The following is a 72,089-nucleotide window of genomic DNA, read 5'->3' on the forward strand; positions in this document are numbered from 1 at the left end:
CGCAGATTTAAGAGATTTAAAGTGGCAAATATGTGTGAAAAAAGTCGCAGATTTACGAGAAAAAAGTGGGGATAAAGCAACTTTTTTCTCCCAGATTCACCACTTTAACCCTCATTGAAATACTTGCCAATTCCAAATTTCAACCCTAGAGAATATTGGAGGATATTACATACTGCCAGAATGTGTAAAAAACATACGAAATAATATTTTGAGAAAAAAGTTTACGAGGTTAAAGTGGCAAATCTACGAGAAAAAAATGCACAGATTTATGAGATTTAAAGTGGTGAATCTGGAAGAAAAAAGTTTTTTTCCCCCACACTTTTTTCTCGTAAATCTGCGACTTTTTTCGCGCAGATTTGCCACTTTAATCTAGTAAATTTTCAACTTTTTTCTCAAAATATTACCTGAAGTTACCAAATATAGTTTTTTGGCTGATAAAGGGTTAAATAAGAATTTACTGCTTTGTGTTTCTTCATTTTGAAAGAAAAACACCTGTAATCTACCCCAGACAAAAATATTTATTAGTTATTTTAACATAAAACCTGAGATTAGACATAATATAGCTGGTTAACCAACTGATTTAGTTGTTCAAATGTCAATTGATATCTGAGAAATTTGAGGACTTCTTGTATTTCAAAGTTTATTTATGTATTATATATATAGTGATCCCCCCTCTTAGTCGATTAGTTGACTAATTGATCACTTTTTATGCTAATTGGTCACTTTTTATGCTGAATGACTATTTCTAAGAAACCTATGAGTGCATCTAATTTTTAGTGGTGCAGAAAACGTATTTTTACAGATCCGTTAATTGATCAACAAAATCAAAAGGAGCCCTAATTTTTTACCTTGTCAACACCAGTCAAACAAGGAAAACTCACTTTGCTAATGAAGATCATGTGACATGATTAAAAGCTCCAGAAAAGCTAATAAACAGACCTTGACGCAAGGTTGATTTGGCAACAGCTGTTTCCAAGGTGAACAATTAACTTAAACTAATTACCCTTGAAACTCAAAATACATGCTGAGACAAATCGCCAAGTTATTTGGAATAAAAAGTGTCTTGTTTTGGACATAAAACCCAACTGCTTGCAGACAGGCAGGCCTGATTATGGATCCCTCTGTGTTGTTGTAACATGTAATGCTCATAATCCATGCATGTGTGCAGACATAGGTCACCTGGGCTGCCTTAAAGGCCAGGTGATTATCCAGCCGCAGTAAACAGAAAGAGAGAGTAGGTGGGGGCAGAGCAGAGGGATCAGTCAACAGAAATAGACAGGCCAATGGAAGAGCAAGGCTGATGCAGGACAGTTGGAGAAAAGAAGAAGAAGACATAAACTGAGAGCCAGAGAGGGGAGAGGACACCTGATGCTCACAGAAGAAGGACTCTCAGACTGAACCCACAGAGATGCAAGCATGGGCCTCTTACTTTGAACAGAAAACCACCAGAGTCTTTCATTTAACAGGATTACTCTTGTTTGAGATCACTTTCTGTTTACCTGGCTGAGGTGCCCCAGCTTAAAGTTGCGCTGGACCTGCTGCGGAAAACACAAGGCCGGGGGAGGGGCACCAGGAAGAGACGGGCGGCTGCCAAGTCCAGCAGGAAGCTCGAGCACCGGCTCCGGGGAGTCATGAAGACGGCCAGGCGCGCCAGCAACGTGGAGGTGCCCTCCTTTCTCCGCCAGTTGGTCAAAGAGACAGAAAAGATGGTCACCTTCTTCTTCAAAGGGGGGCCCAGGGAGACCGGGTTCGAAGGGGAGGACGATTCGGAGGAGGACGACTCGATGCCGAGCCCGTACCTGGACCGGCCCATCCTGGAGAAGCATGTTTCAGAGGGGGGTTCTGACTTGGGGATGAACTACGCGGTGGCGAGCATGCAGGGCTGGAGGGCTCAGATGGAGGACGCCCACACCTGCAGACCCCAGCTGGGAGGAGAGCTGACAGAGTGGGGCTACTTTGCTGTTTTTGATGGACATGCGGGCACCACAGTGGCTCAGTACTGCTCCAGAAACCTGATGGACCACATCCTGGCAACAGGTAGAGCACAATTAGTGACTAATAGGATTTGGTTAACAAAGTTGCTAACTTTGGCTAACAAAGTCACCATTTAAACTAAAACTGACAGCATTTCCCGATCAGTTGATTAGCTTTTTGGTGTATGAAAATGGTGGTAAATGTCAATCCGTGTTTCCCAAAGCCCGAGATAACGTCCACAAATGTCTTGTTTTTTCCACAACTCAAAGATATTCAGTTTACTGACATAAAGGAGTTAAGAAACTAGAAAATATTTCCATTTAAACTGCTGAAATCAAATAATTTTTGCATGTTTTTCTTTTAATATTACTCAAACTGATGAATCAATATATAATAGTTGACAACAAATCTATTTTTTGATTATTCTCTGCAGCTCTTTAAGCCTAAAAAATACCTGTTTTAGGAGCATAAAGTCAATGAGAGTAGCAAATTCAGAGCAGAGTAATAAAAGCTAAAACAATTCAGGCTAAGATTACCTTGGAAATCAAACAAGACTTATAGATATTGTGCTATTTTTTTTTTTTTTACAGCGTTGAGCAAAGTAAGGTTCAGAGATGAACCTGTGTGAACTGATTTTTCAGCCATATGAAAGAAAATTAAGAATCATAATTACATGACGGATTATAATCCTTAGTTTGAAACTCTTGGTTGACATGTTTTGGCTTTCTAGGTCTCAGCTAAAAATATGGCCATGTTATTAAAATACAATAACACAGATGATGTCTTCAGGCAGTGGCTCTGCACTGCAAAAAAGCCAACTTGTATTTTTTGGCCTAAAACAGTGATTTCAGTTGGTAAAACTTGGAAATATAAATTATTGACATTTAGGGCAATAATGTAAGTTAGCACAACGAAGGAAGCCAGTTGTCTGCTCAAAAACAAGTTGGTGAGTTGTTGTTACTTATATCTTTAAGTTGGGGTTCACAACAAGGGACAATAGTTCTGATAACTCTTATTTCTTTGTTGTCAAAAGAGTTGAAATTCGGTCATTAGTGAAAGCTAGCGGCTAACTGATGCTAGCGGCTAACTGATGCTAGCGGCTAACTGATGCTAGCGCCGCTGCTTGTTACAGCAACAAGAGTAGCCATTAGCGTATCAATGCTAACTCTAAATTGTGGTCGTAACATTGGCTGACATTTCATAGCGGCGTTACAATCGTGCCAATTCAGCACATTGCAGAAGTTAGCAGAAGTAAGGATTAAAAGTTATTACAATGTAAAATTATAAGTTAGTACAACTTACAGTTGAGTTGACAAAAATCTGAATTCAGAGTTGAGCAAACTCAAAAACAAAACTTAAAATATTTAGTTTAATTGTCCAACTTAAAATTTTATCGAAGTTTGTTGCCTTGAAATTTTGAGTTCACCCAACTTTTCTTTTTTTGCAGTGTAGAGTTTGTTGACCTCTAAACAAACATGGCAGTGTCAGTGTGAATCTAACTATCTATCTTTCCTGTTCGTTTCCCACAGGTGGGGTCAAAGCCAACGAGGACCCCGAGCAGGTGAAGGAAGCGGTCCGTGAAGGCTTCCTGGACATCGATCGCCACATGCACAAGTTGACTCGTGAGGACAACTGGGACCGCAGTGGATCCACCGCAGCAGCGGTCATGATTTCACCTCGCTACATTTACTTCATCAACTGCGGGGACTCCCGTACGCTGCTCTGCCACAACGGCCAGGTGGTCTTCTACACGGAGGACCACAAGCCGTTCAACCCCAGAGAGAAGGAGCGCATCCAGAACGCCGGAGGCTCCGTGACCCTGCAGAGGGTCAACGGCTCGCTGGCCGTCTCCAGAGCGCTGGGGGACTTTGACTTCAAGGAGGTGGACTGGAGGCCGCAGACGGAGCAGCTCGTGTCCCCGGAGCCAGAGGTGTCCGAGCTGGAGAGGACGCCAGAAGACGAGTTCCTGATTCTGGCGTGTGACGGCGTGTGGGACGCCATCGGGAACGAGGAACTGTGTGCCTTTGTGCGCAGCCGTCTGCTGGTGTGTGATGACCTCAGGGAGATCTGCACCCAAGTCATCGACCTCTGTCTCTATAAGGTGAGACGTCCTCACAACAACAGCACACTGCAGACAAGGTGCATGAAACAACAGGAAAAGGAAATATAGGAATGTGATGAAAGACTCACTATATATAATACATAAATAAACTTTGAAATAAAAGAAGTCCTCAAATTTCTCAGATATCAGTTGACATTTGAACAACTAAATCAGTTGGTTAACCAGCTATATCATGTCTAATCTCAGGTTTTATATTAAAATAACTAATAAATATTTTTGTCTGGGGTAGATTACAGGTGTTTTTCTTTCAAAATGAAGAAACACAAAGCAGTAAATTCTTATTTAACCCTTTAACACAACAACAGCACACTGCAGACAAGGTGCATGAAACAATAGGAAAAGAAAATATAGGAATGTGATGAAAGATTCTGGAAGTGACAGATACATTTTGTCTGTTTAACCCTTTATCAGGCGAAGAACTATATTTGGTAACTTCAGGTAATATTTCGAGAAAAAAATTGCAAATTAACTAGATTAAAGTGGCAAATCTACAAGAAAAAAAGTCGCAGATTTAAGAGATTTAAAGTGGCAAATCTGCATGAAAAAAGTCGCAGATTTACGAGAAAAAAAGTGGGAAAAAAGCATTTTTTTTTCCTACCAGATTCACCACTTTAAATCTCATAAATCTGCGCATTTTTTTCTCGTAAATTTGCCACTTTAATCTCATAAACGTGATTTTAAGTGGCAAATCTGGGAGAAAAAAGTCGCAGATTTACGAGATTTAAAGTGGCAAATCTGCATGAAAAAAGTCGCAGATTTACGAGAAAAAAAGTGGGAAAAAAGCAATTTTTTTTCTCCCAGATTCACCACTTTAAATCTCATAAATCTGCGCCTTTTTTTTGTCGTAAATTTGCCACTTTAATCTCATAAACGTGATTTTAAGTGGCAAATCTGTGCGAAAAAAAGTCGCAGATTTACGAGATTTAGAGTGGTGAATGTGCGAGAAAAGTTGCTCCTTTCTCATAAATCTGTGACTTTTTTTCCACGCAGATTTGCTACTATAAATCTCTTAAATCTGCGACTTTTTTTCTTGTAGATATGCCACTTTAATATAGTAAATTTGCAACTTTTTTCTCAAAATATTTTTATTTTGGATATCTGCTAAAGTTACCAAATACGGTTCTTCGCCTGATAAAGGGTTAATGACTGAATGAGAAAGCAAATGCAAAATTAGCTTTTATATTCACTCATTGCACCAGGAAGGAAGGATCACTGGAATTAAAACCAGATTGGAATATATTTGCTAAAGTTTTATAGAAAAAAGTGAGGAAGAAGATAGTACCATAGACATCAAAATCAGCTTTGTCCATGACCACGACTGTTGATTTAATACCTTAACCTCAATGCCAATAGCACAATTATACATTTCTATACGGAGGTATAAATGTAACAAAGTATAAACATTGAGACTGAAAGTTTATTCCTCACCTCGGAAACAATATTTGAGGAAACCCATCAACACCCTGATATGATGAAAAGCTCCAGAGCTGCTAAAAAATGGACTTTATACTGGGATTGTTGAGATATGTTTCTTGAAAAAATCCAAAATTTTACAGAAGAAGAAGAGTTCTCAAATTTTGCCAACATTTTAAATTATTTAAAATTGAATTCAAACCAGGGACTATCTAGGGGTGGGACAAAACTGATTTCTCCACAATTTTGTATCGATACACAGACACCAATTTAAAAAAAATTAATATGTTAAATATAAATTAAACTTTTTGTTACTAGAATAATAAAACTGATTGCTTGCTCAGGTCACTTGAGTTTTTTTCTGACAGTGGTGGTCAGTCTGATTTTGCTACGATTTAAGTAATTGAAGTAAGATTTACAGACTAAAAACTATGTCTTATATATAAAAAAAACAGAAAGGGACAATTTCTTTTGTGTGTGTGGGGGAGTTTTCTGACAAAAAAAGGTTATAAATCAGAAAATAATGCAATATATATTGTCAAAAAATACTCAGTATATCGTAAAATATTTAAAATTGCACTGAGATGATGTGGTTTAAATATATTGTGATTCCCATCCTGAGAACTAATCAAATTAACTTATTATTAATCACTTATTAATCAAAATAAATACCTGAAGGTCAGTATCATAAAAGCACTGAGGTTCAGCCCCGTCCATGACAGAGGGTGAATAATAATAATAATAAAACCCTTCTACATTTTTTCTGAAACTTCGATATGAATTATTATGAGCTCTGTATAAATCTGCCCTTAACCCTTTATCGGGCGAAGAACCGTATTTGGTAACTTCAGGTAATATTTCGAGAAAAAAGTTGCAAATTTACTCGATTAAAGTGGCAAATCTACAAGAAAAAAAGTCACAGATTTACGAGAAAAAAGTGGGGGAAAAAAGCAATTTTTTTCTTGCAGATTCACCACTTTAAATCTCATAAATCTGCCTTTTTTCTCATAGATTTGCCTCTATCTTGTACATTTTTTGCTCTAAATATTACCCCCATCCCCCGGGTCCGTATGTTTTTTTTTACACATTATGGCAGTATGTAATATCCTCCAATATTCTCTAGGGTTGAAATTTGGAATTTGCAAGTATTTCAATGAGTGCCCTATTAAAGGTTAATATCCTGAACTGATAAAGATGGAAAATGCCCTGTGGTTATTATATAATTTATGTTTCCACAAAGCAGCTGGAACAGCGTCTTGGTTAAAATCTTGATTTTTTAAGTACATGTACAAGTACATATTTACTCAAAGCACAGATCAGATTGCAAAATTTAATTTAAGCATTCAACTAATCTACTTCATTACTAAACACTAGTGTACATGCACAGCATCAGCATCACTCTGTAGTCTCAGCTCAACAGAACTCAGCTGATTGGCTGTTTCTGTCGTGTTGCAGCAGGTAGATTCATGAGTGGAAAGCTTTCCATTAAGGAGCCAGCAGGTGTACGCTGAGGGCAGCGTCCCTGTGACGAGACTGTGACGTGATGCGGTTATGCAAGTCCTGCAGGTCCTCTTAATGCTTGTTAGTAACTGAATGTCTGTCGAGCCCTTAGCCCGCCCTATAAATAGCTGTGTTACCGCATCCGTGGGCAGAGGAGGTTAGAAATGGTACACATGGCTCGGATTAGCACTGAATGTGAGAGTTAACGCTCCTCACACACACACACACACACACACACACACAAACAAACACGGCTCAGAGGCTTTAACATGGCCTGCTATTTATTTCAACTAAAAAGGCTTACAGCACCATAACTGTTGAAAGACTGCATGTTCCAGTACACACTGAGCCTCTGATGTCATCACCAACAGGTTATAAACCTGCAGTGAGTTTGTAGTTTGGGATAACTATACTTCATGTTGCTACTGATCAGTATGTATAGTAGTTATCTATGTAATAATACAAAAACTTTCTTCATAAAGTATGAGGGGCAAAATTTAAATAATGATCTGTTATCAAAAAACAAGATATATTCAATCATACAATAAGTTGATATCAAAAGATAGAACACAGAAACACACAGCAAGCATTAAATAACATGAAGGAAATTAATGTGGGTCATTTTTGACCCATGTTATGCATCAAAGGGGTAAAGTCTATTTATCAGTAAAATTGACTTCAGATTTGGCAGAATGCTAGATTATAATATATAATAGAAATGGGTTTTAAAAGCAGCATTAACCTAGTTGAGGTGGAGAGAATCAAAATGTTGCATATATTTGCACAGTTAAACATACTGCACAATAATGCCCAATTTATAGGCTCATTATATTTAAAAAAAATCTTACAAGCTGATATTTCTGTCTCCCTCTGCAGGGCAGCCTGGATAACATGAGCATCATCATCATCTGCTTCCCCGGCGCCCCCCAGGTGTCACAGGAGGCTCTGCAGAAGGAGGCCGAGCTGGAGCAGCACATCGACACGAAAGTGGAAGGTGATTCGTTGTTTAAGAGTCACTTTAAGCCCCCACAATAAACACTTCACACTCTAAGGCAGCTACTCTCAACCTTGGGGTCGGGACCCCAATTGGGGTTGCGAGATGATTTCTGGGGGTCGCCAAATCATTTTGGAAGTCAGCTCTGTCTCCACTGTGTTAAAGTGTTCATGTGTTAATGTGTTTTTGTCTTTTTGGTCATTTAATGTCTTTTTTTGGTCTTTTTGTGGGGTTTTTTTGGGTCATTTTGTCTTTTTTTTTTTGTCATTTTGTGTCTTTTTTTGGTCATTTTGTGTCTTTTCTGGTCATTTGGTGTCTTTTTCTGGTCATTTTGTTTCTTTTTTGGGTCATTTTCTGTCTTTTTTTGGTCATTTTGTGTCTTTTCTGGTCATTTTGTTTCTTTTTTGGGTCATTTTGTGTCTTTTTTTGGTCACTTGTGTCTTTTCTGGTCATTTTGTGTCTTTTTTTGGTCATATTGTTTCTTTTTTGGGTCATTTTGTTTCTTTTTTGGGGTCATTTTGTTTCTTTTTGGGTCATTTTGTGTCTTTTTTTGGTCATTTTGTGTCTTTTTTGGTCATTTTGTGGTCAATTTGTGTCTTTTTCTGTAATTTTGTTTCCTTTTTTTAGTCATTTTGTGTCTTTTTTTTGTCATTTTGTGTCTTTTTTTTTGTCATTTTGTTTCTTTTTTGGGTGATCTGAACTGTGTGTGTGAGATTCTGTTCAGTGAGCGGGGGTCACAGACAACATGCTTAATAAATTGATGGTCGCGACTCAAAAAGGTTGAGAACTATTGCTCTAAGGTACCGTTTGCTGACTCTGACTATGTCCCTTCACAGAATGTATCCAGATTATGAGGTCCAAAGAGGAGGACCCTGACCTTTTGCACGTGATCAAATTCCTGGCTGCAGAAGAGATGCCAGGGCTCCCACCAGGAGGAGGCATCACCAGCAAGTAAATCTGAGCTAAAACAAACAAACTAAACACATGGGGAAATCAGAAATCATTTTGAACACAACGTTTCTCTTTGCAGGCGAGAGTGCATCATCTCTTCATATCAGAAACACATCATGACAATCAGATCTCAGGAGCCCATGGTAAGACATGAGTCACATCATGTTAGAACAGTGGCGGTTCTAGACCAGTTTTACTGTGGGGGCCAAGGAGGGGCCAGTGTTTAATCAGAGGGGCACATTAGCACATTAACAAATGGCAAAGATGATATTTAAGTATTCAAAATCTTTATTTTAGCTTATTTTAACATCTCATTTAAGGACATTTTTGGAAGATGCAAATACATTGATTTAAATAATGAGACTCACCAAGAATAACAGTTTTTTTTTTTTTGTAAGACAATGACATTTCTCATTTTTGTGCACAATCACTTTTTTTTATTTTGAAAGTGCAGTAGAAACAAAGCAGACCAAAAAAAGATACAAAATGACAAAAAAAGACACAAAATAACAAAAAAAGATACAAAATAACTAAAAAAAGACACAACAACAGACACAAAATGACCAAAAAAGACATAAAAAGACACAAATGACCGAAAAAGACACGTAAAGACATGAAAAGGATTCAAAAATGGACAAAATAGCCCAAGTAATAAACTATTATAACAATGTTCACATTCTGGGTTCCTTTTGTGTACAATGAGATATTGTTTGAACAAAAAAAAGGCAAGAATTGTTCCATTGTTCATCGTTATAATTTGATCATTTTATTATTAATTTGACACAGGGGCCACAGCAGGGGCCAAAGGCTTCTTCACAGGGGCAGTGGCCCCTGGAGGCCCCTGTGTAGAACCACCACTGTGTTAGATCATGATGCTGTTAGAGAAAAAGGCAATTAAAAGACACTCAGCTCTTATCTCACACTAATGTCCCTAATTTACACAGTTTTCTAAGGCTGTGATTATTTTTATTTTTTATTTTTTGGTGAAAATTATATTTATTGGGTTTTTCAGAAATAACATAAATACATAACATGCCTCCATACATTTTAACCAATAAGAACCCATGGTGACACCCGTGTAACAAACACTTTAAATCTTCTTTAATCTCCCATATTCAGCTTTATGCTTCACATTAACTCATTAAATCCCTAAGTGACGTATACTGTGTGACTGGAAACAGAAATGTGTAAAAGTAGTTAATTTTAAAAAGCGTATTTTTTGTTTTAAGTTTAAACCTATTTAACAATTCTAATCCATTAATAGTTGTGTCCTATGTTGCATTTAACTAGTTCTGACCATATTTCTTGAACAAATAAAAGTCACAATTTTGATAAATGTTATGGAGATGCAAAATGAAAAGGCAAATTTGTGTCTCTGTAAGCAGAAAATGTATCTATTTTAAAATAAGAAATATAATAAACATAAATACCATAAACGCCCATTGTAACGTTTATGTGACATCACAGATCTTTGACATTTAGGGGTAGTATTTTTTTTTTTTTAAACATCAGAATTGTGTTCTATGTGGTCCACTTATAGAACACATCCTTTAAGGATAAAAGTCTTCAGTAAAATGTCCTTGAACCCAATGTGACTTAAAGGAATACTTCACCCCCAAAATTGACTTTTGTATATTAATTACTCAAGCGAACTGAGATTCATCAAGTTTTTGGATTCTCTGTTTGCTGTGGAGGTACGCGTGAGAAGTTTTCTTCATAAATTCATGCTAACACGGCGTGAGTTATAGATATAGAAATGATCATTTTGGGGGTGAAATATAACTTTAATATCTTGTTTTATACAACAGTTTAATATTAATTAGGAATAATGACAAAATTGGTAAAAACTACACTAAATATTTAAAAAAAAGTCGCAGATTTACGAGAAAAAAAGTGAAAAAAAAACCCAACTTTTTTCTTGCAGATTCACCACTTTAAATCTCAAATCTCTTTTAATCTCGTAAATTTTTTTACCATTAATTTGAGATTTTTTTTCTCTTAAATTTGTAACTTTTTTACCATTAATTTGAGATTTTTTTACTCTTAAATTTGTAACTTTTTTACCATTAATTTGAGATTTTTTTTTAATCATAAATATGTAACTTTTTTCTCAAAATATTACCCCCCTCCCCCGGGCCCGTATTTTTTTTTTTAACCCTTTATCAGGCAAAGAACTATTTTTGGTAACTTCAGGTAATATTTCGAGAAAAATGTTGCAAATTTACTAGATTAAAGTGGCAAATCTACAGGCAAAAAGGTCGCAGATTTAAGAGAAAAAAGTGGGAAAAAAAGCATTTTTTTTCTCCCAGATTCACCACTTTAAGTCTCATAAATCTGCACATTTTTTTCTCGTAGATTTGCCACTTTAATCTCGTAAACTTTTTTTCTCAAAATATTATTTTGTATGTAATATCCTCCAATATTCTCTAGGGTTGAAATTTGGGATTTGCAAGTATTTCAATGAGAATTTGAGTTTTTGAGGCATGACTTTCAGTTTTAAAACTTTTAAAACTCAGTTTACTTACTTTCTGTAAGTATCCTGGAAAACAAAGTCTGTCTGCAATGTCACAGTGTTGATAACATAATTTGTTGTGACGTTTCAGGACATCGAGGGATCGGAGGAGGACTCGAACTAAAGCTGTTACCGTGTAATCATCATCATCCTCAGCTTCACCATGGCAACGAGAGACATTTTTAGATGAGAATTAAAAACTAACGACGGGTTTTCATGTAATTTATTCTTTTTGAGTATTACAGCTGATTAAAAACAAAAGTAAATAAAATACCACTGTGTTGTTTGTTTTTGTAATATTGGCATTATAATTTCTAGAATTGTTTATTTACATGAAGAATTTAATATTTATCCACACAGTATGAGGGAAGACACTTGCATTATCTGCACATGTATATGATTGTGTTACCCAGAAATTAGAAATCAATACAACCGCAGTGCTTTTATTTTGAAGGCGATTTACGTACAAGTTACCCGAGTTACCGAGGTACCTTGTCAAAAACACCTATTAAACACCTAGTAACCTAGTTAACCTAGTTAAGAGTTAACAAATATAGCCACAAATATATATGACAGAATAAAATAAACTTTAACAAACCTTGTGTCCTGTCAGCCAGCCACTATAGAAGCCTTTTCATACCTTATATCAACTTTATATGAATTACTACGCACTCGCTATTATTTACCGTTCGTTTTTTCATTTAACCGTTCCACCTGTTACTTCCTGTCACTACCTTTCAAAATTAAAGCACCCGTTTCACACTGGACAGCACCTTTTCAAAATAAAAGCATCACAACATTGTAAAACGCCTAGAATATGTACATATATATATATTTGATTTACTCCACATTAACAGTCTTATCATAACATGTATTGTTATCAATAGCAGCTCAAAACCAGATAATTTACTGTATTTATTAATACTGAGCAGAATTTAGTTCTGGTCCGGCCCCCGTAACCTTTGTGGTATTGGTCATGTGGCCCCTTGGGAAAATTAATTACCCACCCCTGTTCTAAAGTAAATCACACACAAAAAAACTAAGAAAGAATTGCACTCTTTAACCCTCCTGTTATGTTCGCTTCTCAGGAACAGCAATAATGTTTGTAGGTTAATTTGACCCGGGGCATGTTTAATTATACAAAAGTGTCAGAAATTAAAAAAAATCCCAATAAACAAAAAACAAAAAAATCATGTTAAAACTTTTTTTAATGAACATTGAAAAGGCCTACATAATAAATACAATGGTTTTACCTAACATTGATTTAAAAAAAAAAAATGTATTTTACATAAATAAAATACTTTAAAAACTTTGAAATGGATCAATTTGACCTGCAACATAATAGGAGGGTTAATAAAAAAAACTTGTATTAACCTCTAGAGGCCCAAGCTGTTTTTTCACATGCATTTTTTATTTCTCTTTGCTATTTGGGCTTATTGGAACCTAATTAGAATAAAAACTAAGCATCATCTTTTGATATGATGTACCTTTAGAGAAAAGTCATGTCCATATGTGGATTCTTGTTCCGAATTTCCATGAAACACAATTAAGTCACCTTTGTGTAATAGAATGAAAAAGTCTTTATTTCCACCTTGAACACAGCAGTTTTTTCCCTGACTGCTTTTGCATGTATTAATAACACATACACACATTTTTTTTTAACATGTTTTGGATATCAGAGTAAAAACAACATGAAAACATTGCATTTTCGCCCCTTTTGGACAGTTAAAACTACTGCATGGATCATTTGAAAAGCTGCAAACAGTTGCAGGATGACATTGTGTGCATGTATGCCTCTAACAAAATATAAAACATTCAAATCATTTTTTTAAATTGTCATGGTTCCATCAGGCTACTAATGTGTTTTGAATGTCATAGTTTAAAAAAAAAATGAAAACGCATCATAGTGAAAAAACAAAACAAAAATGTTGCCCCTTTTTTTTAAGTTTTATTTTTATGAAGTCATTCATTTTACAGTATACTTAGAAAGAAATAAAGAAAAAGAACAAGGAAAAAAAGGCACAGATGGAAAAATATACATACGTATATATATATATATATACACTACCGGTCAAAAGTTTTAGAACACCACAATTTTTCCAGAATTTAATTGAAAATGATGCAGTTTAATGTCTCAGTGTACTCTGAAATTAATGCACATTTGCAACATTTAAAATTCTTTATTGAGCATCATAGTGTTTTGAAAGTAAAAAAAAGATTCAAAATCACATTTTATGTTGGACTAAAGGACTAAAAAAAGACACAAAATGACCAAAAAAAGACACAAAATGACAAAAAAAAAAAACCAAAAGCCATAAAATTACAAAAAAAGACACCAAAAGACACAAAATGACTAAAAAAAGACACAAAATGACTTACAAAGACATGAAAAGAATTTTAAAAAATGACAAAATAGCCCAAGACTCCATAGAGTTAAGTTGTTAACCCATTTCTTGTTCCCTGAAAAAGGCCTACTTGTATAATTCTGAAATGTACATTATTTTCCAGTTTTGGTTAAGCTTACCTTTTTTTATTTACCTCTGGCAGTTCACAACTTACCTTTGTACCCTTTCAAGCTGTTCATTTGACTTGAACTGCTTGAATTTCAATAAAAAATGGAAAAATTGGGGTGTTCTAAAACTTTTGACCGGTAGTGTATATATATATATATATATATATATATATATATATGTATTATTACACGGGGAGAGAGGAATCATTGTAACAACATAATAACAAAGTGTATATTTCAAGAGGTAGGTCCAGGGTCATCCTTCATATCAAAACAGGACAAAAACATTCTCACACTAGTGCCCAACAACACTGTGAGAGCACATCGAATAGGACAGTAGGGGGCGCTGTACTCAAGCAACAACAAAAAAAACAAAAAAATGAAACAGAGCACATTATTAGTTGTTATTAACTGTCTCCTGTTCAAGATGAGCTGTCCATTTCCTCCAGAACGTATAAATATAAGTATATAAGTATATAATTATATTATATATAAGTATATTAATTTGTCCATGCACAAGTTCAAGGAAAAAGTTGATTTTTCCATGTCATAAATTTCTTTCACAATTGCAATCCACTCCTCTTTAGTAGCTTTTTTACTGGCTACCAACATTATTTTATATTACATGTATTACATATATTTTTCAAATATGTTGCCCCTTTTTGACAGACAAGTTTGGCTCATGTGAAATTTTGTATTCGTAATGTAAAAAAAGAGGTGAAATGTTTTTTTTTCTCCACACGTGGACTCCATGTGTATCAGAGAGTCTCGTGAGGCAGCGCAGGATCTCTCAGTAAATAATTAGTTTGCACAACGCTGTCAGGGAGTGAGGGAGACATGATTAGCAATGACGTGTTATAGCAACAACATAAACGTGTGCCATAAGAGAAGAAAGCCAAAAGGAGAGACACAAAGGAGAAAGAACGCAGGAGAGAGAGATGGAGGGAGGGAGGAGGGTAAAGAGGATAAGATGTTCCCAGGAATTAGCACACATACGTCATTAAACGTGGATCCCCCTTCTTCTTTAGAGAGGCTGTGTGATGTGACATTGTGATCTAAAAGTTCTTCTCGAGCAGGAAACAGAAATCCTGGATAGTATAGTGTGTTCCATTAGCATACATTTATGCTGTACAATTATTTATTTATTACTGCTGTGGGTGTGTTTTTTAATACTTTATTGCAAGGCTTCTTACTTTCACAAACATAATCAGTCATTTCGTTTTCTTAACAATATCGTACCTTGCATTTTTTTTCCCTCTTTTTTTTCAATGTATACACTACCGGTCAAAAGTTTTAGAACACCCCACATTTTTCCATTTTTTTTATTGAAATTCAAGCAGTTCAAGTCAAATGAACAGCTTGAAAGGGTACAAAGGTAAGTGGTGAACTGCCAGAGGTAAATAAAAAAAGGTAAGCTTAACCAAAACTGGAAAATTTGAATTATACAAGTAGGCCTTTTTCAAGGAACAAGAAATGGGTTAACAACTTAACTCTATGGAGTCTTGGGCTATTTTGTCCATTTTTTTTATTCTTTTCGTGTCTTTGTGAGTCATTTTGTGTCTTTTTTTAGTCATTTTGTGTCTTTTGGTGTCTTTTTTTGGTCATTTTGTGTCTTTTTTTGGTCATTTTGTGTCTTTGTAAGTCATTTTGTGTCTTTTCTTGGTCATTTTGTGTCCTGTTTTTAGTCATTTTGTGTCTTTTGGTGTCTTTTTTAGTCATTTTGTGTCTTTTTTTAGTCATTTTGTGTCTTTTTTTGTCATTTTGTGTCTTTTTTTAGTCATTTTGTGTCTTTTTTTGTCATTTTGTGTCTTTTATTGGTCATTTTGTGTCTTTTTTTGGTCATTTTCTGTCTTTTTTTTAGTCCTTTAGTCCAACATAAAATGTGATTTTGAATCTTTTTTACTTTCAAAACACTATCATGCTCAATAAAGAATTTTAAATGTTGCAAATGTGCATTAATTTCAGAGTACACTGAGACATTAAACTGCATCATTTTCAATCAAATTCTGGAAAAGTTGGTGTGTTCTAAAACTTTTGACCAGTAGTGTATATTCACAAAGTAAATAACAAAACATAGGGTAAACAGACAAACATATATACAAGACAAACTGGTATTCCCCAAATGAGGATCTCCAAGAAAAGGAATAAACAACAAACAAACAACACAAAAAATAAATAAATAAATAAAAATACTAAGATATACTAAAATGGACTAATGAGAAAATAAGGGTTGGTGCATGTATTCATGTGTTCATCTCCTTAATTTGATTAAATATTTCCACTGTTTTTACCAGCCTTTCTTTACAGTATAACTTATTCCAAATATGTATTTGTTCCCTATTTCTAAAAGTTAGTCTTTCCATCTCTAAACTTTGTTCTGCTGTTAATAAACATGCTCTTAATTTTGGTGTATTTGATTGTTTCCAAGCTTTATTCCACCCTGATCACGCCCGATCTCGTCTGATCTCGGGTGTGTTTTTAATGCATTAAATATCTCAAATGTATTGTTTGTCAGTCCAAAATTCAAAGATATTCAGTTTCATATTATATAAAGTAATGGTAAGGTAATGAAAAGGCAAAGTCCATATTTCTGAGGCTGAAAACACGTTTTGTTTTTGCCATTTTTGCAAAAAAAAAGTCTTCAAAAACGTATTTATTGTCAAAATAGTTGCCAATTATTTTTCTGCTGATCGATTAGTCAACTAATTGTTTTAGCTTGACAAGAAAATACTGAAAAAAAATGGCCAAAAGTCATTGTGGCGCTTCAATACAACCATCTTTAGTGATTCGAGTATATAAAGGTCATTCATTCCAGCTGCCATAAGACTGTACAACACCAGCACAATCTGAACATTTTTGCATATAATCTGCACATTCTTCACTTAATTTGCACTAAATTGTATATAGTATATCATTTATATTATTGTATATTTTGTATATTGTTAAATGTCTTTTCTTAGATTGTTTTTTTATCTTATCTTAAAAATTGCGTGAAATTTTGCAGCTGTAACAAAGAAATTTGCTGTGTTACCGGAAGAAGTGGAAATGTTATGGAATGTAATTTTGTGTCTTTTTTTGGTAATTTTGTGTCTTTTTTAAAAATAATTTTGCGTCTTTTTTTGGTAATTTTGTGTCTTTTTTTAAAAATAATTTTGTGTCTTTTTTGGTATTTTTGTGTCTTTTTTAAAATAATTTTGTGTCTTTTTTTGGTAATTTTGTGTCTTTTTTTAAAATAATTTTGTATCTTTTTTTGGTAATTTTGTGTCTTTTTTTAAAATAATTTTGTATCTTTTTTGGTAATTTTGTGTCTTTTTTTGGTAATTTTGTGCCTTTTTTAAATAATTTTGTGTCTTTTTTGGTAATTTTGTGTCTTTTTAAAAAAATAATTTTGTGTCTTTTTTTGGTAATTTTGTGTCTTTTTTTTAAATAATTTTGTGTCTTTTTTTGGTCATTTTGTGTCTTATTATTATTATTGTATATTTTGTATATTGTTAAATGTCTTTTCTTAGATTGTTTTTTTATCTTATCTTAAAAATTGTGTGAAATTTTGCGGCTGTAACAAAGAAATTTCCCCATTGTGGGATTAATAAAGTCAAATTTAATCTAATCTAATCTAATCTAAAAGGGAAAAAAATGCAACCAGCTAATTTATGTTTTTCACTTGAAAAATTACTCAAACAATTCATTGACTATCAAATAGTTTTTATTTAACCCATTGAGGCCTGAAAAACCGCTGGGCGATTTTAAAATAAGCCTCTAATTCTCTGGAAATTCTGGAAAAATTCTGGGAAAATAAGTGTCAACTCTTCTACTAAATAATAGATTTTTCAGCCTCTGTAGCAGATAGAAATGAAATTCAAAAAGTATTTGAGAGCTTATACAAATACTACAAAACGACGTAAACGCTTTCCAGGCTTCAATGGGTTAATTTCTATCAATGATTTCAGCTATTTTTCAGTTAAAAAAAGACAAATAATAGAACACTAGAAAGTTTACATTTCTCATTGACGCATTCAAATAAAAGTGTGCTGCACAAACCAAACATAGAAATAAAAGCAGGCTAGTTCAAGTCAAACTACCACATGTGAGGCCTTTCTTCTGGCATGTGTTCTTCACAATGTGTTGCGAGGGTGTGGCGAGGCTCAGCACCTCGGTATGAATTGGCCGAGCCGAGCGTTTATTGGCCAGCGAGTGCTTCTCACCTCCTCACTCCTGACAAGTCAGATCACTCAAATATTCATCTGGGGACGGCTCTGCTCAGCCTGGAACACTTGTGGACAAAGATAAAGAGGAAGAAGAGGTAGAAGAGAAGAAAAGGACCTAAAAACCTCAGACAGACGATGTGAGTAATGACTGACTGTGTTTCAGTGGCGGTTCTAGACCAGTTTTACTGTGGGGGCCAAGCAGGGGCCAGTGTTTAATCAGAGGGGCAAATTAGCACATAAACAAATGGCAAAGATGATATTCAAGCATTCAAAATCTTTATTTTAGCTTGTTTAAACATCTCATTTAAGTATATTTGGAAGATACAAATACACTGATTTAAATAATGAGACTCACCAACAATAACAGTTTTTTTTGTATATTTATATACATATATATATATATATATATACATACATATATATATATATACACATATATATATACATACATACATACATACATACATACACACACACATATATATATATATATACACATATATATATATACATACATATATATATATATATATATATATATATATATATATATATATATATATACACATGTTTGTTGTATACATGTTTCTATGACGACGTTAACAAAAACAAAGGCAGCTGATACCGGAGCGTTTATTATCTGCTGTGTTGTTGTTACCGGAAGAAGTGGAAATGTTATGGAATGTAATTTTGTGTCTTTTTTTTGGTAATTTTGTGTCTTTCTTAAAATAATTTTGTGTCTTTTTTTGGTAATTTTGTGTCTTTTTTTGGTAATTTTGTCTTTTTTTTAAATAATTTTGTGTCTTTCTTTGGTAATTTTGTCTTTTTTTAAATAATTCTGTGTCTTTTTTAAAATAATTTTGTCTTTTTTTGGTAATTTTGTGTCTTTTTTTGGTAATTTTGTGTCTTTTTTTTTTTAATCATTGTGTCTTTTTTTGGTCTTTTTTTTTAAATAATTTTGTGTCTTTATTGGTCATTTTGTGTCTTTTTTTTAAAGTAATTTAGTTTTTTTCTGTCATTTTCTGTCTTTTTGTACTTTTGTGTCTTTTTTGGTCATTTTGTGTCTTTTTTAAAAATAATTTTGTGTCTTTTTTTGGTCATTTTGTGTCTTTTTTAAATAATTTTGTGTCTTTCTTTGGTAATTTTGTCTTTTTTTTTAAATAATTCTGTGTCTTTTTTAAAAATAATTTTGTGTCTTTCTTAAGCAATTAAGTTTTTTTCTGTCATTTTCTGTCTTTTTGTACTTTTGTGTCTTTTTTTGTCATTTTGTGTCTTTTTTAAAAAATAATTTAGTGTCTTTTTTTGGTAATTTTGTGTCTTTAAAAAAAAATAATTTTGTGTCTTTTTTTGGTCATTTTGTGTCTTTCTTCAGTAATTTTGTTTTTCTCGGTCATTTTGTGTCTTTTTTTTGTAATTTTGTCTCTTTTTATGGTCATTTTTTATACTGCCTCCAGCGGCCCCCAGGTAATTTGAGTTTGAGACCCCTGATCTAAATCTATTAAATCTGAAGCTAATTTAACATTCGATTTAGATGAGACTTTTATTGTCCAATCACATGTCAGTGATGGTGTGGGCGTCACCTGACGCAGCACGTCAGTTAATTTGATTAATTAAAACACCTGTGTAAACAGGAAGCAGCGGGGAAAAGTTGGGTCTCGGCAGAGCTGCGTGCTGAGTGTGGCAGTAGAAACCTGTGGTTCAACCGGTGGTTCACATGGAACAGAATGATAAAGAGGCCGCTGAGGAGGTAGGCAATGGGTAGAATAAAGAAACGGGTCAAAGACTTTATCTGAAAATGAAATTGAAACCACACGGACCATGTCTTCTTCTCATGTGATGAGATACAAACATTCTGAGTCAACATTCACAATTAGATTAAACAGAAAATCATATTATTTCCAGCTGCTATCAGTATGAACTATGTTGCAACTTTATCACTTTGTTTAGCAAAATGTTTCATACACAAGAGTTATGAAATCATCCCCCAAATGTATTGTCTTCATGAATTAATTCAAAAAAATTCTAACAATAACAAAGGCACAAAAATTATGATATCTTGAAAAAATGTCCCACTAAAATGAACAGTTAAAACTAATTCGAATCCCCCTTATTGAAAACAACATTCAGACCGTTTTATATGTATTTTATTTTTGTCTATTTATTTGTATTTTATTCCAACTGCTCTGAAATTACAATATTGATATTATTATAAGTTTTACTGTTGATTGATGTTCACCTAGCATTCTCTCTACACTTATGCAAGGTATGTACTGTGAAAAACGTGCCAGAAATGTTTATTTTTTTGTAATTTTTAATAAAGCAGTGGGGAAAAAAAAATATTCTAACCATATGTCTTGTACCTCCAGTCAGCCAGGATGACTCTGAACGCAGGAGAAATGTATTGTTTGTCAGTCCAAAATTCAAAGATATTCAGTTTCGTGTTATATAAAGTAATGGTAAGGTAATGGAAAGGCAAAGTCCATATTTCTGAGGCTGAAAACACGTTTTGTTTTTGCCATTTTTGCAAAAAAAAAAAATGTCTTCAAAAATGTATTTATTGTCAAAATAGTTGCCAATTATTTTTCTGCTGATCGATTAGTCAACTGATTGTTTTAGCTCGACAAGAAAATGCTGGAAATTAACAGTTAAAACTAATTCGAATCCCCCTTATTGAAAGCAACATTTAGACTGTTTTATATGTATTTTATTTTTGTCTATTTATTTGTATTTTATTCCAACTGCTCTGAACTTACAATATTGATGTTATTATTATAAGTTTTACTGTTGATTGATGTTCATCTAGCATTCTTTCTACACTTATGCAAGGTATGTACTGTGAAAAACGTGTTATTTTTGTAATTTTCAATAAAGCAGTGGGGGGAAAAATATTCTAACCATATGTCTCTTACCTCCAGTCAGCCAGGATGACTCTGAACGCAGGAGAAATGTATTGTTTGTCAGTCCAAAATTCAAAGATATTCAGTTTCGTATTATATAAAGTAATGGTAAGGTAATGGAAAGGCAAAGTCCATATTTCTGAGGCTGAAAACACGTTTTGTTTTTGCCATTTTTGCAAAAAAAAAAAGTCTTCAAAAATGTATTTATTGTCAAAATAGTTGCCAATTATTTTTCTGCTGATCGATTAGTCAACTAATTGTTTTAGCTCGACAAGAAAATGCTGGAAATGAACAGTTAAAACTAATTCGAATCCCCCTTATTGAAAACAACATTTAGACTGTTTTATATGTATTTTATTTTTGTATTTATTTGTATTTTATTCCAACTGCTCTGAATTGACAATATTGATGTTATTATTATAAGTTTTACTGGTGATTGATGTTCACCTAGCATTCTTTCTACACTTATGCAAGGTATGTACTGTGAAAAACGTGCCAGAAATGTTTATTTTTGTCATTTTCAATAAAGCAGTGGGAGAAAAAAAAAAATTCTAACCATATGTCTTGTACCTCCAGTCAGCCAGGATGACTCTGAACGCAGGAGGAGACACCGGGTACGGCAGCGTGGCGGGCCCCGGGCTGTCGAGCAGCGTGGGCGGCTCGGAGTCGGCCCCGCTCCTCATCCCGGAGGAGGAGGAACCGGGGAGCCTCCAGCAGTGGCGGCCGCTCAGCAAGGAGGAGCTGGAGGTGGCGGCGGGGGGTCCGGGCTGGAGGAAGGTGCGCTGCTACCTGGTGCTGCTCTTCTGGCTGGCCTGGCTGGCCATGCTGGCCACCGCCATAGCCGTCATAGTGGTCAGCCCCAAGCCGGTGGTGACGCCGCTCAAGTGGTGGCAGAAGGCGCTCTTCTACCAGCTGCAGCCCGGCCAGGCCGAGGGGTCAGAGGGCATCAACGGTGAGCAAATACCGCTGTCTTTTTTTTTTTTAATTAGACTTTATTAAAACAACACAATGTAAGACAGTGGCGGACTCAGACTGTTAGAAAGGCAGGGGCGAAAAAAAAAAAAATTACACAATGACCAAAGAAAGGAAACAAAATGACCAAAAAAGACACAAACTGACCACAAAAAGTCACAAAATATCCCAAAAAAGAAACAAAATGACAGAAAAAGACACAAACTGATTACAAAATGATCAAAAAAAGACAACATGACCAGGAAAGACACAAAATGACCACAAAAAGTCACAAAATGACCACAAAAAGTCACAAAATGACCACAAAAAGTCACAAAATATCCCAAAAAAGAAACAAAATGACAGAAAAAGACACAAACTGACTACAAAATGATCAAAAAAAGACAACATGACCAGGAAAGACACAAAATGACCACAAAAAGTCACAAAATGACCACAAAAAGTCACAAAATGACCACAAAAAGTCACAAAATATCCCAAAAAAGAAACAAAATGACAGAAAAGACACAAACTGACTACAAAATGATCAAAAAAAGACAACATGACCAGGAAAGACACAAAATGACCACAAAAAGTCTCACAATGAACACAAAAAGTCACAAAATATCCCTAAAAAGAAACAAAATGACAGAAAAAGACCCAAAATTACTAAAAAAAGACACAAAGTGGTGGCAGAAGGCGCTCTTCTACCAGCTGCAGTCCGGCCAGGCCGAGGGGTCAGAGGGCGTCAATGGTGAGAAAATACCGCTGTCTTTTTTTTAATATTTTTTTTTTAATTAGACTTCATTAAAGCAACACAATGTAAGACAGTGGCGGACTCAGACTGTTAGAAAGGCAGGGGGCGAAAAAAAAAAAATGACACAATGACCAAAGAAAGGAAACAAAATGACCAAAAAAGACACAAACTGACCACAAAATGATCAGAAAAAGACAACATGACCAGGAAAGACACAAAATGACCACAAAAAGTCACAAAATGACCACAAAAAGTCACAAAATATCCCAAAAAAGAAACAAAATGACAGAAAAAGACCCAAAATTACTAAAAAAAGACACAAAAAGTGGTGGCAGAAGGCGCTTTTCTACCAGCTGCAGCCAGGCCGAGGGGTCAGAGGGCATCAATGGTGAGCAAATACCGCTGTCTTTTTTTAATTTTTTTTTTTTAATTAGACTTTATTAAAGCAACACAATGTAAGACAGTGGAGGACTCAGACTGTTAGAAAGGCAGGGGAGAAAAAAAAAAAATGACACAATGACCAAAGAAAGGAAACAAAATGACCAAAAAAGACACAAACTGACCACAAAATGATCAAAAAAAAGACAACATGACCAGGAAAGACACAAAATGACCACAAAAAGTCACAAAATGACCACAAAAAGTCACAAAATGACCACAAAAAGTCACAAAATGACAGAAAAAGACCCAAAATTACTAAAAAAAGACACAAAAAGTGGTGGCAGAAGGCGCTCTTCTACCAGCTGCAGCCCGGCCAGGCCGAGGGGTCAGAGGGCATCAATGGTGAGCAAATACCGCTGTCTTTTTTTTAATATTTTTTTTTTAATTAGACTTCATTAAAGCAACACAATGTAAGACAGTGGCGGACTCAGACTGTTAGAAAGGCAGGGGCGAAAAAAAAAAAAAATGACACAATGACCAAAGAAAGGAAACAAAATGACCAAAAAAGACACAAACTGACCACAAAAAGTCACAAAATATCCCAAAAAAGAAACAAAATGACAGAAAAAGACACAAACTGACTACAAAATGATCAAAAAAAGACAACATGACCAGGAAAGACACAAAATGACCACAAAAAGTCACAAAATGACCACAAAAAGTCACAAAATATCCCAAATAACAAACAAAATGACAGAAAAAGACACAAACTGACTACAAAATGATCAAAAAAAGACAACATGACCAGGAAAGACACAAAATGACCACAAAAAGCCACAAAATGACCACAAAAAGTCACAAAATATCCCAAAAAAGAAACAAAATGACAGAAAAAGACACAAACTGACTACAAAATGATCAAAAAAAGACAACATGACCAGGAAAGTCACAAAATGATCACAAAAAGTCACAAAATATCCCAAAAAAGAAACAAAATGACAGAAAAAGACCCAAAATTACTAAAAAAAGACACAATAAGTGGTGGCAGAAGGCGCTGTTCTACCAGCTGCAGCCCGGCCAGGCCGAGGGGTCAGAGGGCATCAATGGTGAGCAAATACCGCTGTCTTTTTTTTATTTTTTTTTATTTTTTTTATTTGACGTTATTAAAGCAACACAATGTAAGACAGTGGAGGACTCAGACTGTTAGAAAGGCAGGGGCGGAAAAAAAAAAAAGGACACAATGACCAAAGAAAGGAAGCAAAATGACCAAAAAAGACACAAACTGACCACAAAATGATCAAACAAAGATAACATGACCAGGAAAGACACAAAATGACCACAAAAAGTCACAAAATATCCCAAAAAAGAAACAAAATGACAGAAAAAGACACAAACTGACCACAAAATGATCAAAAAAAGACAACATGACCAGGAAAGACACAAAATGACCACAAAAAGTCACAAAATGACCACAAAAAGTCACAAAATATCCCAAAAAAGAAACAAAATGACAGAAAAAGACCCAAAATTACTAAAAAAAAAGACACAAAAAGTGGTGGCAGAAGGTGCTCTTCTACCAGCTGCAGCCCGGCCAGGCCGAGGGGTCAGAGGGCATCAATGGTGAGCAAATACCGCTGTCTTTTTTTAATTTTTTTAATTAGACTTTATTAAAGCAACACAATGTAAGACAGTGGCGGACTCAGACTGTTAGAAAGGCAGGGGCGAAAAAAAAAAAAATGACACAATGACCAAAGAAAGGAAACAAAATGACCAAAAAAGACACAAACTGACCACAAAATGATCAAAAAAAGACAACATGACCAGGAAAGACACAAAATGACCACAAAAAGTCACAAAATGACCACAAAAAGTCACAAAATATCCCAAAAAAGAAACAAAATGACAGAAAAAGACACAAACTGACCACAAAATGATCAAAAAAAGACAACATGACCAGGAAAGACACAAAATGACCACAAAAAGTCACAAAATGACCACAAAAAGTCACAAAATATCCCAAAAAAGAAACAAAATGACAGAAAAAGACCCAAAATTACTAAAAAAAAAGACACAAAAAGTGGTGGCAGAAGGTGCTCTTCTACCAGCTGCAGCCCGGCCAGGCCGAGGGGTCAGAGGGCATCAATGGTGAGCAAATACCGCTGTCTTTTTTTAATTTTTTTAATTAGACTTTATTAAAGCAACACAATGTAAGACAGTGGCGGACTCAGACTGTTAGAAAGGCAGGGGCGAAAAAAAAAAAAATGACACAATGACCAAAGAAAGGAAACAAAATGACCAAAAAAGACACAAACTGACCACAAAATGATCAAAAAAAGACAACATGACCAGGAAAGACACAAAATGACCACAAAAAGTCACAAAATGACCACAAAAAGTCACAAAATATCCCAAAAAAGAAACAAAATGACAGAAAAAGACACAAACTGACCACAAAATGATCAAAAAAAGACAACATGACCAGGAAAGACACAAAATGACCACAAAAAGTCACAAAATATCCCAAAAAAGAAACAAAATGACAGAAAAAGACCCAAAATTACTAAAAAAAGACACAAAAAGTGGTGGCAGAAGGCGCTCTTCCACCAGCTGCAGCCCGGCCAGGCCGAGGGGTCAGAGGGCATCAATGGTGAGCAAATACCTTTTTTTTTTTTTTTTTTTTTTTTTTTTTTAATTAGACTTTATTAAAGCAACACAATGTAAGACAGTGGCGGACTCAGACTGTTAGAAAGGCAGGGGCGAAAAAAAAAAAAAAATGACACAATGACCAAAGAAAGGAAACAAAATGACCAAAAAAGACACAAACTGACCACAAAATGATAAAAAAAAAAAAGACAACATGACCAGGAAAGACACAAAATGACCACAAAAAGTCACAAAATGACCACAAAAAGTCACAAAATATCCCAAAAAAGAAACAAAATGACAGAAAAAGACCCAAAATTACTAAAAAAAAGACACAAAAAGTGGTGGCAGAAGGTGCTCTTCTACCAGCTGCAGCCCGGCCAGGCCGAGGGGTCAGAGGGCATCAATGGTGAGCAAATACCGCTGTCTTTTTTTTATTTTTTTTAATTAGACTTTATTAAAGCAACACAATGTAAGACAGTGGCGGACTCAGACTGTTAGAAAGGCAGGGGCGAAAAAAAAAAAAATGACACAATGACCAAAGAAAGGAAACAAAATGACCAAAAAAGACACAAACTGACCACAAAATGATCAAAAAAAGACAACATGACCAGGAAAGACACAAAATGACCACAAAAAGTCACAAAATGACCACAAAAAGTCACAAAATGACCTCAAAAATTCACAAAATATCCCAAAAAAGAAACAAAATGACAGAAAAAGACCCAAAATTACTAAAAAAAAAGACACAAAAAGTGGTGGCAGAAGGCGCTCTTCTACCAGGTGCAGCCCGGCCAGGCCGAGGGGTCAGAGGGCATCAATGGTGAGCAAATACCGCTGTTTTTTTTTGTTTTTTTTTTTTAATTAGACTTTATTAAAGCAACACAATGTAAGACAGTGGCGGACTCAGACTGTTAGAAAGGCAGGGGCGAAAAAAAAAAAAAATGACACAATGACCAAAGAAAGGAAACAAAATGACCAAAATGACCACAAAATGATCAAAAAAAGACAACATGACCAGGAAAGACACAAAATGACCACAAAAAGTCACAAAATGACCACAAAAAGTCACAAAATATCCCAAAAAAGAAACAAAATGACAGAAAAAGACCCAAAATTACTAAAAAAAAGACACAAAGTGGTGGCAGAAGGCGCTCTTCTACCAGCTGCGGCCCGGCCAGGCCGAGGGGTCAGAGGGCATCAATGGTGAGCAAATACCGCTCTTTTTTTTTTTTTTTTTTTTTTTTTTTTAATTAGACTTTATTAAAGCAACACAATGTAAGACAGTGGCGGACTCAGACTGTTAGAGGGGCGGGGGCGAAAAAATAAAAAGGGCACATTCTGCACAACATGAGCCCCACCAGCAGCAAAAAGCTATGATGCGTCATGTATGATGACATATTAGCATTAAGTTAAGTTGCCAATAAGGCACTTCCTCTCGTTTTCACCACTCTAGAGGCACTTTAGCGCACTTTTTTCAACCATGGAGGCATGAGGGGGGGCGGTTGATAAACTTATTATTACCATTATTAACATGCATAACTTGTTATTAACTTACACACACATAAGTACACATACACCCGTGTAGTCACAATGAGAACAAAGAACAAATGGATCTAAATACTTCTTCCACCACTGCTTGTCTCTGTGCAATGCTACAATACTAACTAGTCCCAGGTTGGTTCTGTGGTAATTTCATTAAATACATGAATTCAAGAATATGCAAAATACAAGACAAACCTGAGAGTGAAGTTATAATAAATATAATAAAGGTAATATTCCTTAAAACATTTTTAACTAATAGCCCTCCAGGCCGCTTCATTCATGGATGGATTTCTAAACGGGAAAGGGGCCCATGTAGAACACAAAAAAGACAAACAAAAGGATGCAAAACACCTGCAAAGAGTAAAAAAAAAACTTTGAAAAGAGGCAAAACAACCACATAACAAGATGCAAAACCACAACAATAGAAAGAGGATACACCACTATAAAGCTCCTACGTAGAAAAGATGGTGGGGCTTTCTGCACGTCTGTTTCTGATATTAATCAGTGATGTTCACTTTGTATGAAAACATTCAATCTAACCACAAAAGACGTTCCAACAAACCAGAATGATGCTCCTTGATAACTGAGAACACTCTCTGAGTCCGACATTGGTAATACAGCACATGAAAGAGTTTGAGAAGTCTTCCTTCAGGCTAGAAACTAATTTATCTCTAACCACAATGACGTGATGATGTGTAGACATCACAACGTGATGACTGTGGCTTACCGCATGCTTGCAACTCACTTAGAAAAGAGATTAAGAGTGCTTTGGTGTTTAATTGCTTGGAAATATAAGATGCAAATGTCTGATACAGGCAGGGAAATTTAACAACAGATTAGTGGCCCCCACCTTGATATGAAAGTTTAATGTGAGTTTTATATGAATGTCTCTTTACCGTGTTGTGTGTGGAAGGTCTCTTTATTGCTCCAGCTGGAGCTTTGTTTCACTTGTTTCTATGACGACGTTAACAAAAAGAAAGGAATACATATGGAATGTAATTTTGTGTCTTTTTTTTGTAATTTTGTGTCTTTTTCTAATAATTTTGTCTTTTTTTGTAATTTTGTGTCTTTTTTTTAGTAATTTTGTGTCTTTTCAAAAAAAATAATTTTGTCTTTTTTGGTAATTTTGTGTCTTTTCTAATTTTGTCTTTTTTTTGGTAATTTTGTCTTTTTTTGGTAATTTTGTGTCTTTCTTTGGTAATTTTGTCTCTTTTAAAAATAATTTTGTGTCTTTTTTTGGTAATTTTGTGTCTTTTTTGGGTATTTTTGTCTTTTTTTTGTAATTTTGTCTTTTTTTTAGTAATTTTGTGTCTTTTTTGTAATTTTCTGTCTTTCTTTGGTAATTTTGTCTCTTTTAAAAATAATTTTGTCTTTTTTTTGTAATTTTGTCTTTTTTTTGGTCATTTTTTATACTGCCTCCAGCATGGTGTTTAATTGCTTGTAAATATAAGATATAAATGTCTGATCCAGGCAGGGAAATTTAACAACAGATTAGTGCAGATTAGTAACCTTAACACGACAAAACAACACGTCTGCATCTGATCCAATCAGCACGAGGAACAAAACATATAAACTATTTTACTAACTTATTCTGTTGATCTGCAGCGCTGTGTGAGCAGCTGCCCTACTTCAGGTCCCTGGGCATCGGAGCTCTGATCCTGGAGGGCCTGTTTGACAAGAAGGCGTCTCCTCTAAACCTCAATGCGTCTGGAGAAGGGTTCGGGACTATACCTCAGATCAAGCATCTACTTGCAGAGAGCAACAAAGCAGGTGAGTGGAGGACTTCTTCTACACAGGGGCCTCCAGGGGCCACTGCCCCTGTGAAGAAGCCTTTGGCCCCTGCTGTGGCCCCTGTGTCAAATTAAGAATAAAATGATCAATTTATAACGATGAACGACGGAATAATTTTTACCTTTTTGTTGTTCAAACAATATCTCATTGTACACAAAAGGAACCCAGAATGTTACATTGTATAATAGTTTAACTCTCTGGAGTCTTATTGGGCTATTTTGTCCATTTCTGAATCATTTTCATGTCTTTACGTGTCTTTGTAAGTCATTTTGTGTCTTTTTTTGGTCATTTGTGACTTTTTTGTTGTCTTTTTTTGGTCTGCTTTATTTTTACATCTGGATGTGATGAAGAAGTCATGCTTTGGCACTTTTGGAGACTCCAGAGGGTTAATTGTGCAATACAATATATTGTATATTATATTGTATTGCACAATGAAAATACATCTCTCTCATGTTATTTATATAATTGAAAAATAAGAATTCTTATTTTTTAACGTCCCACCATAGGACACATTTATCGCGCTGTTCAGTGAAAATGTTAAAAAAACTGAAAGAACTGACAAAGTTATTGACTGCTTATATTTTCTCAAATGTCAGATTTCACACCACATAAATATGTGCTTATTTTATTCAAAAATGCTGTTTTACAAAAAAATGCATTTTTTACTGCCTATTTGTCAACAACCCATATAAATATATATATATATATATATATATATATATATATATATATATATATATATACACACAAGAAAACATGTTATTGTTGGTGAGTCTCATTATTTAAATCAGTGTATTTGTATCTTATACTTAAATAAGCTAAAATAAAGATTTTGAATGCTTAAATATCATCTTTGCCATTTTTTAATGTGCTAATGTGCCCCTGTGATTAAACTCTGGCCCCTCCTTGGCCCCCACAGTAAAACTGGTCTAGAACCGCCACTGTTCTCCTGTCACACAGCCTGCAGAGGTAGACTGGATTAACTTTTTATTGGTCCTGCAGGTCTCAAAGTGGTGTTGGACGTGTGTGAGCTGGATCTGTCGGGACCTCCGGACGGAGCAGCTGAGACCTCCAGCCTCTCAACCACAGTAAATATAAAACTACTCTCTGCTCGTACAACTTAAACATGTCAGGTTGTTGGTGATGCAGGATTTCTTGAAATCAGTCGATACTCTTTCCTCAGCATGCAGTGCAGTTCTGGCTGGAGCAGGGGGCCGCTGGCTTTTCCATCTGTGACACGGACGCAGCATATTCAGAAAAGGTGAAATGATGCTCACACACAGGTTTTGTATTCTAACAAGTTTGCACAAACTCAAATAAATAATTTACCTTCCAGACTCTGCTGGAGTGGAGAGGAGTCTTCAAAGCATTTAGCAGCGAGGATGAGGAAAGGTATCGTCAAACATGGAGAGGAAAAATGTTTCTTTTCTTTGTTTTCATTTTAAATAAAGCTTAATGTGTGTTTGTGTCTTCAGGATTGTGGTGGTGAAGCAGACAAAAGACGTGCTGCCTCCTCTAGACTCCAGCCAGAGCAACGTTACGCTGGTGGACGTGGTCATGAGGTCAATTCTGCCGCCATCAGAACGACCTCTGTCAGTACAGGAAGTGGCTGAGAACATAGAGAAACACCTGCAGACAAGACAAGAAGACATATGGCCCAGCTGGACAGTAAGACGTGTATACATGTGCAATACATCAGTTGAAATAAAAGAGCAGAGAATTTTTTATGCACATTAAAACTAGTCCAGGTTTGTTGGTTCATTGAACGCGTGAATTCAAGAATTTGCAAAATATAAGTCCAAACCTGAGATGATGGAGTTATAATTAAAAAAAAAAAAAAGGTTTTGACACAGTGTCATGTCAGATGATAATGTGGCTTTAATTGTGCATGTTCCCAAACTAAATTAGCCGTCCAGGCCGCTGTAGTCATGGATGGATTTCTTTTTATTTTTTTCAAACTTCTCTTTATTGGGTTTTTTTTTCTTTCATTCACATACAGAAATAAAGATTGTACATGTTCATTTATGCTTAAAATCAACACGAAAGAACAGAATGATAGTAGAAAAAAAAAAAACAATTAAAAAAACGCACACAAAAAAAAAAAACCTAGGTGGAGTCAAATCAATTACATTTGTTAATTTTTCATGGGGTTATATTTATTTTAATAATCCATAAATGGCTGCCATATTGTGTAAAAGGTATCTATCTTACCTCTCAGGTAATTTTATTTTTTCTAACTGCAAATGTTTCATTATATCATTCATTAAAGGAGGATTTTTTTGTTTCCAGTTCAGCAGAATTATTCTTCTCACTATGGATGGATTTTTAAACGGGTCCACCTACAATTTTATAGGCATTCACCTAGAACACGAAAAACAGCTGCAAAGAGTCAAAACAAGTAAAAAAAAGCCACATAATGACTCAGAAATTAATACAAAGAGACAAAAAGCAACTATTCAGAGATGCAAAATAATAAAAGGAGGCCAAACAACTATTAACCCTATTTCTTGTATATGCAGAAAAGATGGTGGGGCCTTTTGTACATCTGTGTGCACACAAAAGGATTTTTTCTCATTTGTGGACAAATTTGTCAAAATCCATGATGTTGAACAGTTTTTGTACGTTACAACTGAAATGTGTTTCTGCAGGTTGGAGGCAAAACATCCAGTGACTTAAAGAAATTACTCCTGGTGCTGATGATGACGATGCCAGGATCCCCCACAGTCCAGTACGATGAAGACCTCGACCAAAGACAGGTGGAGTCCCACTTGATACTTGAGTCCATAATTGATGCATTTCATTAGTTCACATTACCAAATAAAGCTTCTCTGTCTCGCAGAACGTGTCTCTGAAAGATGGATCGTCACATAGAGACACAAACGAACCATTAGCCAGCAGTACAGTGAGTAATAAGCCAGATGACTCACTAGAAATACATTCAAGTTGTGTAAAGCTGTAGTGCAGGGATGGGCAACTGGAGGCCCGGGGGCCACATACGGCCCGCACCCTCACCTGAAGTGGCCCTCAGTACAACTACATGCATTTGAGCATGAAATCTTAAAAGTTCAGTGTAAAAATGCACAAAATTACTTCTTGCAATTAATATTAGTCTGCTGTTTTTGCACTGAAAAAAAAATCACAGTAAGTAGTTATTTTTTATTTGCTTCAAACCTTTTGTATTCTTACACTGTAAACAATTATCTTAAATATTAACAGTAAAATACTGGCAGCAGGGTTGCCAGCATTCTACTGTTAATTTTAAAGTTCCCTTACTGTTATCTACTTTACAGTATGTTACTGTGATAAAACCACATACTGAATTACAGTAAAATCCTGCATTTCATTGATTCTTACAGTAGACTAAAACACAGTATAGTGCTGAAGCTAGTTGCAATATTGTTGCAACAACAACAATGCATTCATTTTTTTGTAAATAGAGCATATTACTGTCTGAAAGCCAATTACTACAAATTAAGCGCTGTCTTCACTGTAACCTCAGTAATTTTAATATACCATATACTGAATGAGTTAGTTAAGTAAAATACAGCCATTAAAATGTGGACAAGAAGAGACTTAGAAAATATCATATATATATACATATATATGATATATTTTATGGGAACCGGCAAGCTACCTATAAATATTGCCCGGAATGCATTGTTTTCTACAGTATAATACCTTTTTAATGGAAAACAGTATGTAACTGTCACAATTTGGCTGTTTTCTTACAGCAATTTATTACAGTGTATTTATTCTGTTAAACATGCATTTGAGCATGAAATATGTTAAGTTACTGCACTGTAAACATATTTAAAATTGCAGTTTCATCATATCTGGTGAAGTGCACGCTCCTATATGTGCCTATATGGCCCTGTGGTAGTGAACATGAAAAATTGTTGCCCCCTGCAGCATTTAAGTTGCCCATCCCTGCTGTAGTGAAAGACATTAGTTATGTAGTTTTATTTTAATGTCTGACACGTGTCTTGATCGTCCCTCCGTCAGGAAAAGGAGAAGACGAAGCACTCTGCTGTAACTCTCTTCACCACGCTCAGTCACTCCAGATCCAGAGAAGAAGCTCTTCTGTTTGGCAGCTTCACTTTCCTCCCCTTCCACTCCTCCAACTCCTCCTCCTCCTCCTCCTCCAACTCCACCACTTCCTCTCCTCCATCTCCCCCCATCCTGGCCTTCTTGCGCTCCTGGGGTTGTGTCCACTTCCTCATTCTGCTCAACGTGGGCTCTGAGCCTCACGCCCTGGACCCTGCCTGGGCCCCCAGCCTGCCCAAAGCCGGAGTGTTTGTGACCAACACGGGCCTGGACCGTCTGGGGGCCACGAACCTGGACGTGCTGGAGCTGAAGCCACACGAAGCCATCGTCATCAAACTGTTTGAGGCAGGAAGCTACTCGTAGAGCTTCTCTGCAGTCCGTTAGTGGAGATTTAGCTCTTTTCTCTCTTACAGAATGCCTGAAACTGTTTGCTTTTTTTGAAGGTGTGATTGTTTTCACTGAAAATAAAATAATCTTATGTCTTATGTTCTGGGTGGTGTCATCTATTGTGAGAATTGTGTTTCAACTTTTGCCCTCTGTCTATTGATAGTGAATACGCTGAGATGTTTCATGTTTAGTAACATACTTGCATATTTAGACTTGATTTGGGATAAAAAAAATCGGCTCACATTTGAAAACTGTTTCATATTCCTTATCAATATGCCATCATTGACTAACTGATATTCAGTAAAAGTGAAATATGTAAATAATTCTCATATCATTTTGAAGGTTTTAAGTTCACCATATTTTTTGTTTTTGTAAGCTTATGTACTCAAAGATTTTTTTTTTAATTATCTGTGAATACAGCAATTATTGATAGTGTGAATTGTTTTTGTTAGTCATGTGGTGAAAGTGATATTGTGACAGGTCAAAGAGAAACAATATGCACCTAACCCTTCGTTCCTTGATATTCAAAGCTTTTGTAAGAAGAGCATGATCATTATTAACCATAAATTATAAATGGGTAAATAGGTTTTGTTTTTTTCCAGATCTTTATTAGGAATGAGAGAAATACAGGCATTCAGGATATAAACAAGACATAAAAAATGTCAGTTACAGTATCTGTAGAAAAAAAATATAATATATATATATTCAATTCTATTCTATTGTAAAAACACTAAAGTTAGGTAGGGATTTGGAAAACGTCATCTTGTAGATGAACCTACTCATCAGAAGCATAAGATTTGTTATAAAGCATACTGTTTTGTTATTAGATTCAAATTTTGAGATAATATATTTAGGTTAAAAAATGATGGGCTGTCCAGTCTTATCGATTATGAATTTTCCCATATCTCTCCAAAACATAGATGACAATGGGCAAACATAAAATACATGTAAAGTTGTCTCTGGCTCATCTCCACAAAAAGTGCACATTTCTTACTGGTCATTTTTTAAATAAATTGTGTGAAATTAATTCTATAGTGACTCTGGTAGTCCCAAACATTTTTAAGCCATTTAACTTTAAAGGTAGAATTCAAGTGAACAAAATTCAAAACTTCCAAACCTCCTCCTGTTCTCTCTAAACTAAGAATTTCTTTCTTAAGATGGTGGTGTCAATTTTTTCAGACAAAACTGATAAACAATCTATTGATTTCTTTACAGAGTGCATCATTAAGAAAAAGTGACATAGCCGGATAAAAAAACCTTGACACACCTTCAGCTTGTGATAGTAACAGGAGAGGTCTCTCTATAGCCACATATTAAAAATTGACTTTGTTTTTTTTTGTTGTTGTTTTTTTGGGGAGAAGTTAAGCCTTATAAATAAAGTTTTTTTTTCAGATCTTTATTTAACAATGAAAGAAATACAGGCATTCAGTATTTAAACAATATATACAAAGAAAAATGTCAGTTACAGTAAATTAAATACAGTATATAAAAATAAAATAACATAATAAGGCACATAGGGTATAAGGTGCTTCTCTTTATATTATTCTGGGATTTCTGAAAATACATTTTTAAAGTGTATGAGAGTGCGTTCACATTTTTTATTTGACGTCAACTCTAAAGTTTCGATATAACATTTTAATTCTCTTGTGAAAACGTTAAAGTTAGTGAGGGATTTGGAAATCTTCACCATGTGGATGTTCTTATAAATAAAGTGACCTGTCTGACGTCACTTACGTTACGTCACATGATGACCCGCGGCAGGTGAAAGGTCGTCATGTGACGTGACCTCCGTTTCGCTAACGTGCAGCTGTGACGCAGGATGCTGCAGACACTCAGCGGGAACTTTTGGATGGTGAGTTTTTGTGTTTCATTTTCATTATCACGTTTTATTTTCAGTCTGAGCGTCACGCAGCGTCATTACAATAGTTCTTCTGATAAATCATCACCCTGTTAAAATAATCGCCTCACTCATTTTTTCAAGTTTTGCAGGAAACACAAAAAACTTTACCTAAAGTGTAACATATGACATTTATTGATCATTTCACTCAAAAAGGATGTAACAAAGGATGGCTATTGGCATAGTAATAACACTGTGTGTAAATTATGTAACTTAAGACAAATAAATGACTTAGGCAATTTTTTGAACATGCCTTTGTGACTTAAGCAAGATATGGTAACACTTTATTTTGAAGGTGTCTACATAAGAGTCACACAAGCCTGTCAGAAACATGACATGACAAGTATCATGAGCATTAATGTTACTTCAAAGTGTCATTAATGTTCATGACGCATCCCATGTCATGTTTATGACACGCTCATGTCACTCTTATGTAGACACCTTCAAAATAAAGTGTTACCAATATTAGTGTCAACAATAAAACACTGTATTAACAGCAGAACAAAGTTTAGAGATGGAAAAACTAACTTTTAGAAATAGGGAACAAATACATATTTGGAATAAGTTATACTGTAAAGAAAGGCTGGTAAAAACAGTGGAAATATTTAATCAAATTAAGGAGATGAACTAAATGGTCCCCTCCCCCAACACTAACACTCACACACACACACACACACACACACACAGATTCATGAACACACATACATGCACCACCCCTTATTTTATATTTTCTCATTAGTCTATTTTAGTACATCTTAGTATTTTTATATTTATTTTATTTATTTATTATTTTTATTTTATATTTATATTTATATTATATTATATATATATATATATATATATATATATATATATATATATATATATATATGTATGTATATATACAGTACAGGCCAAAAGTTTGGACACACCTTCTCATTCAATGTTTTTCCTTTATTTTCATGACTATTGACATTGTAAATTCATCAAAACTATTAATGAACACATGTGGAATTATGTACTTAACAAAAAAGTGTGAAATAACTGAAAACATGTCTTATATTCTAGTAAGCAAAGGGTGGTTACTTTGAGGAATCTAAAATACAAGACATGTTTTCAGTTATTTCACACTTTTTTTGTTAAGTACATAATTCCACATGTGTTCATTAATAGTTTTGATGCCTTCAGTGAGAATCTACAATGTAAATAGTCATGAAAATAAAGAAAAACGCATTGAATGAGAAGGTGTGTCCAAACTTTTGGCCTGTACTGTATATATTTATATTTATATTTTTTATATTTTATTTATATATTTATATTTTATATATATATATATATATATATATATATATATATATATACTTTTGTTGTTGTTGTTAGTTTGTTGTTTATTCCTTTTCTTGGAGATCCTCATTTGGGGAATACCAGTTTGCCTTGTATATATGTTTGTCTGTTTACCCTATGTTTTGTTATTTACTTTGTGAATATATACCTTGAAAAAAAGGGGGAAAATGCAAGGTACAGTATTGTAAAGAAAACGAAATGACTGATTATGTTTGTGAAAGTAAGAAGCCTTGCAATAAAGTATTAAAAAAAAATTAAAAAAAACAATTAAACACTGATAAACTAAACTAATAACTAAACAATCTCCTTCTAGCTCACCCTCTAATATTGGTGCCGCTCACCTGTATTTACTATAGACTGTGTAAAATAGTGTTTAGCTCCTGGCTGTGCAGTGGTTGGTGTTATGGAGGTCACATGATGAGCTGCAGGACTCTGAATCATCTCGTGTTGTTCAGTCACATGTTGCTCTGTGTGAGTCTGTGTGAGTCTGTGCAGGTCTGCTGGCAGCTTTGAAGTCATCCTGGATTTAAGTTCAGTTGTGCTGTATAATAATGAGGCCATGTGTTTGACACATGCAGTGAAACTTTTTGATGTGGACGGAACATTAAATTTGCTTTTTGTTTCCAATCTTGTCAGTATTCATTACTGATCTGTTCTTCTGAGCTTTGTAGTCCTGTGGATGTTTGTGTATGCTGAGGAGTAAGTCATCTGTCTATGATAAAACATCTTAATATTTTCAAATTGACGTGTTTTGGTGTATTGGAAAAAGAGAATGGAGTCTATTATATTTGAGATAGGGTTTTTAGGTTTAAATCAGTAATTTAACTACTTGCTTCAAATATTCCTGCTCATGATTTAAAAGCAGATGAGAACATTTTCTGGTTAATTTCTAAGAAGTAATTCTTCTGAACACGTGGCTTGTGTTATAAACACACTTGCTTGTTTTGCAACGAGGCGGAGTTGCATAAGTCCGTCATTGGTCTGAGCTGCTGAAAATAAATCAAACCACACTCTAAGCCAAATCCCAATAAATCATGTACGTGAGTTGTCGTTCTTTTAATCCCTGTGGCTGATCTTTTTGTTGAGCAACTCAAATGTAGAAAGCAAATTACTGTTTTGAAAATTGCTTTGATTTACATCATGTCACTGACTGGTGGTAGCCCAGTGCAGTCTAATATCCACATTACCATTACTATACATATTACTATACATATACTATACTATTTACTCTGCTAGAAAGATATTTAGCATGTCAAAAAACATAGAATGTCAAATGCAGTGTGCCAGAAACACCAGGATGTCCTACTGCATCCTGTAGCATTTTGGATATGCAAGAATGATAATATTAATAGAATAATAATATGCATACTGCAGCAACAGTACATCCTTTTTAACCCATAAGAGCCCAGATCCAGTTATCCTTAAAGGAAAGTTATGGGGGATATACCACCATTTCTGATGTGTTTTCAAAAACACTATCCCTAAATGTCAAAGATCTGTCATGTGACATAAACATTACATTGGGCTCTTATAGTATTTATGTTTATAATATTTATGTTTATAATATTTCGTATATTTTAAAAATTTTAAAAACTAGACACAAATTTGCCTTTTTCTCTGCATCTCCACAACATCTATCAAAATTGTGACATTATTAGTTCTGTTTAACAACAAATTATTTTTTAGATTTGTTTTTAAGTAGCATAATAATTATAAATCGATAATAAATAAAGACAAATAACCATTTGTTCAGAAAATATGGTCAAAACAAGTTAAATGCAATACAGGACACAACTATTAATGGATTAGAATTGTTTAATGGGTTTAAACTTCGCCTAGTAACAAAAAATAGAAGATTTAACGTGTTTGTTACACGGGTGTCACCATAGATTCTTATGGGTTAAGGGCAGCTGCAGTATGCACTAAAAGTAAAAAAAAAAAAAAAATGTGCATGCAGTTTGCAACACAGCTTAAATCTTTTCCTGGAAAACTAAATAGCATTGTAGTATGGGTGTTGGAGTGCACCCTATATAAAGTGCTTTTCAACACCCTATTTAGTATATGGTGCCCTATATATAGGGCCCTTACAAAGTATGTAATGTTGCATGCAGTATACATAAAATTGGGATAAACTTCATAACGTGGTGCCTAGAATTTTGCATTCCAGTTTTGGAATTGTATGCAAGTTGACCACAGGGTGATGCTACAGTACCACATGAGACTTTGGGTTCAGTCTTTAACTAAATCATGACTTTCAAACTAATATTAATACATAAAAATGAGACTGTTTACAAAATGAGCTGTCATCACTCAGCTCTAGCAGTATTGTTAAGCTCTCATGTCATTTTTATTTGCATGAGCTTTCCTTATTTCCCAGGCAAACCAGCCATTCCACATGTAAATATTTATGCCAGTATTAACACTTTAGCTCTCTATTGCACTGAATCACATGTCTGACTGTCTGTAAACACGTCACATTTTAGAAACGTACATCCTTTTCACTTCTTAAGAATCTCTGAGATATTGTGCATCATTTGACAGTGTGCAGTCCAAATCATATTTATAATCAAAACCACCAGTTTGTTTTCCTCAGGCTGCACTATGGCTGCTGGTAGCTAAAGGGATCATTAATTTGTGACACAAATATGTTGCCAATAAAAACAATATATTTCGACGATAAATGGCAACCATTTATGGACTTTTTTGGACACTCCTTTCTTTTCTTTTCTTTGTCCTTTTTTTATTTATTTATTTTTATTATTATTATTATTATTATTATTTCTTTTGTTTTTACTTCCTCCTCTTTCCCCTCTCTCTTTAATTATTATTTATGTATTTTATCTGTTATGTTTATGTGGTCAGTTCATTCATTTTATACAGACTATGTCTAAATATCTAAATACTGTATAGTCTATTTGGTTTCGTTTTGTGTGACTGTTGTTTGTTCTTAAAATCATACAATTTAAATCTAAGGATGTGTACAACATGTTTAATGTCGACACCAATGTACCCTGATGTAGGTATGTCTCTCTGTGTTTTTTTTTTTGTATACACATCAATAAAAATATGAAACACAAAAACAATATATTTCGGTCAGTGCCCTTTAAAATGTCATGTTACATTTCCTTCATAATGGGGATAATAAGAAACAAAAACACTGACAGGAATCTGAATTACATAATTACATTTGTGGGGAGAAATGTCATTTTAGTCAACACTCAATTTGATCAAGTACTGAAACATGGTTCAGTTGTCATGCAACTCAATGATTCCTTTTTAGTGTTTCATGCAGTAAAAGCAGCTGTCGTCATCTCCAAATTGGCCGCAATTTATGACAAATAAAAGTTCCCCTGCAGTCCCGGTTGATGTCAGGGGTTGCACCGAGACAAAAACAAGTGATGGCCTCAACTTAAACACAACAATCTTTTGTTTATCTCGTCACTGCTTCTATATTATAAACTGTAAACGCACAGCAAACATGCTCAGGTCTCATGACAGACGAGAACTATACATGGACTGAGATGGAGAGCAGTGTGTCTGTTAAACATCACACAATCAGCATAAATATTTCTCTTTCAGAACGTACACACAGACATAAGTTAGGAGGCTGTTTTTTTTCTTATATTAATATTTTATTTCACATGAACAAAATGTGTACCATATATGAACACTATTTCTTTCAAAAAATTGTATTCTTTCATTCATTTTAATAGGTGTACCACTCAAATACCCTCAAAGACCGAATGGGCGAGTGGTTATGTGTCTGACTAACCTCGGGCCATGCATGACTGAGTATTTAAAGACCATTAAGCAAAAAAAAGCTAATGTGCAACACAGCCAAAAAAACAAAACAACTAAAATGACAACATCTGTTATCCATATATGTCCGCACTCATGTCTGCACAAACCAAACCAGCACATTTGTAAGGATACAGAAGTTTAAAGCACAGTGAAAAGGCATAAATACACATTTAAATGCAGTTATGGCATCATAGTCACAACAACAACAACAACAACATCAATTCTCACAGTGCATTTTGCAGCAGCAGAGTTTAACATTCACAGACAATCATCGTAGGTAGCTTAGAAATCAGTGAGAACGAGAAAGAAAGGGAGAAGCAAATACCCATGCAACACAGTGACATCATGGCTGGACAGGAAGAGGAATCATTAGAGACTAAAGTGACCTTTTAAACCAGTCTCAGATTAATCCATGTGATTATTGACAAAAGATTAGAATCAAACTTGGAAAAAGGCAGGTTTAACTTCATTCATTCATTCATTATCCTTAACCGCTTATCCAAAACTCGGGGACATATACACAGAAACATTCACGCTCTCATTCACTCTTACGGACAATTTAGAGTCACCAAATAAACCTAAAGAGGAAGCCGGAGGACCCGGAGAGAAACATGCAAACTCCATAATAAAGTGCCACACACCGGATTCAAACCTGCGACCCTCTTGCTGTGAGGCGACTTCAGTCAAAATTAAATATTACAAATTTGTACTTTTAATTAAATGCATTTTAGGAATGCTGGAGTGCTTTGATAATTTACAACAGGTTGTTCCTTTTTGAACCATCTTTGACCACAACAACTGAATAAAATGACAGTGCTGGACTATGAGTCAGGAGAAACTTTGTGATACAAGTAAGATGCACGACACGACCAAGAGAATTTTCACACGACTCTATAGTCAGTAAATTATTACTTCCAGAGTTAGCAGACTAACTGAATTTCCCCTCGGGGATAAATAAAGTAATTTTGATTTGATTTATCCAAATACAAGACTTGTCTGTTAGAAAAGCACCTTTTAGCCTCATCGCTAATTCAACATTCATGTTCCTGAGAAGATGAACCCCCTGAATTTTCGTTGCACGCCACCCTGAGGCTGACAGGATTGCCATATTTGGCGCAGTTCTCTATGGTGCGAAGAGGATATATTGTAAAAACTTTAGTGACTCTGTTAATGGCACTGTTAATTTAGTGCCACCATCAGGTCAAAACTTTGTTTTTTGATAAAATACTTGCACATCTAATGACTCATTTCCCATCAGATTCAGCTGTACTTTGTGTTGGGTACTAATTGTGATGAGATGTTAGCATTTAGCTAATCTCTGTGCCGAAGTGAAGCACATGAGGAAATATTGTGACATAATTAACTACCCTGCTAATGCTTTATATTTATATTTACACTGCATCTTGTCTGGGAAACATAGTGACAACTCCTTTGGATCACACATTATAATTATAATCAGGGGAACAACATGTCATTGACCCCAGCAACGACAGGGAAAGAAAGCATCATCTTCCTGATAAGTGTGACCTGCATCTCATGTTGATGTGAACAAAACACTCACAGTTACCTGGCTGTGTATTAAAGAAAGGCTGAGGGTATACATTCATGCATATTGTTTGCCTATGGAGCTTTTACCCGAGTGCATATATTCAGATTTTACAGTATATTATTCATAGGCATGATATGGTTTGATGTGTTCCTTAGTGCTAAGTTACAGTGCTGTTTGTTTTATGGCACAACTCTCCAACTGCAACTTTGAAACAGTTTCCATCCGTTAATGGAAGTTTAAAGGAACACTCCACCGTTTTTTCATATTAAAACATGTTATTCGGGTAAGTAAGACGAGTTGATACAGACCTCTTGCGTCTCAATGCGTGCACTCAATCGCCCTGGCGCGCGGCGCTACTTGGCTAGCACTTAGCTTAGCTTTCGAAGCGGATAAAAAGGATAACTATAATGTATGGCGGAATAGCACTTGGGAGCACTTCGACTTGGCGCAGTAATATCATCACTCCTGACGGAAGTGAGAGGGAGCGGAAGTGATGATATTACTGCGCCGAGTCGAAGTGCTCCCAAGTGCTATTCCGCCATACATTATAGTTATCCTTTTTATCCGCTTCGAAAAGCGCCACGTTTTATTTTGTGTCGCCATACTTGGTCGTTTAACTACTCGTGTAGCTGTATTTAAATAGGGAAAACGTGGAGGAGTTTGGTCGCTTCTAACTGTCCATCTGTTTGGATCCTAATGAATGAACTGGGCTAAGCTAAGTGCTAGCCAAGTAGCTCCGCGCGCCAGGGCGATTGAGTGCACGCATTGAGACGCAAGAGGTCTGTATCAACTCGTCTTACTTACCCGAATAACATGTTTTAATATGAAAAAACGGTGGAGTGTTCCTTTAAGACATAGTGCAATGGTTTTTTTTAGTTCATGGGGATAGACCTCCGCTGAGACAGGTACTCTTTCTTTGTCAAAGTCTTTGTGCCTGAAAAAGGTGACTCCTGTATGCAAAAAGTGTCATTTCACAAATTCGCTCCAAGGTTTTTTCAGACACGATGGCCTCCTGGCCTCCAGTGAGCCCGTCCAGACGAGGGGCTCTGTGGGGTCACAGAGGTAAACCGGAGTACGTGTTCATCTGTGGGAGCGTGACGTCGGGGGGGTGGCGCTGTATGTGGCTGTCGAGCGGCAGAGACAGAGCGCAGTGGGCCGTCGTCTTCACGGCTCTCCGGCTGAAGCGGCAGCTCAGCAGAGAGCAAAGGTGGCGAAACACGGACTTGCGGCAGATGATGAAGACCCAGGGGTCCACGATGGGGTTGAGGGCGTAGAAGCGGAAGGCTGTCAGGTTCTCTGAGTCGCCACAGTATGGGTGGATGGCGTTGATGAAACCCGCAATCTGAAGAAAAAAAGACAGGGTCGAGATTAGACACAGTTACTATAGTTGAAACCAGAAGTTTACACACTGCAAAAAAGCTAACTTGTATTTTTTGGCCCAAAACAGTGATTTAATTTGGTAAAGCTTGGAAATACTGACATTTAGGACAATAATGTAAGTTAGCACAACAAAGGAAGCCAGTTGTCTGCTCAAAAACAAGTTGGTGAGTTGTTGTTACTTATATCTTTAAGTTGGGGTTCAAAACAAGGGACAATAGTTCTGATAACTCTTATTTCTTTGTTGTGAAATTTGGTCATTAGCGAAAGCTAGCGGCTAACTGATGCTAGCGGCGCTGCTTGTTACAGCTACAAGAGTAGCCATTAGCGTATCAATGCTAACTCAAAATTGTGGTCACAACATTAGCTGACATTCATAGCGGCGTTACAATCGTGCCAGAGAAATTCAGAGTTGAGCAAACTCAAAAACAAAACTTAAAATATTTAGTTTAATTGACCAACTTAAAATTTTATCGAAGTTTGTTGCCTTGAAATTTTGAGTTCACCCAACTTTTCTTTTTTTGCAGTGCATACACTATATAAAAAGACACATATGCTTTTTTTTTCTCACTGTCTGACATGAAATCAGACAATCAATTTTCCTGTTTTAGGTCCGTTAGGATTACCAAAATTGCCAGAATAACGAGAGAAGGATTTTTTTAGACATTTTTATTACTTTCTTCAAAGTCAGAAGTTTACATACACTAACATTATTATGCCTTGAAACTATTTGGGAAAGCCCAGATGATGCTGTCATGTCTTTGGAAGCTTCTGATAGGTTTATTGACAACATTAGAGTTAATTGGAGACACACCTGTGGATGTATTTCAAGGCACACCTGAAACACACTGCTTCTTTGTGTAACATTGTGGGAAAGTCAAAAGAAATCAACCAAGATATCAGGAAGAGAATTGTGGACTTGCACAAGTCTGGTTCATCCTTGGTTGATATTTCCAGATGCCTGAAGGTTCCACATTCATCTGTTCAAATAATAATACCCAAGTATAAACACCATGGGAATGTCCAGCCATCATAGCGCTCAGGAAGGAGACGGACTCTGTGTCCCAGAGATGAACGTGCTTTAGTCCAAAATGTGCATATCAACCCAAGAACAGAAGCAAAAGACCTTGTGAAGATGCTGGCTGAAGCTGGTAAAAGTGTGTCATTATCCAGTGAAACAAGTCCTGAGACATGGGCTGAAAGGCCACTCTGCCAGGAAGAAGCCATTACTCCAAAAGAAACATTAAAAAGCCAGATAACAGTTTGCAAATGCACACAGGGACAAAGACCTTAATTTCTGGAGACATGTCCTGTGGTCTGACAAAACTGTAATCTGTCTGTTCTATGTTTCTTTTGGAGTAATGGCTTCTTCCTGGCAGAGTTTCAACTGTATTTATAGGTTACTAAATGTCCAGTCCGGGTCTCAGGATGCTTTACTGCTAGTTTTCTGTCCCAGATTAGATAACCAGACAGGGCTGTCGGTCAATCATGTCGCAGCCACATTCTGGTGCTGCTGACCTTTAACCTTTAACTGATCGGGAACAGCTTTGCTCAGCATAAATGCAGCATGCCTCACACTCTTTTCCTGGAACAACTCAGCATGCACCTTTTATCTGCAGCTTTGTCTCTACTTGAATTTAATTTAAATTGCATGAATACAAGTTGAACTGTATTACTATTTCCAGAAAATCAGAGCTTTGATTGCATTGATATCTAGTAGGGGTGGGCAATATGGCCCTAAAAGAATATCACGATATTTCAGGCTATTTTTGTGATAACAGTTATTCTTCACAATATTACAAAATACTTAAAAATATATAGAAAATATGATTTTTTTTTAGTCTGTATAAATAAATAAAAATCTAAAATGTAGTGTGAAGTGCAAATCTCAACAGTTGCCAAATAGAAAAAAATGTACTCGAGTATGAGCAAATAATAAAAATAACCATTTAGGGGTTCTGGGGGCATATTTTAATGACATTTTGTAAAGGAGAATAAAGGTTCTTCTATGTTTTATTTAAGGCATCTTATTTTGATAGTCTCCTTGTAAGTTCTGTGGTGGATTCTGTTAACACACTGTGCTCTTATTTTGAAAGCTGCATGTGTTTAGCGACAGAGTAGCTTTTTGTGATTAAAACAACTTTAATTGTTAGCCTTACGCCACTACATCAAGAAGTGGGAATGTTGCCAATATCATGATATGCATTTTTTTTAACCATCGAAAAAAATACCGATATTATCGTGAACGATACGATATGGCACACCCCTAATATCTAGTTACTTTGCCAACTACCATCAGACTGAAATAAGACTACAAAAGCTGTATCAACCACAGGAATTTAAATTATTATTCTGGTCCAGTCCAGCCTGACAACAGAAAGGCATTTTACAGCATCATCCCAACTTCAACTAGAAAGTAATCCACTAGGTTATCTTAAATTCCAACAATTATCCGCCAGTAGTAGTTTTATTCACAGCATAAACAATAGTGCTGCCATAATCAATACCCACATGCTTTCTTTGACACTAGAAACATCTGGAGTCGCTCGATACCTTCAACCACCAACGGTTCAAATCTGATTTGATTTTCATGGAACAAGGTTAACTTATTCATGATGCTATAACGCAGGATTGTATCATGAAATGCTAAAGATATTACAGTATGTCTGGACTGTATGTGCATTGAATCAGTCTGAGGTAACGCTTTATAATAAGGTCCTTAATAAGCATTAATTAACAAGTAATAAGGCATTGTTCTCGCTTTAGATCCGGTAGTTGCAAAAAGCATAGTTAACTTATAATAGGTGAGCAATAAAAGTATCTTTTAATATCAATAAGCAAACAAAATAAGATTAATAAAGGCATGGCAAAGACATAATGGGTGGGTCATGGGTGTTTGTAATGCCATTATTAACACTTATATAAGCTTATAAACACATAATAATGTTAATAAGCATCTTGTAAGGACTTACAAGGGCCTTATTACTTGTTAATTAATGGTTATTACAAGGACCTTAATATAAAGCGTTACCCAGTCTGATACCTGATGTATTTGTAAATCTCTTATCTGTGGTGAAACTTCACCTCTAACTTATGACGCAGAGCTGCTCTGTGGTGCGTTCAGCAGTAGATAAAAGGCTTTGCAAGAAGCAACATATAATGTTTATCTTAAATATGTGAAATGAATTGTGCAAAATGACAGTTGTTGTATTTCCATAATGACTGATCATTTTCTGTTCCCATGAACGCCGTCTAGACACTTTTGCTTTTTGATTCTGGACATTTTGATGATTCATTACTCGGATTAGGAAGATTACATGCAAAGAACTCAATATAATGGTATTAATGGAATAATACAGGGCAAGCTGAGCTTTTTATCTCTGTGTCGTCACACTTGCAGCAGGTTTCCTTCAGTGCTTTGGGTGTGTTTGGTTTGTGCAGCATTATCACAAGCAGAGCAGAACCGAGCCTTTGGTAACTCGTCATGATCCCGCAAGATTAAACATTTTGTCCGGTGCAAGGAGCCAAATCAAACCTGATTGGAGTCTCTGTAACAGCAGAACATGATGAAGCTGTCGGCACTTTGGTGTTAAAACCAGATGAGAGCACATGTTTAGCATCAGTGTCAGTCGAGGCTGCGCTTCATCTCGTAATGCTCGGCCATTTTGTCATTTTGTGTCTTTTTAGGTAATTTTGTGTCTTTTTTTGATCATTTTGTTTCTTTTTCTGATCATTTTGTAGTCAATTTGTGTCTTTTTTGGTCATTTTGTTTCTTTTCTTGGTCATTTTGTGTCTTTTTTGGTCATTTTGTGTCTTTTTAGGTCATTTTGTGTCTTTTTTTGATCATTTTGTAGTCAATTTGTGTCTTTTTTGGTCATTTTGTTTCTTTTCTTGGTCATTTTGTGTCTTTTTGGTCATTTTGTGTCTTTTTAGGTCATTTTGTGTCTTTTTTTGATCATTTTGTAGTCAATTTGTGTCTTTTCTGGTCATTTTTGTGTCTTTTTTTGGTCATTTTTGTGTCTTTTTTTGGTCATTTTGTCTATTTTTTTTGGTAATTTTGTGTCTTTTTTGGTCATTTTGTTTCTTTTCTTGGTCATTTTGTGTCTTTTTGGTCATTTTGTGTCTTTTTAGGTAATTTTGTGTCTTTTTTTGATCATTTTGTAGTCAATTTGTGTCTTTTCTGGTCATTTTGTTTCTTTTTTTGGTCATTTTTGTGTCTTTTTTTGGTCATTTTTGTGTCTTTTTTTGGTCATTTTGTTTATTTTTTTTGGTCATTTTGTGTCTTTTTTTTGGTCATTTTGTGTCTTTTTTGGTCATTTTGTGTCTTACATGAAGCTTACATGCAAAGAACTCAATATAATGGTATTAATGGAATAATGCAGGGCAAGATTGACAAGCTGAGCTTTTTATCTCTGTGTCGTCACACTTGCAGCAGGTTTCCTTCAGTGCTTTGGGTGTGTTTGGTTTGTGCAGCATTATCACAAGCAGAGCAGAACCGGGCCTTTGGTAACTCGTCATGATCCCGCAAGATTAAACATTTTGTCCGGTGCAAGGAGCCAAATCAAACCTGATTGGAGTCTCTGTAACAGCAGAACATGATGAAGCTGTCGGCACTTTGGTGTTAAAACCAGATGAGAGCACATGTTTAGCATCAGTGTCAGTCGAGGCTGCGCTTCATCTCGTAATGCTCGGCTTTACACAATGTCAACATCTCAACAAAGCACGCTCGCCGCGATGCGAGCATGGCTTTTATTTTTACAGAAGTACAAAGTGTCCTGGATACAGATGCAGACAATGCTGCATGACAAAACCACAACTTTCTGTCGTATTGACCTTTAAGGTATGACAGGCTGCTGAGCGGCAGCAGCAGCTGGCTGCTTATTCATCCTGGGCAGAGAGAAAAGCAACAGCTGGCCCAGGAAGCGTCTTTGTCACCTCGCTTGTCTTTTTGTGTTCTCATTTTGTAGTCAATTTGTGTCTTTCTTGGTCATTTTGTATCTTTTTTTGGTCATTTTGTTTCTTTTTATGGTAATTTTGTTTCTATATAATAAACAGTTTAACTATCACGGATTCCTGTGAGACCAGGTTCCAACTGTCCCTTTTAACCTCCGTTACAACAAGAATCAAAACACCATCTACTGTCTTAGCTCATGACCAAGTAGCACAGCTATTCTCAACCTTGGGGTCGGGACCCCAATTGGGGTCGCGAGATGATTTCTGGGGATCACCAAATCATTTTGGAAGTCAGCGTGTGTTAATGTGTTTTAGTCTTTTTGGTCACTTAATGTCTTTTTTTGGTCATTTTGTTTCTTTTTTTGGTCATTTTGTGTCTTTTTTAGGTCATTTTGTGTCTTTTTTGGTCATTTTGTGTCTTTTTAGGTCATTTTGTGTCTTTTTTTGATCATTTTGTAGTCTATTTGTGTCTTTTTTGGTCATTTTGTTTCTTTTTTTGGTCATTTTGTGTCTTTTTTTGGTCTTTTTTTGGTCATTTTGTTTCTTTTTTTGGTCATTTTGTGTCTTTTTTTGATCATTTTGTTTCTTTTTTTGGTCATTTTGTATCTTTTTTTGGTCATTTTGTGTCTTTTTTTGGTAATTTTGTTTCTTTTTTGGTCATTTTGTGTCTTTTTTTGATCATTTTGTTTCTTTTTTTGGTCATTTTGTGTCTTTTTAGGTAATTTTGTGTCTTTTTTTGGTCATTTTGTGTTTTTTTTGGTAATTTTGTGTCTTTTAAGGTCATTTTGTGTCTTTTTTTGATCATTTTGTTTCTTTTTTTGTAAGGTATGACAGGCTGCTGAGCGGCAGCAGCAGCTGGCTGCTTTTATTCATGCCGGGCAGAGAGAAAAGCAACAGCTGGCCCAGGAAGCGTCTTTGTCACCTCGCTTGTCTTCTCTATCAACAATTCTCCATTTCCTCCATGAAATATCCAACAAACAGTGGCCCTAATTAATGGCCTGTGCTGATTGAGTGCTCTTATGCATTGGTGTAAATGTTTCCCTGTTGCTAGGGCCTGCACTGAAAACTAATCAGCTGGAGATGGAGTGAGAAGGGCCAGAGGGAGCCAGGCCAAACCAGCCTGCCACAGGGAGCAGACACAGGGCTGACTGAGTCCTCTCCTCGCTCATTAACTGGCAAAACTCGCACGGATGTGGTCGCGAACATATTGATCTACAGATACACCCACGAGACAGACACAGAGAGAGAGAGAGAGAGAGAGAGAGAGAGAGAGAGAGAGAGAGAGAGAGAGAGAGAGAGAGAGAGAGGGAGAGGCTGACTGTGTGTGCAAAACCCAAAACAACAGCAATTATCTTGTGATGCCTCAAAGAGGATGTTGAGCTCAGTGGCACAATAACTTCAAACCAACACCCTGGAACAGCCTCGTCATCTTACATGTGTCACAATTTGTTACAAATGGTCGAAAGCAAAACAGAACAAGAACAAGCCCCAGATGTTCTTGACTTTTTTAGGAAGTATTTCAGGTTATTTGAGGCTCTGTGAAATTTCTTGGATTGCACAACCTGTCCCTCGGTCCTAAAACTACTTGATACAATTTATCATTCTGTTATTAGATTTATTACTGGCGATGGGTTCATGACCCCTCACTGCCACCTCTATCACAATGTTCCCTGGCTCTAAGAAGGGAGCAACACTGTTTATTGTTTATTTATAAGGCACTACTGAAAAAACTACCGTTCTACTTATCGAGCCTATTGAGCTTCAGATCATATTGGTCATTTTGTGCCTTTTTTTGATCATTTTGTAGTCAATTTGGGTCTTTTTCGGTCATTTTGTTTCTTTTTTTGGTCATTTTGTGTCTTTTTTTGGTCATTTTGTGTCTTTTTTTGATCATTTTGTGTCTTTTTTTGGTCATTTTGTGTCTTTTTTTGATCATTTTGTGTCTTTTTTTGGTCATTTTGTTTCTTTTTTTGGTCATTTTGTGTCTTTTTAGGTCATTTCGTGTCTTTTTTTGGTCATTTTGTTTCTTTATTTGATCATTTTGTGTCTTTTTTTGGTCATTTTGTTTCTTTTTTTGGTCATTTTGTTTCTTTTTTTGGTCATTTTGTGTCTTTTTTTGGTCATTTTGTTTCTTTTTTTGGTCATTTTGTGTCTTTTTTTGGTCATTTTGTGTCTTTTTTTGGTCATTTTGTTTCTTTTTTTGGTCATTTTGTGTCTTTTTTTGATCATTTTGTTTCTTTTTTTGGTCATTTTGTTTCTTTTTTTGGTCATTTTGTTTCTTTTTTTTGTCATTTTGTGCCTTTTTTTGGTCATTTTGTGTCTTTTTAGGTCATTTCGTGTCTTTCAGTTGGATACACTGATTCCTTTTAATCATTTTAAAGACATTCTTATTAATCTTATGATTTCTGAATGTGTATGTGCTCATTGAATTTATTGTGCTTCTGTTGATTATATATTATTATGGATATGTAGTGTAATGTGATGAATTGTATTTGTGCTGTAATCAGGGCGCCATTGGAAATGAGAGCTTGCTCTCAATTGGCCCTCCCTGAATAAATAAAGGTGAAAAATATAGTAAGAATTACTGTCAGATTCTCACTGATTGCACAGGCTGAATGCACAAAGTACAAAGTATTTATGGATTATTATATTACTCACAAAGGCACACGTGAGAACGTTTGAGGGAGACCAACAAAAAACTTCAAAGTCAGACAGTGTTTTCTCCCTCAGATACTCTATTCAACATTACACTGAACATTTCCTGTGATGATGAAGTAATGTCATAAATGTCTGAGTTACCCATGTACTCACACAGTTTGTGTGGTACCTCCTTCCTCATTTCCTCGTAACTACCAGCTAGTCTGAAACTAGAGATTCACAAACAGATATATTTGCCAGGATGTGAGCACAAAACATGACACAGTGGATAGGGCTGGGCGTTATATCAATATAAAAGATATATCGATATCTTTTTAACCCTCTATTGTACAATGATGCCTACAGGCAACATTCAGACAAGAAACTAGTCTAAAAAGTTCCTGTTATAATGTTTTTAAATTTAAAATTTATGAATTGTACCCTGTTGAAGCTAATGAATCTTTTGCACACGTTTATTAAATAATGATGTTAAAATTATTTATTTTTTTCACTTGAGCACCGCAACAAACCCCAAAAACTTCAACAACAAAAAAAATTACAAAATTTCTACATATTATGTTTATTTAGTCTATTTCAAGAGAGAAAAACACATTTTTTTCCCAACTGGCATCATAATGTGTACCATAGAGGGTTAAATATGATATGGAATTAGACCATATTTCATATATTGATATAGTTCACTTTTTTCTTTATATATAAATGCTGCCCTTACTATATTCAGTTCTTTTGTAATGTTCGTTATTCTTTTCTCACATAAATATATTTATTTTGGAAAAAGACTGGCCTATTTTATTCCATAGGCTAATTTTATTTAAGATATTTATTTAAATGTGCACTTTATGGGAGCTTTGATTTTTAAAACAGGTTCTCCTGTTGTTATACAGTATTTATGTTCACTTAAATAAACAGTTTAACTATCACGGATTCCTGTGAGACCAGGTTCCAACTGTCCCTTTTAACCTCCGTTACAACAAGAATCAAAACACCATCTACTGTCTTAGCTTATGACCAAGCAACACAACTATTCTCAACCTTGGGGTCGGGACCCCAATTGGGGTCGCGAGATGATTTCTGGGGATCGCCAAATCATTTTGGAAGTCAGCGTGTGTTAATGTGTTTTAGTCTTTTTGGTCACTTAATGTCTTTTTTTGGTAATTTTGTGTCTTTTTAGGTCATTTTGTGTCTTTTTTTGATCATTTTGTAGTCAATTTGTGTCTTTTTTGGTCATTTTGTTTCTTTTTTTGGTCATTTTGTTTCTTTTTTTGGTCATTTTGTGTCTTTTTTTGGTCATTTTGTGTCTTTTTTTGATCATTTTGTTTCATTTTTTGGTCGTTTTGTGTCTTTTTTGGTCATTTTGTGTCTTTTTAGGTCATTTTGTGTCTTTTTTTGATCATTTTGTAGTCAATTTGTATCTTTTTTGGTCATTTTGTTTCTTTTCTTGGTCATTTTGTGTCTTTTTTGGTAATTTTGTTTATTTTTTGGGTAATTTTGTGTCTTTTTTTGGTAATTTTGTGTCTTTTTAGGTAATTTTGTGTCTTTTTTTGATCATTTTGTTTCTTTTTCTGATCATTTTGTTTCTTTTTCTGATCATTTTGTGTCTTTTTTGGTAATTTTGTGTCTTTTTAGGTCATTTTGTGTCTTTTTTTTATCATTTTGTAGTCAATTTGTGTCTTTTTTGGTCATTTTGTTTCTTTTCTTGGTCATTTTGTGTCTTTTTGGTCATTTTGTGTCTTTTTAGGTCATTTTGTGTCTTTTTTGATCATTTTGTAGTCAATTTGTGTCTTTTCTGGTCATTTTGTTTCTTTTTTGGTCATTTTGTGTCGTTTTTTGGTAATTTTGTTTCTTTTTTTTGGTAATTTTGGGTCTTTTTTTGGTTTTTTTGGTAATTTTGGGTCTTTTTTATTATTTTGTTTCTTTTTCTGATCATTTTGTGTCTTTTTTTGGTAATTTTGTGTCTTTTTAGGTAATTTTGTGTCTTTTTTTGATCATTTTGTAGTCAATTTGTGTCTTTTTTGGTCATTTTGTTTCTTTTCTTGGTCATTTTGTGTCTTTTTTGGTCATTTTGTGTCTTTTTAGGTCATTTTGTGTCTTTTTTTGATCATTTTGTAGTCAATTTGTGTCTTTTCTGGTCATTTTGTTTCTTTTTTGGTCATTTTGTGTCTTTTTTTGGTCATTTTGTTTATTTTTTTGGTAATTTTGTGTCTTTTTTTGGTAATTTTGTGTCTTTTTAGGTAATTTTGTGTATTTTTTTGATCATTTTGTTTCTTTTTTTTGTCATTTCGTGTCTTTTTAGGTCATTTTGTGTCTTTTTAGGTCAATTTGTGTCTTTTTAGGTCAATTTGTGTCTTTTTTGGTAATTTTGTTTCCTTTTTGGTCATTTTGTTTCCTTTTTTTTGGTCATTTTGTTTCTTTTTTGTATGATCTGAACTGTGCATGTGAGATTGTGTTCAGTGAGCGGGGGTCACGGACAACATGCATGTTAAATTGGGGAGTCGCGACTCAAAAAGGTTGAGAACCACTGAAGTAACAGACCGTATGCTGGCAACAATTTGTTATTTAAATGAATACTTGAAGTAAAAATTAATCTTAGGCCTATACTGGCATAAAACACACTAACAAACACGATGACGAATGCCTCTTATGCTCACCGCGCGGTTATCGAACACTTTATTCATCACGCTGTGCTGCCAGAAACATTTCAAACAGACACGCATCCTCACACACTCTCCCTTTGTTGTCTCGCTGCACATCTACCAGCCTCATCCTCTGTTTCTGCTGCTGCTGCATGCCCACCCTGCCTCTTATGGTCCTTTCAACAGACCTCAAGCCCTGCACGGAGACGCCCACAAATCACCAGCTGTCCTCTCCAAGCACTGCAGGCCTGTGGGGCCAAAACTGATGAGAGATGTCAGGCTCTCCTTAAACACGAGCATATTAATGTATCAGCTCAGGGTGATTATTCAGGAGAACAGAGGATCGTGCCGATGCAGAGAGCTTCATAGGAACATACCGCGAGCTGTCATAGACGTATAAATCCTGAAAAAGCAAATATGTACACACGTTTACTGTATATACAGATGCATGCAGCACATTCACAGACAGCCACACATATATACTGCATTTTATACAATCTGTACCTGGACTTATAGCTCAAACTACCATGTCAAACAGAACTGGATTGTAGGCCTGTCACATAAATATATTTATTTTGGAAAAAGATTGGCCTATTTTATTCCGTAGGCTAATTTTATTTAAGATATTTATTTAAATGTGCACTTTATGGAGCTTTGATTTTTAAAACAGGTGCTCCTGTTGTTATACAACACTTTGCACTACACTTTGCAGTAAATATATCGGGATAAATATCGTATATCCATATTCAGCCTAAATATATGAACACATGTTTTATACATTTTATACAATCTGTACCTGGACTTAGAGCTAAAACTACCATGTCAAACAGAACTGGATTGTAGTCTATAGTTACTATATTGACTTATCATTCGATATATAAAAATGGACACAATAGTTTTTTTCTGGACTCAATATATTGTTGTGTACATGTGTAACTTTTTGTGCTTTTTTGTGTTTTAAGTAAAGCTGCAAATGTTTGACAAGCAGTAAGAATTGCCCAGAAAAACTTTATTTCCCAAGCAGCCATTCCAGCTGTTTATGTTATTTTAATAAAAAAATATGTATATATATAATACATAATGATTATCTCATTTAAATGTTTTGTCAACAGAAAAGCCTGAAAGTCTATTTTATCTGTTTTGGTTGTAGTTTATCTATTTATGTTTTATTTATCTAGGATATTTTAATATTTCTTTTCCACATTTCAATTTCAAAGCTTAATATTCTCGAGATTTAAAAATTCATTGCTGTGGAAAAGGATGTACTTATTGTACTGGATTTCTATTTTAGGAGTATTAAATCTTCTTTTAGCACTTTGCTATCATGATGACTGAGGATATTCAAGTACCTGGACCCAGGTGGTTTAAATGGGTACATCCTGGCAGACGCATGAAATGCTATTTAGGGCTGATGATCGCTGTGTCTTTCAGGAAACAGACCACGTAATGGATGTCTAGACTCTACGAGCCATTATTTTCCATCTCGTGGTCCTGGAGGACTCTTCCCAACTCCTTCTTCCTGATCCTGTTTCACTGCGGGATCATTACACAGGGATAAGAGGAGGCAGCGCAGAGATTACAGGCCTTTCAGGGGCGACTGTTTACAGCAGCGAGCCAGCAAGGAGCGAGAGAGAAATGCTGCAGTGCCATGCTAGACTTAACCCATTAAAGCCTGGAAAGTGGATATGTCGTTTTGTAGTATTTGTAGTTTTTTTTCCCACCTATTTTCAGTCTCTTGGCCAATGAAATGCATCAGAATACATGTGGGATTGTTGCAATGCAACATGAGACTTTTCCAGAACTTTGAAATCATCACCAAAAAAAGACAAAAAATGACCAAAAAGGACACAGAATTACCAAAAAAAGACACAAAATGACCAAAAAAAAAAGGCACAAAATTATCAAAAAAGACACAGAATTACAAAAAAATCAAAAAAGACACAAAATTACCAAAAAAAGGAACAAAATTACCAAAAAAAGGCACAAAATTATCAAAAAAGACACAGAATTACCAAAAAAAGACACAAAATTACCAAAAAGGACACAGAATTACCAAAAAAAGACACAAAATTACCAAAAAAAGGAACAAAATTACCAAAAAAAAGCACAAAATTATCAAAAAAGACAGAATTACCAAAAAAAGACACAAAATTACCAAAAAAAGGCACAAAATTACCAAAAAAAGGCACAAAATTGTGGCAAATCTGTAAAAAAAAAACTTACAAAAATAATATTCTGAGAAAAAAGATGTGAGATTAAAGTGGCATATCTGAGTAGAAAATTTTTTGCAGATTTATGAGATTTAAAGTGGTGAATCTGCGAGAAAAAAATTGCTTTTTTCCCACTTTTTTTCACGTAAATCTGCGACTTTTTTTCGCGCAGATTCACCACTTTAAATCTCTTAAATCTGCACCTTTTTTTCTTGTAGATTTGCCACTTTAACCTAGTAAATTTGCAACTTTTTTCTCTAAATATTACCTGAAGTTACCAAATATAGTTCTTTGCCTGATAAAGGGTAAATAAAGAAGCATGCCTCCCTTTGTGTGCAGCAAGCGGGAGGCTAAATGCTAACAAATATGGATTTAAAAAAGGATTTTTCTTGATAAAAACTTACATTTTGGAAATGATTACATCTGTCTTTCCAGCGCTCTTGAGTTACTGGAAATGTTTGAATGTCAGACACAGCCCTACGCAGCCACCCCCAGAATCTAACTGTGCAGAAATCCTGAAGGTTTAAACTGAATGCAGAGACATGCTAAATGTCAGTGTTATGAATGAGCCTCAAAGCTTCAAACATTGGGAACAGCCCTGGCACTTTTCTCTCTCTTCCCTCCTCTGAAACCAAATCCGTGCCCAGGCCATGACAACAAGACTCCAGGGTGGTTTCACTCCACCCAGCTGGAGGAAATGGTTACAGCATGTTACTTGACCTAAAACCACAGAATGACGTTTTAACATTTTTGTTTTATGTGCAAGTTAAACTCACTAAGTACAGCATGTTAATTAAATGCTGGTTGACAGAACCTGGCTAACTGTTTCCCACATTGCTTAAAGTATTTATGATGGGCTTTAAGGGACAGATAATGCTCTTTAACCCATAAGAACCTATGGTGACACCTGTGTAACAAACACTTTAAATCTTCTAGAATCTCCCATATTCAGCTTTATGTTTGACTTTAACTCATTAAATCCCTAAGTGACATATACTCAACACCCTGGTGTGGTGGTCATGTGACTTTAACAGGAAGTGACTTCTCCAAAATGAAGCTGTGACTGGGAACAGAAATGTGAAAAAGTAGCAAATTTCAAAAAGCTTATTTTTTGTTACGAGGCTAAATTTAAACCCATTTAACAATTCTAATCCATTAATAGGGAACTGAACAAATTAAAGTCACAATTTTGATATATGTTATGGAGATACAAACAAAAAGGAACACGTTTTTTAAAATTTATTTATTATTGATGTATTATTTTGCTACTTAAAAAACAAATCTGAAAGATTATTTGGTGTTAAACAGCACTATTAATGTCACAATATTGTTATATATATTGTGGAGATGCAAAAGGCAAATTTGTGTTTCTGTAAGCAGAAAAGCTGTCTAGTTTGTTTATTTTAAAATAAGAAATATCATAAACATAAATACCATAAACACCCAATGTAACGTTTATGTCACTTCACAGCTCTTTGACATTTAGGGATAATATTTTTTTTTTTTCCTTAAACATCAGAATTGTGGTCCACTTGGTCTGTGGTATATACATAATTTTGCTTCAAGGATAAACAGGTCTGGGTTCTTATGGGTTAACACATCCTGACTCTCTGTTCTTAATAGAAGGGCGTGAGATTGGTATTTTCTTGTTTTCCAAGAGGGAGGTAACATTATTCAGAAGTCTTTGTTCTGTTTTCTTTTGTTTAACTTACAACAAGTTAGAAGTAATTGTATCGTATTGCAGAGGTTTTGGCCTGTAGCTACCCCTTTTTCCTTGATAATCCACTTGTACTCAGTTGACATACTGAGATTTTTGGCTAGACAGTGATTGTATTAGGATGAATGGGGGGTATTCTGTTAAATTAAGCCAACATCTGTGTATTCTTGGCAGTTAAGTACGAATATGGCTGGTTAAATTACTTAATTTGAAATACAAATTACAGGGCTGACTGTAGGAATGTACCCTGCTGTGAATATATGAATGTTTGTTTAATTTTTGTGAAACAACAATAATTCAGAAGTCACAGTTTGTCAAGGGTGTGTGAAACTAACAAGTGTTCCAGTTTTGAGCGTGGCGAGATATATGGCTTTCTCACTTCTCATTTTTCTAGTGAACCTCTGCCCTCTCTTTCAAATCAAAGCCACTTTCCGTCCTTAAAACTCAGCCTGAAGGTGGAGTTCACAGGAAGTTCAACAGAAATCCAAAGCTGTCAACTGTCCAGTAGAACGCATTGATCCAGGATTCACAACAACATTGAAGTTGATTGGATTTCCATCCACAAGCCACCACAATATTCAATATTATGCTGAAGGACCTTATCATATCACTGCAAAAAAGCCAACTTGTATTTTTTGGCCTAAAATAGTGATTTAATTTGGTAAAACTTGGAAATATAAATTACTGACTTACGGTCTTAAAGAGACAAAAGCAGAGCGTTTAAGACAAAAGTAGGTATATGAAGACAGACAGTATGCGAAACATAATGTTTGTTGGACATTAAAACTTGTAAACATGTTCTAGTAGAAACCCACACTGCAAAAAAGCCAGCTTGTATTTTTTGGCCTAAAACAGTGATTTAATTTGGTAAAACTTGGAAATATAAATTATTGACATTTAGGGCAATAATGTAAGTTAGCACAACAAAGGAAGCCAGTTGTCTGCTCAAAAACAAGTTTGTGAGTTGTTGTTACTTATATCTTTAAGTTGGGGTTCACAACAAGGGACAATAGTTCTGCTAACTCTTATTTCTTTGATGTGAAATTTGGTCATTAGCGAAAGCTAGCGGCTAACTGATGCTAGCGGCTAACTGATGCTAGCGGCGCTGCTTGTTACAGCTACAAGAGTAGCCATTAGCGTATCAATGCTAACTCAAAATTGTGGTCACAACATTAGCTGACATTTCATAACTTGTATTTTTTGGCCTAAAACAGTGATTTAAGTTGGTAAAACTTGGAAATATAAATTACTGATATTTAGGGCAATAATGTAAGTTAGCACAACAAAGGAAGCCAGTTGTCTGCTCAAAAACAAGTTTGTGAGTTGTTGTTACTTATATCTTTAAGTTGGGGTTCACAACAAGGGACAATAGTTCTGCTAACTCTTATTTCTTTGTTGTGAAATTTGGTCATTAGCGAAAGCTAGCGGCTAACTGACGCTAGCGGCGCTGCTTGTTACAGCTACAAGAGTAGCCATTAGCGTATCAATGCTAACTCAAAATTGTGGTCACAACATTAGCTGACATTTCATAGCAACGTTACAATCGTGCCAGAGATATTCAGAGTTGAGCAAACTCAAAAACAAAACTTAAAATATTTAGTTTAACTGTCCAACTTAAAATTTTATCGAAGTTTGTTGCCTTGAAATTTTTAGTTCACCCAACTTTTCTTTTTTGCAGTATGCTGGTGGTGAGTCATATAGTGAACAGGCATTGAAGGGGTTTTCACTGATCCACAATCTGGGTTAGGAAGTTAGTGAGGAGGAGGTTTGTGTCGTCTGAGGCACCGAAAAAGATACAGACAGGAAAAAGGAGTGGGTGCATGCTGGCAACATGCATCTGGTGCGTGTAATTTACTTTTCTGTCATGTCTGTTTCTCTTCAGTCTTTGTTTTTGTGACTTTCAAGCCAGAAAACAAATCTCTAGCTTCATGATCATATGCAGTATTAAGGAGTTCACTTCACACAGGAGTCATTTAAATGTAAATGTGTTGTTTCAGGAGCAAGAAAACATGAATTGTTAATGAGGAGAGTCAGCTTGTGTCTGTCTTCAGAAAAGTTTCATCAGGGGAGTTACAAACGAGGTCCATTAGTCAGTTTCCTTTTTAAGCAGGGCCCCAGGCTGCAGTCAGTTACCTGCATGGGGCCATTAGACCTTTCACCGGCATTCTGCCAAATGGAAAGGCCGCGGCGTCAGTCTGACACTCAATAGTCAATTATCTGGGAGGAAAAGTGACCACAGTGCAAGAAAACATTTCACATGTACACATGATTGCACTCTGCGACAGATCAGGCTGTTTTTATTCCTCAGTTTGTTTAAAAAAATGTGAATTTAATATAAAATTCATCCAGTTTGTACTGGAATCTAACTACATTTACCTAAGTATTGTACTTAAGTACAATTTAAAGTTACTTGTACTTTACCTGTGTATTTATTCATGTAACTTCTACTCCATTACATTTGAGAGTACTGTTTACTCAACTACAGTTCGCTGACATCTTCAGTTACTTTATTTTTTTTATTTTTTTATTTGCACAGTTAGAATTACATAAAATGACAAAGATAACATATAATGTAAAGTGCAGGGAGAGGCAGAAAACCCAGATGGGCTTATTTATTTAAAGCCTCCACCTAAAATTTCATTAGAAAGTAATAAACTGACAATAGAGAAAACAAATGTATAACATCAGCAAGTTATAATGACAATAACAAAAATGAACATGTTAAAAAAGTGTATTTGTGTGTGAACTATAATGTCAAAACAGCAGTTAAATGAGCTTTCAGTTACTTTTCAGGTCAAGATTTAACAAGAAAAACATGATAAATTTAAATTGATTATGCATTTTTCTAGATTAAACCACATAACTGTGAGATATATAGTTAAAAGTCAACCTTTTCTTGACCACAGTAAAATGCAGCTTACATAAATGTGTCAAAAAGAATAATCCATCAGTATATTTGGAGTAAAAATAATAATTCTGCATAACAAGTACTTTTCTTTTTGACACTTTTGTACTTTTGAATGTAGGAAATTTGACTTCTAGTGGAGTAATTTCACAGCGTTCTTGTAATATCAATTATTTTTGTGAGTTGATCGCTGTGATCTCTAGAAGTTAGAAGCTGTAGGAGTTGTGTTGCTGCTTGATAACGGGGAGAAAAAAAAAGGAAATTGCTGACGAAGAAACTTACACAGCAGCCCTAAAGAGGAAGTGGCAGCAACAGTCGAAAGGAAAAACCCAGTTTAAACAAACTTGGCAGAGTGAGCTATGAAGTCGGGCGATGATATGTGTCAATATATGATAAGAATAGGTTGAAATGTTGCAACAACTTGCTGCTGTTGCAACAGAGGCGCTGACCACAGTTCCTCTATGAGAGATAAAGCTGTGAAGCAGTGACCAGTACTGTATGTACTACATGCTGCTAATGTCTGAGGTCACATTGTGCAAGATTATCTTTTGAAAGATATCAATATCAGGAGACGTCTTGGTACTTGTTATGTTAAGCAAATTTAACTTTAACCCTTAATAGGACACTCACTGAAATACTTGCAAATTCCAAATTTCAACCCTAGATAATATTGGAGGATATTACATACTGCCAGAATGTGTAAAAAAAAAAACATACGAAAATAATATTCTGAGAAAAAAGTTTGTGAGATTAAAGTGGCAAATCTACGAGAAGAAAAAGCGCAGATTTGTGAGATTTAAAGTGGCAAATCTGCGCAAAAAAAGTTGCAGATTTACGAGAAAAAAGTGGAAAAAAAGCAACTTTTTTCTCCCAGATTCACCACTTTAACCCTTAATAGGACACTCATTGAAATACTTGCAAATTCCAAACTTCAACCCTAGAGAATATTGGAGAATATTACATACTGCCAGAATGTGTAAAAAAACATACAAAAATAGTATTTTGAGGAAAAAGTTTACGAGATTAAAGTGGCAAATCTACAAGAAAAAATGTGCAGATTTATGAGATTTAAAGTGGTGAATCTGGGAGAAAAAAGTTGCTTTTTTTCCATTTTTTTTGGTAAATCTGCAACTTTTTTCGCGCAGATTTGCCACTTTAAATCCCTTAAATCTGCGACTTTTTTTCTTGTAGATTTGCCACTTTAATCTAGTAAATTTGCAACTTTTTTCTCGAAATATTACCTGAAGTTACCAAATATAGTTCTTTGCCTGATAAAGGGTTAATAAAGAAGCATGCCATCATTCTGACTGTACTGCACTTTCAAAATAAAAAAAGTGATTGTGCACAAAAATGAGAAATGTCATTGTCATGCAAAGAAAACTGTTATTGTTGGTGAGTCTCATTATTTAAATCAATGTATTTGTATCTTCCAAATATACTTAAATGAGATGTTTAAATGAGCTTACATGTGCAGATTCATGAGATTTAAAGTGGTGAATCTGGGAGAAAAAAGTTGCTTTTTTCCCACTTTTTTCTCTTAAATCTGCAACTTTTTTTCTTGTAGATTTGCCACTTTAATCTAGTAAATTTATGAGATTTAAAGTGGTGAATCTGGGAGAAAAAAAATGCTTTTTTCACACTTTTTTCTTGTGAATCTGCAACTTTTTTTGCGCAGATTTGCCACTTTAATCTAATAAATTTGCAACTTTTTTCTCAAAGTATTACCTGAAGTTACCAAATATAGTTCTTCGCCCGATAAAGGGTTAACATGCGTCATTATTGCACATATTTTAGATTGATTGTATCTTATATTTATCTTTTAATCAAACATTTCCAGTTCCAGGCCATACGCACACTTCATCATTTCATTTCATCAACAGTTGAGCTAAACTGGCCCTTTATAAGTTGTTATCTTTCATTTTCCTGGCAACGAACAACATTCACTTGAAATTATTTTGTTGTTTTAAAACCCAGGTCCTGTTTTTGCAGGATTATCCATCATTCTTTTTAAGTTATGAACAAGAGGTCAAAGAACCAGGAAGGCTGCAAATAACGTGTGGAGTTTAAAGTTACAGGTTGGCTTTGGTTGTCTTTGCAGTAGAATCTAGATGGTTTTTAGATTATGTATGTATGTACGTATGTTTTCTGTTTTTAGCTGTTTTTTTTCCCCTTTTTTATCCTTTTTATAATTAGAATGTTATGCTTTTAACCTGTAGCACTTTGAGATTTCCTGTAATGTAAAGTGCATAACAAATAAAATGTATTATTATTATTATTATTATTATTAGAATAAGCAGGGCAGTATTTGCAGGTGTGTTTTTGTAGATGTCAGAGTAAAAGTTTACTCCCAAATCTAGCAGAGTGGGAAAAATAAAAATATATAAAAATAAAAAAATATATCGATATATTTTTAAATGTGATATGGAATTAGACCATACTGCATATATCAATACAGTTCAAAACTTTTTCTTTCTTTACATATAAATGCTGCCCTTACTAGAGTTTGTCATATTTAGTTATTTTATAATGTTTGTTATTCTTTTCTCATATAAATATATTTATTTCAGAAAAAGATTGGCCTATTTTATTTCATATGCTATTTTCATTTAACATATATTTTTTTTTTTACTTTTTATTTAACCATTTTAATAATTTTACATAACATTTCCTGACAGAATTTGAAGTAAGAGACATCACAATAAACATCCTGAGACATTACAATAAATAAATTAAATACAGAAATAAGTAGTTCTGACATAACATAGTTATAACATTAGTGTTGATCTTGTAAATAAATAAAAAGAAATAGTTGAATATTTAGACAATCAAAGAAATAAAATGTCAGAAGTATTGATAATTATGACAACAGGCAGAGTAGACAATGTATATAATCTGTGGCTAAGTAGGGTTTTTCAAATAGGCATCTCTTTTAACATATTTTTTTTTATTTATATGTGAACTTTAAGGAGCCATTATCTGTTTTCTTTTTTAAAGGTACTCCTTTATCCTTATACAGTATTTATGTTAATTTAATAAACGGCTTTAATAAAAATACTTGTGACGACTTTGACTGAACATTTGCTCTCACTTTGCGATAAAAATATTGGGATATACATTGTATATTCAGCCCAAATATATCGGGATTTGACTTTTGGTCCATATGGCCCAGCCCTATGAAGGACAATCCACTGTTGCGTGATAGAAAACGGTCCCTAACTGAGCACCACCAGGGATTTTTCCCAGAAATGTCACCACAGACACACAGGCTGTCATCTGCTGGCCACAGGCTCATTACTAAATTAAATATGTAATATTTATAATATGAAAGTGTTAAACAAAATGACAAAGAAACACTGAAGTTAATATAGTTGGACAAGTGTGTCTGAATGTTGAAATTATATCATAACATAATAATAATGATGGCCGTAACTTTGTATTATAAGAGCCAAATAGTCTTTTCTCTCTTTTCAGCTATTCCCATTCCTCCCTTTGGGTACTTAAAGCTGAAATCTGCAGCTTTTTAGGTTAAAATATGGCAAGTTTACATGATCTTGACCAGGGAGTATTGTTAGAAGCTAAGACTGGCACTTTAACCCTTTATCAGGCAAAGAACTATATTTGGTAACTTCAGGTAATATTTAGAGAATAAAGTTGCAAATTTACTAGATTAAAGTGGCAAATCTATAAGAAAAAAAGTTGCAGATGTAAGAGATTTAAAGTGGCACACCTGTGCGAAAAAAGTCGCAGATTTACGAGAAAAAAGTGGAAAAAAAGCAACTTTTTTCTCCCAGATTCACCACTTTAACCCTTAATAGGGCACTCATTGAAATACTTGCAAATTCCAAATTTCAAGAATATTGGAGGATATTACATACTGCCAGAATGTGTAAAAAAAAAACATACAAAAATAATATTTTGAGAAAAAAGTTTACGAGACTAAAGTGGCAAATCTACGAGAAAAAGTGCGCAGATTTATGAGATTTAAAGTGGTGAATCTGGGAGAAAAAAGTTGCTTTTTTCCCACTTTTTTCTCGTAAAGCTGCGACTTTTTTCGCGCAGATTTGCCACTTTAAATCTCTTAAATCTGCAACTTTTTTTCTTGTAGATTTGCCACTTTAATCTAGTAAATTTGCAACTTTTTTCTCTAAATATGACCTGACTCTAACTACCAAATATAGTTCTTTGCCTGATAAAGGGTTAACTGTGGCTCTACTTGCTGTTTATGTGCTGCTGTTCAGTGTAACTGCTCACACAAAGCCAGTAAAGTCTGTTTATGAATTACACCTTACGCCTTTAGACTGCAAGGTGTATGCCACCCTGAGCTGCTACTACTATGTTTTATTCCATCACTACAGCAAATGATAAACTAGACGTTATTTAATAATATTGTGTGGTTGGTTGAGGACATTTTTATTTAGCTGGATGTCTGTTTGCACACAAGAATGATGTGGGAAAATAACACAATAGTGACATTTCATGCAACATGTCAACTTCTTCTCACTGTGCAGAAGGTTACAGATTTCGGCAGCGTTCTGTTTTGTGGTATTTCAGCTAATTTTCTTTGGCCGTTTAAGTAGAGCTAATTGAATCCAGACTGTAAGAGGACAATCTGCAGTGTATAACACACACACACACACACAATAGTAACAAGTCCTGACACGCACTGCTGGCCGAGTTTTATGACTTTCCCAAGATTTACTCTGACAACAAACCAGAGTCAAATCAATTAGTCATGTGTCACATGCAATCGCTGTCTGTTTTTGTTTTTAGACTTCAAAAACAAACATGACACACTTTAAACTAATAATAATTGGCAGTGACGTTATTTTTGGTTAAACAAAGACTTCAGTGTGCGCTGCAGTAACACCGCCTGTTACATAATGGTGCAGATTTAAATGTTTTTATTCTTCAGTCACTGTGCAGATTTGCATAAGCAGTGGTGGTTCTACACAGGGGCCTCCAGGGGCCCCTGCTGTGGCCCCTGTGTCAAGTTAATAATAAAATGATCAATTTATAACGATGAACGACGGCACAACTCTTACCTATTTTTTGTTCAACCAATATCTCATTATACACAAAAGGAACCCAGAATGTTACATTGTATAATAGTTTAACTCTATGGAGTCATATTGGGCTATTTTGTCCATTTCTGAATCCTTTTCATGTCTTTACGTGTCTTTGTAAGTCATTTTGTGTCTTTTTTTTTAGTCATTTTGTGTCTTTTTTTTTTGTCATTTTGTGTCTTTTTTTGGTCTGCTTTGTTTTTACGTCTGGATGTGATGAAGAAGTCATGTTTTGGCGCTTTTGGAGACTCCAGAGGGTTAATTGTGCAATACAATATATAAATATATATATATATATATATATATATATATATATATATATACATACATATATATATATGTATATATATATATGTATATATATATATGTGTGTATATAATTAATATTAATTAATTAATTATGAATTAATTATAATTCATGTGTGTTAATATATATATACATATATATGTATATATATATATGTGTATATAATATATATATATATATATATATATATATATACAAAACATTTTTTATTGTTGGTGAGTGTCATTGTTTAAATCAGTGTATTTGTATCTTCCAAATATACTTAAATGAGATGTTTATATAAGCTAAAATAAAGATTGTGTACATTGTATAATAGTTGAATTGTGCAATAAAAGCTTGTGTGTATATATATATATGTAAAAAAAAAGATAATTCTCACTGTACTGCACTTTCAAAATAAAAAAAAAGTAATTGTGCACAAAAATGAGAAATGTCATTGTCGTACAAAAATTATTCTTATAGCTGGTAAGTCTCATTGTTTCAATCAATGTATTTGTATCTTCAAAATATACTTAAATTAGATTTTTAAATAACCTAAAATAAAGGGTTTGAATGCTTAAATATCATCTTTGGCGTTTTTTAATGTGCCCCCACAGTAGAACTGGTCTAGAACCGCCACTGTGCATAAGTCAGACTGTATTCAATTAACTAATTTCCTTTGCACGCTGCTAATGGGAATTAGAGAAAACCACGAAGCATTCCCATTATAACAAGTGTGTCTCAGTGAACGCTGATAACTGAGCACACATGTGGCTGTGTTTATGTTAACTCAGTTACACTGGGAGAGTTTGCATCGTTTTTCTCTAAAGGATCCCTCTGTCAGAGCGCTTGGTACCCAGCATTCCTCTCTGTCAACATCCCACTGTGAGTTTTTCCGACCGATCATAAATCTCTGTGTTCAGTGGGTTCAGCTGGAGTAAAGAGGAGACAGGATGGATTGTGGCATTCATCAGTGCACAGACTACCTACACCTTAAATAAACTGAAGCCATCTGGGGTGAATTTGGCCTTATAATTTACATTTAGTCATTTAGCAGACGCTTTTATCCAAAGCGACATACAGGAAGTAAGAACAAACAATCAAGGTATAGTGCAATAATAATTAGTGCATCAATGTGCTAGTGACAATTCTTTGAGGAGATAAATAAAAATATAGTTTGTTTTATCTCTGTGTCCTTGCAAACATTTAACCCATCCTGCATCAGGTTCAACAGCAGTATCAAACTTTGGAATAAAACAAGACATTTCTATAAAAAAGCCACAAAAAAAAGATAAATAGTAACATGCTTTTATGTATTTCAAAAAGCAGATACGTCTAATTATTTCTTAAAAGATTAAAGAGCTGACCTTTAACTTCAGTTTTTTTTAAATCTTACTAGGCAAAAGGTAGTTCCCAGTAAAATGGACAATAAAAACAAATGAAAAAAAATGCTTTTTAAATTCCACAGATAGTTTCAATCCTCTGAGTGACAAATTATAGTTTTCTTAACATTTGCCTTCTTTGTGAATATTGATGTTTTGATTTTCACAAGATTGCTCACAAACCCCAAAGAGCGCGCTTCCTTTCATCGTTTACTGCCTTGTTTATCCCAAATAAACACATTTGTACTCTAGCATACATCCGATAACATATCAAAGACCATAAATCTTAAAATAACTCATCTGGGGGCCGACCGTTTGTCAGCATCAGTATATAAAGCTAATCATGGAGCTATTGATCCTCCTGGGACTTCCCAGTGCCACTGAAGGTATTTTTAGGACAGTGAAGGAGTCTCTGGAGGGGCAGCGGGACTTATTCCCATCACATATTTTCAGGTTCTTTGCACTTGTAAACAACAGCTACAGTTCACTGGGCCCTGAAATCCCACACCACAGAATCTGCGCTGGCTGCCTGGTTGCAATTATCTTATTGGATTTGTTTAGTCCCAGTTGTCGAAGAGCGAGGCAGAACTCGTTTTGGTTTGCAGCGCAAGAACAATTTGGGAAGACCGCAGCAAAAGATGAAATGATGCTTGTTCCCAAAATTTTAATAAAAGTGAACCGGAAAACTGGAGTGTTTTAATATGTGGGAGTAATCAATTATTGAATGCTGAATGATTCATACTGGGTTGTCAGAAATAGTCAGCAGGATCATTTACAAGCTGCGATAGAGAAATGAACGCCCATCAGGGTCCACAGCACGTCAACACATGTAATGAAATACGGCTTTTTATGGTGAATACATGAATCATGAGCGAGCTGATGCCAGCTGACTGTAAGGAACGGGAAAAGGGGGATGTCATGACTTCCTTTACTCACTGATTTAATTTCACACATTAAAACCACAGCAGTTTTCCCTCTAAAGCTGAAACATTTGAGATGAACTGAATCCCTTCCATCTCATGTCTTCGTATATAATCAAGTGTTTTATTACGTCAGGTTTTATTAATGCAAATATATTTCATTTCCCTTTTCCACGTCCGTCGGCACAACAACAGATCGTCGCCGCTCTTTGCTTCGCTCGGGTTTGTTTGATGTGAGGGTGTTGTATTTCACTGCTGAGGCTCAGCCAAGTTTTATTAGGCCGTTTATCTCCTGAGACTGCTGGCAAGGTGGAGTATGAAACAAGAATCCCATTGTTCTCTCTGTACCATCATGTCCCGGAAGATGTAATTATTAAGTTAACACCAAGGGTGGTTTAGGATGGCTGATAGCGCTCATGGATCCGGTTGACAGTTGGCAAGATACCTGGTTTTTTTCTAATATTAACAAATTTCTCATCAAACCCTGAGGCTTCTATTCAAATGATCTGTAGCGCACGGTTTAAACTGCATTCAAGGTGTGTCCAACTCAGTTTTGCTAGTTAAATGGTGCATCATTTGGATGCAATGCAAGGTGCAATGATTAATGGGTTGTTTTTAGCTTTCTAATTAGTCAAAGGTGTGTTTGGGTGTGCCTGGTACATTACCATTTAAACGGCAGATTCAGCAAGTTGCAGGAACGAGAAGTGCATATGAGCAAATGCAGTGGTATACATAAAAAACAAACATGAAAAAGCTTTGAATACATTTTAAATATGCCATATTCTTTAAAAATTGAAAGATTTCCATGTCTTTTATGATGATGAAGCAGGTGTGCGTGCTATTTACGTAAATACTGTAAAAGTGTCAAAATGCTCAATTTACAGAGGAATGGATGTATATCATATTCACAAACTGCCACTAAACGAGACGTCAGGACCTCCGTAAAGTTGTGATGTCACAACTTTACTATATAGAGGTAGAAAAATGCCAATTACTCATTCTCAGGCTGGAATAATGGTGCAGAAATGGTGAGGGGGGTCTTAAAGAGACAGACACTAAAGCAGAACATTTAAGACAAAAGTAGGTATATTAAGACAGACAGGATGCGAAAAATAATGTTTTTTGGACATTAAAACTTGTAAACATGTTCTAGTAGAAACCCACACTGCAAAAAAGCCAGCCTATATTTTTTTGGCCTATAACAGTGATTTAAGTTGGTAAAACTTGGAAAAATAAATTATTGACATTTAGGGCAATAATGTAAGTTAGCACAACAAAGGAAGCCAGTTGTCTGCTCAAAAACAAGTTGGTGAGTTGTTGTTACTTATATCTTTAAGTTGGGGTTCACAACAAGGGACAATAGTTCTGATAACTTCTTTAATAGTTCTGATATTTCTTTGTTGTGAAATGAGGGAAAGCAGTGAAATTCGGTCATTAGCAAAAGCTAGCGGCTAACTGATGCTAGCTGTTAACTGATGCTAGCGGCTAACTGATGCTAGTGGCGCTGCTTGTTACAGCTACTTAGCGTATCAATGCTAACTCAAAATTGTGGTCGCAACATTAGCTGACATTTCATAGCGGCGTTACAATCGTGCCAATTCAGCACATTGCAGAAGTTAGCAGAAGTAAAAATTAAAAGTTATTACAATGTAAAATTATAGGTTAGTACAATTTACAGTTGAGTTGACAAAAATCTGAATTCAGAGTTGAGCAAACTCAAAAACAAAACTTAAAATATTTAGTTTAATTGTCCAACTAAATTTTATAGAAGTTTGTTGCCTTGAAATTTTCAGTTCACCCAACTTTTCTTTTTTTGCAGTGCAGAATACTGAAGTATAAACCTGAAAATGAGCATAATATGTCCCCTTTAAAGTATAAAACTTTAATTTAAACTATTTTGTTTATCATAAAAGTGTTTAATAAAAATAGTGGGAAAGAATATATCAGTGTCTGTGTTCAGTATCAAGTAAACCCACAAGAATCCAATTGTGGAGAAACTCTACACTGGGTGTGGAGCACTTTTCACGCAATGCTGTGTGAACAATGGAGGAGCTGATGGATAGACAAATAACTGTGGACACACATGGCAAGAATAATAATGTGTTAGTGCATACAGCAAACGGCTGTGTGTGAAATATTTACTCATATTGTCTGTTTGTCTTGGCAACAACTGTGAATATTTCAACCTACCTCTTTGATTAACCCCTATTTACACACACACACACACACACACACACACACGCACGCAAGCTACTAATGACTGTGCACACCAATGCATCAAAGGGAAATCTTCCTTCTGTTGCCAGCTCTCAAACACAACCAACAATGAGAAAGAAAGAAAGAAAGAAAGAAAGCTCAGGAGAACACGAGTAAAAAACATTAATTAAAGCTTCCGGTGCACACAAATCAATGGGTGATTCCCATGAACATGGTGCAGCTCATAGCAAAAATCGAAGAGCATTGATTACATATTTTCTTTGACCCTTTACAACATATAAATCTAGTGTCACTGTTTAATATGAATTTATAATCTATTTAAATCATTTTAATGTATTTTCAGATATTTTTAGACACTGTGAGCAACAAAATTCATTACCGTAACACATTTTTAAATAGAAATAAAAGAAACAAAAGGTTTTTTTGGTTGTTTTTTTTCTTTGGCAAGCACTTAAATATGCTCAAGGTTAGCTGGTATCACCTAAATGTATTTTATTAAAATATACACATATTTTAATGCAAACAATTCTATCATTACCGTAACATTTAACCATTTTTTCTCATAAATTTTCATTCAGATGTTGTTTTCTTTATACATTGTTAAAAAAAAACATTATATTTGATTATATTCTGTTAGATTATACATTTTTAAACAGATGTATATTTATTTTTATAAAGTATATTAAATATTTATTGTATATAAGTGTGGGGAAACGCATTACGGTATTGAATTTGTGAATCAAAAATATGTTCAAAAATATAGAAAATATTATTTTAGCACAAAACAATGAATTGTGCCTCATTATGGGTACATTGTTAATTCATATAAAAGTAAAATATATTTAGTTTAATAAAGTATGTCCTTATAATCTTCACAGACAGGACAGAATCACCCCAATATGACTAGAAATCTAGACTAGAAAAGGAAAACACTTTTAAAGCCCGGTGGTCTTTGTGAACCCTTACTAGCAGGGAAAAAGAAGATAATATTATTATCTGTGACACTAATGACATGAAAGAAACCCAAAAGCAGTTTTAATGGTGCATAACAAAGACAATGCTGACAAAGAAGACAAATTCCCCCCAAAAATTACAAAATAAAATCAATTCTCTCTGTTCATGGACATGATAGCCCACACTGATTCTTGGACCTCTTTGACTGAAACTAATGATTTTATTTCCAATCTACTAGTCAATGTATTGATTAGTCATCTAATCTATTTACAATGTAAATGTAACGACTTCTTTAAGTGGTTTGTTTTGTCCAGCATCATTCCAAAAGATGTCCAATTTGAACTGACGTCAGAGAAGGAAGAAAAGAAGCAGTGAATGCTTTGTTTCATGAGGCTGAAATTACAGGAATTACTACTATTATTATTACTTTAACCAACAGCTGTTGTTGATTTTCTACCAATCAAATAACTAATTTTTAACTGACTGGGCAAAATGTTCATTTCCCAGAGAGGAAAGTGGTTATTAAAAGGAAAAAGAAGAACGTCTCAGGTTTCTCAGATTCTTTGTGATATTGATAGCAGTGATCAACCAGACAGTAAAAATAATAAAAATAATCTTAGGTCATAGAAGACAAAGAAGCATTTAACCCTCCTGTTATGTTGCGG

The 72,089-nt window shown here is 35.0% G+C and overlaps 3 protein-coding genes across 3 annotated transcripts in view; 2 read left to right on the forward strand and 1 right to left on the reverse strand.

Moving 5' to 3' along the window:
• Positions 1-1,631: 1,631 nt before the first annotated feature.
• Positions 1,632-11,729, forward strand: ppm1na (protein phosphatase, Mg2+/Mn2+ dependent, 1Na (putative)). Its single transcript, XM_059331538.1, has 6 exons — positions 1,632-2,037; positions 3,504-4,075; positions 7,886-8,003; positions 8,840-8,954; positions 9,034-9,097; positions 11,558-11,729. Exons 1-6 carry the CDS (start codon positions 1,632-1,634, stop codon positions 11,588-11,590), a joined length of 1,308 nt encoding a protein of 435 aa, XP_059187521.1. The 3' UTR covers positions 11,591-11,729.
• An 8,027-nt stretch (positions 11,730-19,756) lies between these two features.
• On the forward strand, positions 19,757-33,672 carry si:dkey-202g17.3 (4F2 cell-surface antigen heavy chain). Its single transcript, XM_059331560.1, has 10 exons — positions 19,757-19,930; positions 21,657-22,032; positions 28,963-29,127; positions 30,151-30,236; positions 30,332-30,409; positions 30,485-30,540; positions 30,624-30,816; positions 31,797-31,904; positions 31,988-32,050; positions 33,151-33,672. The coding sequence occupies exons 1-10, from the start codon at positions 19,898-19,900 to the stop codon at positions 33,553-33,555; spliced, it is 1,563 nt and encodes a 520-aa protein (XP_059187543.1). The 5' UTR covers positions 19,757-19,897; the 3' UTR covers positions 33,556-33,672.
• Positions 33,673-42,610: 8,938 nt separating this feature from the next.
• Positions 42,611-72,089, reverse strand: part of ptgir (prostaglandin I2 receptor) — a 42,847-nt gene continuing 13,368 nt past the window's right edge. The window contains exon 3 of the mRNA XM_059332054.1: positions 42,611-43,491. Within this exon, the coding sequence (XP_059188037.1) occupies positions 43,204-43,491 (288 nt within the window). The 3' untranslated portion in view covers positions 42,611-43,203. The remainder of the gene's footprint in view (positions 43,492-72,089) is intronic.

This window comes from Centropristis striata, chromosome 4 (genome assembly GCF_030273125.1).
Source record: "Centropristis striata isolate RG_2023a ecotype Rhode Island chromosome 4, C.striata_1.0, whole genome shotgun sequence".
Taxonomy (NCBI): domain Eukaryota; kingdom Metazoa; phylum Chordata; class Actinopteri; order Perciformes; family Serranidae; genus Centropristis; species Centropristis striata.

Bases quoted from the DNA above. Each gene is read 5' to 3' on its own strand.
- ppm1na (XM_059331538.1), top strand. From the start codon at position 1,632: ATGAAGACGGCCAGGCGCGCCAGCAACGTGGAGGTGCCCTCCTTTCTC. The intron at 8,955-9,033 runs GTAAATCTGAGC...TTCTCTTTGCAG, and splicing joins GGAGGAGGCATCACCAGCAA to GCGAGAGTGCATCATCTCTT. The intron at 9,098-11,557 runs GTAAGACATGAG...GTGACGTTTCAG, and splicing joins TCAGATCTCAGGAGCCCATG to GACATCGAGGGATCGGAGGA.
- si:dkey-202g17.3 (XM_059331560.1), top strand. From the start codon at position 19,898: ATGGAACAGAATGATAAAGAGGCCGCTGAGGAG. The intron at 19,931-21,656 runs GTAGGCAATGGG...TTGTACCTCCAG, and splicing joins ATAAAGAGGCCGCTGAGGAG to TCAGCCAGGATGACTCTGAA. The intron at 22,033-28,962 runs GTGAGCAAATAC...GTTGATCTGCAG, and splicing joins GGGGTCAGAGGGCATCAACG to CGCTGTGTGAGCAGCTGCCC.